Genomic DNA, 69,480 nt, shown 5'->3' on the forward strand with positions numbered 1-69,480 from the left:
TTTTTTATGAGGTGGTAAAGTAAATCTTTTTTTTTTGGAGGTGGTAAATTCAATTATTTGGTTATTTGAAGGTGGTAAAAATCAAAATACCCTAAAATTAATATAGAAATAGTTAGTTAGATCATTTCTTTCATATTCTATCTCACGTTATGATACTATGATAGAGTTTTGACTAAATGTTGATTAAAGAACACCTTTGAGCACATTATTCAGCTAAACTTGTAAAATTCTTATCGCGGACGTCTGCTCGCTTTGTCGGTAATATATCTTTAGAGTTGTACTAAAATATAGGATCGAATCTTGTCTATATACTCTGTAATTAAATTGTCCTTTAAAGGTCTATCGATTTTACATATTGGACTACTCTTTATGAGCATCTAAAGATCAAAGAAATACATACATGAAAATTAATTATAAATGCAAGAGTATAATTATGCAAGACAAGTACTTTGAAGCAACCGTTGACAATCAAATTGTCAACGTTCATATTACAACTAAGCTTTCCCTCTCCCACACGGCGTAATCGTTTCCTGAAGTAGCAATCTTAAAATTTGATGGAACAAGGTCACCAACATCATATCTTGAACCAGTTTTAACAATAATCTTTTCATCAATCATGGCGACGTAAAGGTCAGAATCCGAGGCCAATATTTTCACTCTACTTGATTCACATATACCATTTCTTGCCCTGATTGAAGCCAACTTAACGATTTCCTCCTTTAGTCCCCATTCGAAAAAATGATCATAGAACTGTAAAATCACAAAATATAAATTGTGGTTAGTCTTAAAGATACTTAAAACAATGTAATATAATTCGACAAAGAACGTTACAAATCGGTATCATACTCGTGACAATACTTACAATTGATGGAATTCCGGGATGAGTAAGAATATAAGCATATCCTAGCATAACTTTATCCGATGGGAACGGCCACCTATTTTGAGTAGATCCAGTGTCATGGTTATCAATGAAGGTAACAGCATGTCTTGATGAAATTCCAATCATTCCACTCGGTTGCCCATACGAGTCCTTCATTCGCCACCATTCGTCTAGGACTGCAGCTTGCAAGATACCTTTGGTAGTAAAATCGAACGCAGTAACAACACCTCCACCAGCATTTTCAACCCATGTAGCTAGCTCATTTCTATGTGCATCTTGATTATACACCGGCTTACCATCTTGAGTAGAAATCGAGTTCCAAAGTTCTCCTACAGCAAAGTCCGGTTTAGTCTGCTTTACATAAATCTTGGTTATGTTAGGTGCATAACCTTTAACATAATCCAACCTCCAACCACTGAAACCAATCTCAGTTTTCAACCAATTCATCCAATCTGACAGCTCTTTCTGTACACGTAAATTCAGATGATCGATATCAGGAGCAGCAGGATAACTAGCTCCGGTATCTAGGTGGCCAGTGCCATCTGAATATTCAATATCATCCCTACAAATAGCCCAAGGACCCCAATCTAGGCGATCATCCGGAGTTCCTCCTTCGAATATACAATATATCCCTCTTGCATCTTTGTAGTCTGCACACCTATGGTTTATCACTATATCAGCAATACATTTGATTCCCTTTTGATGAAAAGCTTTAATCAATGTCTTCAGCTGAAGCTTGTTTCCGTATTGAGAAGCATCAAGATCATACAATCTTCCTGGCAAATACCCTGCAATTCAAAGAGATGAATTATAAAACATAACTGAATTCTATCATAACAAAATTGTTAGAAAATATATAAATAAGAATACAGTTTTTTGTTTTTTTTTTTTTCTGGTTTATATTTCCATGTCGAATGTATGATAAAAGACCATACCCTGAGGAGCAACCGAGTGGCTAGGTGGAGGAAGCCAAATATGTGTGACTCCAGCTCTAGCAAGATCATCAACGGAGTTCATGAGAGAGTTGTACAATCCTCCTTGTTTATTACATGACTCCCAATTGAATCCCTATTCAAGCGATATTTTCTTGTTAAATGATGTTATCTTAGAGACCATGAATATTAGCCATAAAAAATCATTGACATAAAAAAAAAAAAATTACCATGATCGGATAAAGACATACCTGAAATAGCAACGTCGGAGTAGGAGCGACAAGAAGAGGCGAAATGCCAAAAAGAAGACAGCAAAGAGGAACAAGAGGTAAGAACTTCATCATCGCTTCAACAACTATGATTGGTACGAAGACTCCTCAATCCTTTAAGAAGCCATAAACCAATCATTATTGAATTAAAAAAAATGCTCGTAATAAAAGTCTTCGTCGCCTTGTAAGTCGAGCTAAGAACGCGTCATTTATTGGCCTTGCTAAATGCTAATTAACCTGTCTTGACCTTTATCAAGACTAGCAAGTTAGTGATGCATCTTTTTCTACCTATGGTCAATTGCAGTCTGCTTCGGTCATGTACAACGATTGTACCGACTAATTTCTTTAAATTTGATATAGGTTGCCACTAATTTTTGGACTTACTGTGTTAATGGACTGAATTGTACAATAATTTTAACATAATACACCTAAAACTATGCACGGAATGCTAAAAAATGGTGCACAAGCATATACTGGCCAGAAATTCAAGATGAGTCCAATGAAATTTGATCTGCATACATTCAAATACATCAAAGACATTTCAGAGACATGCTCGAAGGCAAGTCTACAAAAACCCAAGTAATCATCTGAAACAGTAATGAACCAATATCATTCATATCAAATGGGTATGAGGCAGATTATCGAAGCACCCCCCTGCTTTGACTTGCCAATAACTGAGCAACTACCAGTCAGTTCCTTGCCTATCACAGGACCTGAATCCTCTACCGGACAAGAAAAAACAAATGTGCAAGCGGATTGCTCATTGGGACTCAACGATCCAACAAAAAAGCAAAGACGGCTGAAAATCCCCTTATTATTCACCATGTTTCAGGCATATTCCTAATCTCATTTCCCTCTCTACTTCTCTTGATCCAACACAAGCAGCAAATTCCTGTAACCTCTCCCCCGCGATGGAGCGATCTCTCAAGCAATTGTTTAAACCAATCAGTAACCATTGATCTGAGGTCTTGTTGAGCTGGTAAGCCTTGAAAAAGGCACCTGTGAACGAACAGGGAGCCCCTTTTGCGCAGGAAGTCCCCTTTGACCAGATAATTGATCGACAGGCTTGGGACCTGATACTGATCTTGAAAAAGCTTGTGCCAGATCAACAGCAGAAACAGCCTTTCCAAAACGCAGTCCAGAGCTGTCAGTGTCACTAGGCTTTGGCTGTTCAACAGGCTTGCGCCAAGTCTCTGGTGAAGGTTGCCTCTCCTGCTGGTGCTTCTCGGTCTCTCGGCCACTTCTCCAGTTTTCATTACGCCAATTCTTTCTTTGCACATCAGCTCTCTGGATATCTCCTCTTTGGTCTTTCTTCTCATGGCCTCTGCCAGTCCTCTGATCAATGGAAAGATTATCGATCCTTTCACCCTGGCGTGAGGTATTACCATGTGCAGGAGCTACTACTTCAGCACGAGGGGAATCATTTTTAATCCTACACAAATAATCAATAATCCATACAAGTAAGCACATAGAAATGAATTATAGAAGCTTTAGTAATTTATGTAGAGTTAAGAAAAATCATTCTGCGTTTTAGATATGATACACAGATTACATCAATTTTGTGGTTAAAATATACATGGGGAAGTGTAATATCATTACCGGCTTGGACCTTGTGCATCATCATGGATGTTGATAACATCATGAACACCACGCTCCTTCAAAATCTTAGCCATGTAAAAATAGTTGTTAGGACAAAAACAGATAATTAAACACCCCCCCCCCCACCCATAAGAAAAGAATAAATAAATATTCATCAATAAATATTTAACATAGGGACCCTGGTATTTCCTTTTACTGCTTCAAATGCACCACACCCCCTCAACTGCAAGCCCCACGCCCTGAAGCAAAAGAAAGCTTTCTATATCCTAGAGAAAAGGTAAAGGGCTTTTCACCTTCCCTTGAGCAATTTCAATGTTTTCAGTCTGCCCTCATTCTAGGAGTAGCAAACTAGTCCTTAATTTCAACCTCATAACTAAACGTGTTTAAGAATGTCAGCTCAAGTCTCTAGCCAGTCACCTCATAACTCAGTTTAACTCATCAGTCTCCATGCCAACTGCTGTCCACTGAACCATGTCAAAGAAGTAAATCCGAACATTTGGAGTTTTGGACACTAGTTGAACAAGGACATTCCTAGACGAGTCTGAGTATTAAAACACAAGTATATAAAGAAAAAATAAAGGCTCGCAAGATAATCTTGAATTTGAACATTTACCATTTCCCTTGGCCGAGCACCACCAAACACAGCCTTCCTGCATTAATACAAACATATAATCAACTCCAAAGCCAATTTTATCAAGATTTAGGAAATCACATCTCAGCACAACATATTAATCCCGCATAATAAACATTTTAGTCTTCTAAACAAAGACCATTCGATATAGACCAGAATACAGCCTTATAAACAGGACAAAATACATGTTGAGAATTAAGTGAAGAAACAATGTAATGGTAGAAAATGAATCAGCAGAAAAATTCTAGTGTAAGGAAACCATGGGGTGATAGGAAGCCCAAAATATTAAGACTGTCCATATGCCTATACTGCCAATTCATATCAATGAACATAAAATGATGGAAAACTCCCCTTTTTTACTTCATAAGCTCCTCTCGACCTCTGTATGTTCAACTAATTATATGATCAATCCAATGTGGATTCCACTAGTAAAAATTTGAAAAAATCATGATGCACATAACTGGAAAAGCTTTCTTTTTGAAGGACACTTCTGGTAAAACATTAATACACATCAAAAGGCAAGTGCAATCTCTATAAACTTTATACCTACTGTTTACCCTCCCACCCTAGCCATCCACCCAAAACAGAGGGGCAGCGTTGCACAATTTAGACTTCAATTTCAATATGCTATTGTGGGCTTTGCCTTGGTCCATTTAACATGGCAGCAGCAACATCAACAAAGCCTTAGTCCCAAAGTGCATCTACAATTAGTCACCATAACTTAAAATGAATATAACACAGCTCGGGTGGCATAAAAATCGCTAAATAAAATGGACTCAATGACAGCAATTGTAAAACCACAGCTTCTAACCACCCCTGTTGCTTTAGAAGTTTAGAGTTTAGACTTAACCCAAACCACAAAAATCAGTGAAGCATAAACACAATTCCTACCTGTCACCATAAGACAGTCACTAAATAATTCTCCATCACATTGTTGATCTGTAACTTTGCCTTTCAAAATCAACCACAACCCATGGCTTAGACTTAACTCAAAACACAAATATCAGCAAGAACACTAACAAAGTACCTTCCTGTCACCATAAGACAGTAACTAAATAAGTCTACATCACATTGTTGATCTGTAACCTTGCCCTTCAAAATCAACCTCAACCCTACCACAATGCCTCATATCCTGATCTAACTTAAGGAAAGATTTGATACACAGTCTGCCCCTTCAATAACTTATAATTTGCTTCCATTAGAAAATTGACAAGCATTTTGCCTACTACTTCACAATAAACACATAGAATACATGGAACCATTTAAATTAAGTAAATTAATACAAAGCTTTCATATTCACATCTTCCCCTACCTTTGATCACCCATAAACACAACCTCCACCATATCCTATATTTTTTGTAGCCATAGAAAAGCCTATCAATACCAAATTGAGTCACACACAATTAACAAAATAACAGAGAGCTGAACAGAAAGCTAAGTTATCTCATGATTTTTATCTTTTGTAAGATGAGGGAAAAGAGTGGTGTAACATATCAGGAACATCTTCTCCATCATTTGAGACACAGAAAAATGATAAATCAGTGCATATGTTCAATGCAGATGGGGCAGCAAGAACATACAGAATTAGCCTTCTCTAAAAGTCCTGTGGTAGCTAGGGTGCAATTTGTAAATATATTTCTTAAAGAGGTTAAGGTGTGAGAATACTGAGAAATAATGCCAACTGAAACATTGTTTGCCTTGGGAAACATGTCTGGAATGTGCAAACAAGGATGACAGCATGTGACTAGGCAGATGCACCATAATGCAGCTTACAGTTGCAGCTGGGTCTGAAAATTATGTGAAGTTATGAAAGGCATAGTGAAAAATGGCATTGCTGATGCGGTGATGCCACATGGCTTCATGAATCTTCTCAGCAGTATTACTCTTACTTCAGATTATAATTTAAACAAATGGCCAGGGAGAAATGCTTAAATGGCCGATTTAGGTTTGGGAATGCCACAATGAACCTAAGAACTTCATCTGCTGGCTAATAAGAGGCTACTAAAAGTTAAATATAAGTTATAGGGGTCTTATGATAATCAGAACAGCCTACTCAATCAACCTACCTGAGACTCATGGTCATATGTTTTATTTATTTGTTCTTTTACAAAAAAAGGATTAACTAAACCTCCAAAACACAAACACCACAGATACCTCCTAAAAGTATCAGGAACCACTTCCCCTCCCACCCTCCCACCCCCCCACCCACCTTCTCCCTCTATCCCCTTATAGGAAGGTTAAGGAAGGGAACTCTGGCTGAATCTACCAGAACATAAAAGCACTTGTAAGCAATATGTAGAAAACACGAAGACTCGCTTAAAATGAATCATCAAACTTGATCAAAAATTCAAATCACATGCTATAAGCTATAACCCAAAGAACCCCACCCTCCCTCCCTTACCCTAAGAAAATGCTCAAGTTGTAAAAATAGCAGAACAAAGTACGGCGAAAGTATTGCTCAGATGTCAGGCTACCACAAATCAGAAGCAACTGGGCAAGCTGCCTATGTCAAAGTGAAATGATTCACAAACTCAGCAATACAAGTACATATTGTCCAAATAATAGAAAATCAAAAGTAAGGAGAATCACTAGAAAATTACAAAATATAGATTGGATTTAGTAACTACATCACAGTTTAACTGCCAAAAGAAAATTGATGGCAAAGAAAGGTAAATTTGGTGGCCATCCAAGGGTGCGGTACTTAAAACTGATTGTTAATAATCCACAGAAGAGTGCAGGTAAAATGAGCTTCCTGAAGCATCCAAGGAATTTAGCAAGGAACTTACCTTTCTCTTTGAGTATTTCCCACTACATTGTCAGCTGGCTGTGAACGTGGCTTTAAGTTCAATTTTGGACGCTCCACAACCTGATGCCCTGCTGCTTCATTGCCACTTACTCCAGGTTTCCCCTGGTTTGCTTCACTACTACTTGGTCTAGGTTTCACATGACTTGCATTGCCATGGATTCTGTCTGAGTGACCAGTATCAATAGGTTGTTGAAAACCCTTCATAAAAACAGAAAGATGGGCACAACAATTACCATAAGCATTCACAATAGAGTACCTACAGCCTAGACATCAGCCAATCATCAAATTATCATACCTGCCTATAGTCAACAGAAGATGGCTCTTGGACATCCAAAGGCTTGGTTCTTGGCAGTAGTTTCAACTTAGGCCTTTCAGACACTTCTGGAGGCTGCTGCAACAGAGGACCTCCATACTTGCCATCAGGGTGAGCTGGTTGACCCTCGTTAGTAAACAGCACAGAATTCTGCACAGGAGAATGCACCCTCTCAACACCAGGCATCTCCTTAAAACCACCACGAACACCATCTTCTAGTGCAAGACCCCTTCCAACATGCCTCACCAATGTAGTGTCATTATATTCCCTTTCACAAGAAATGTTCACACCACCACCATAAGAGTCACTCTCCCTCCCACTCAAACTATTAGGCGAATCAGATGACCTAATGACCTCTACATCCACCTGATGTTGCACTGGCTTAGTCTGCCATCTCCCCGAGGAAATCTGGTCTAGTGCACTTGCTTGTGCAAACTTAGAAACAGTACTCTGCCCACTCCACGGAGATGACCCAACATCAGACACAACACGAGTCTCTTTCTTGACACCCCACGCATTTGGCCGAGAACTCCCACCTGCACCTGAATGGCCTCCCTCAACAACCCTAGCCGAGTAAGAACTCCCCCCAGATCCCCCCGTATGAGGCACCACAGGCCCCAAACTCGGTTGCCCAGAAAACTTTCCACCATCAGCTCGAGGGTCAGACCGAATCGAAACCCCAATACTACTATCATCATTCACAGTCCTACGAGGAGCAGACGCACCCCCATCAAGCGGCTTCCTTTCATCCTCATCGAAATTCCTACCTATGTTAGCAGTACTAGTAAGAAAAGGGGTCTTATTATCATCCAAACTCCTAATCGAACCCGACGAGCTCGGGCGCAATCGATGGTCAGATCGACCCCCCATTGGGTTTCCCCATGAGCTTTGTCGATCAAAACCCGGTCGATCAGTCGGCCTCGCAATCCTGTTTCCATTCGCATAAGCAATATCAAGCTAGGGTTTTCAATCACAGATCCGATCCAATAAAAAGAAACACACTAAAAACATCTTTTTCCACACAAATTACAATCAAATAGCTAAAAAACGAAAATCAAATTGAAACCCAGATAGCTCAGATCTTAGGGCAAACGATTATCTCATCAAAATCATTAATTTCTACATATAAAATCAAAATCAAACTGAATCAATAAGAATAGAAGAACATACACGCCAGGTGCAGAAGGAAGAGGAAGGTCAGATGGGATAGAACCGCCATGAAAATCCTTGAGAGTCATGGTGCTGCCGCAAGTTTTCTTCTTCGACATTTTTCACACACTTTCTCTCTCTCTCCAACTGAAATCGAAACCCTAAAAAATTTACAGAATCTGGGAAATCCGGAGAGAGAGAGAAAGGGGAAAAGAGCGAAAAAGTTGAATGAATGAATGAAGAATTGGTGGAATCGATGAACCCAGAAAGGGGGAAGGAGAGAGAAGAAGAAGTGTGAGAGATTGATTCACGGGAGAAGAATTTGTTTATGTTGTTGGCCTATTTTTTATTCCTGGTATTTAAATTAAACATATATTATTAATTAATTACTTATTTTATTAACGATGATTCACAATTGTCTGATGAGTGATGATAATATATCTATTTTGCCATTTGGTGCTTCTCTGATCCAACATCTGTGATCTGTTCTAAGAAGCTAGAAACTTAGAAAGTGACTCGCTGTTATTTAAGGCGTTTTCAGCAACAACTCTCAATTTCAAATAATTCGATTTTAGCTCGGATGCTAGGACAAGTCATTATAATACTACGTTTGATACATAGACAATGTTAAATGAATTGAGACATGATGCTTAGAAATTACTCCCTCCAAATGAATAAAATCCTGTTGCTACATAAAATGGAAAGTTTTTATACTAAACTCATATGATGTGCCGCCTTCACTATCCTTTCTTTCTCTTTACATTTTCACTCCACCCTCCTATATTCCTTAATCAATATGCGTATTCAAACTTTATAAGAATATTATTTATAGACGAAGGGAATATTACAATAGATTTTTTTGGTATTTAGAGAATACAACGGCGAGATAAGAATCGATTTCAGGATCTCCTAAAACCGAGAGGGTATAACCACTTAAGCTATCCATCACTCTCGGAATATTACAATAAACAGTAAGCTAAAAAAACTTCATTTTATACTTCATTTTTTCTCTTTTAGCTTCATTAATATTTCGACTTTATTTCACTCTTGCAAATACATGATTTTAATTATTTATACTCCGTATCTCTAATTATAAATATCTCATGATTCGAATTCAAAGTTTGAGTGGTTCAATGAGTAAACGTTTGATCTTGTTCTTTGTATCACCATCTTGAACGCTAAAACCATCTCCTTTTTGGTATATGAAATGACATACTCGTGCAGTGTTTATAACAAGATTCACAAATGTTTGCTCCCTTGAAGTCGCACTGAGTAACTCCATGTTGATTTTACTCCAAGCACTGTCGATTATATCTTTCATATGCTCCCTAGCTATCTCCTCTGTTACACCCGCACCTACCATGTAACACATGATGGATGAATGTGCGTCACCCCTCTCAAGTTCCGCCTATTGAAAGAGGGAAATACAACATAAAGTCAAGCTCGAATTTTTTCATCATTACATAAAATTAAAGGTATATACGCTTCAAAATAGAAATTCCACATAAGTACCATGAACTATAGCTCTTAAGTGTATGTGTACACAAATGAAAATTACTCATCAAACCTAATACTTATTACTCCCTCCGTTTCATATTAAATGCAACACTTTATATTTTCAGCCGTTTCATAATAATTGCAACACTACTATTTTTGACAATGACCCACTATTATTTTATAATTTCTCTCTCCCACCAACCCTATAAATTTTCTTAAACTTTGTGAACACCCTAGTGTTGCATTTATATCCATGACATTCTGTAAGATACAGTATAAGCCGAGTGCCTATTAAACATTAGTACGCGCTATGTTATGGTACCTTACAGATCGGCCTACCTTACAGCTCAGACCGGTCTATAAGGTACAACAAGTTTAAGTTTCCTCTTATAAACAAAACTAACTCAATTCTTGTACTTACTGCTGAAGTTCCTTGATCATTCAAGAGTCGAATGATTAACGACGAGTAATATATGAGATCTTGACTGTCTTCCCACTTATCATTCAGCTCCTCTGATGTACAATCAGCAGTGCAGAGAAGAGCAATAAGGGAAAGCAGAGGACCAGAGGAAGAGATCCATGCTGAATTCAGATAATCGTCGAGTGATGGTATGTATCGCTTCTTGTACCACCAAGCTTCCCTTAGCAGAGCTTTGCAAAAATCAGCCCACTAACAACGAAAACATATCTGTTGATGAGAATTGAGAACTCGAATTTTCTTATATGCAGTAGCAATCAAAAATAGTTCATAAAACTTACGCCAGTTTTTAAGAAAGGCGATATGTCATTCCAGCCTTTAGCTTTTTGGATATCAGTAGCAATTTCATTAGTAGTTGTTACTAGTGCCTGGAAGCAAATCTTCATGCACTCTGGAAGTTGTTCGACTTCTTTATAATCCCATCTAAAATGTGATGCATATATTAGAAATGCAACGACTGATTATTACGAGTAATAAACAAACTAAAAATGTCATTAAACATTGCCCAAAAATGGTTAAAATTGACCCAAATACGTAAGAATTTAACCGTAAGTACCAATCTGATTCAAATAGGTAAAAAGTTACGTGTTTTTAGCTAGGGATGATGAATTATGTGGCTACATCTATGTGTGTACGTACTAGTCTGAATATGAGGCTGTGTCTGATAATTTGGTGTTCCTTCGTTTCTATCTAAGGTTATTTGAGATACTTATAAACCAACCTCTCCACAATCCTGGTGAAACACTCTAGCTCTTCAAAAGAACCATATATATCATACGCATCATCAAGAACAAGTACAAAAGTTACAACTTTTGTTAGGCATTTTCTGAGAAGTGAATGTTGTGGTTCACAAGCGACTCCAACTGTCCATAAGAAACTCTCAACTAATCGATCTCGTGTGAAGCTGATGTTTTCTATAAGCCCAAGATTTTTCCACCACCTGAAAACATGGAAACACGATTTACAAATGTCAACATTAATGTTCCTACTATTAGGGTTGAGCAAAACTATCTGAAAATCCGAAAAAACCGATGATCCGATCTGTATTCGATCCGAAAATTATGGATATCCGATCCAAATTTGACTTCAAATCAGATATCCGATCCTAAAAATTAAGATATCGGATCGGATATCGGATATCCAATATCCGAAAAAATCACTTAATTTTTTACGAAGTCTTTTTTAGTGAAGACTTACTCTAAATACTACACAAAGACCCAAAAGGCCCAAACCAACTAACCCTAATCATTCCCTCAAAAACTCCCCCACCGCCCCCTCTCTCTTATCTGATTCTCTATCTTCTCTCTCCTCTCTTTCCTCTTAGAATCTCAGTGACCATTCTTTTTTAAGATCTCCCTCAATTCACTTCCATCAACATCTACACCAGCCAACTACCAACGGCTTGCTCATCTTCCCCCTTGATCCTCACGCGTCGCTCCACCCTCCTCCAGCCACACCGCCATCAACATTCGCAACCACAACGACTTCCCTCGAGTTGCAACACCAGGTCAGCCCATCATCACATATCACCACCATCGACAGCGCCCGCTCTCAAATCCCACTCCCTCACTCTCACGGCCGCTCCACGCCTCCACCAGCGGCGGCTTCTCATCTCAATGATAATTATCTTAAATTTTTTTGTTCTGTAATCTGTGACAATGTGTAAAATTTCTTTGTTTTAAAATTGGTGAAATTAGTTGTTGAATTTTAAAATTTTCAAGTCTATTTGATCTTCTCATTTTAGCTCAATTTCAATATACAAGTACTCTATCTATCAATTTTCCTTAACAAAAAGTTAATTTGGCCATTAAATGAATTTTTAAACAATAATTTGAAACAGTCGGATATCCATTAAATGAATTTTTAAACAATAATTTGAAAAGGTGGGATATTGGATATTTGAGCTATCCAATCCAAAATTATCGGATATTCGTATATCGGATATCCGAAAATTTTCGAATCGAATACGGATATCAAATATAGGAATTTTCGGATACGGATATCAAATATAGGAATTTTCGATATCCGATCCATGCTCACCCCTACCTACTACGACTATTTTTGTCTCACAACAGTTAGAAACGGAGGGACTCAAGCTAAGATTATTATATCCATACCGCGACATTTCTTTGAGATCTTCCAAGTGCATGGCTTGTACAATGTTGAAATTTAGCTTAGCCAATTCAAGTAATATTAGATTCTTATTATCTTTGAGTTCATAATAACGAATTTGGCGGCTGACATCAAACGACAAGACTTTTCTATGGCATGGAATTTCTAAGGCAAAAGTAACATGTTTAGCAAGGTTGACATCCATGTCCAAATAGTTGTCAGTGAGATACTTGTGGGAAAAAGCCTTAGCCTTTTCCATCAGCTCTTCGCCTTCCACAGCTAGGTGACAAGCCTCAAACAACTCAAGGATGCCTCTAAGGTCGAATTTTGAACTCGAGTTTTCCATGAGGAAATCCATCTCACCAATGAAATCAACTAACATTTCTGAGAAATCAAAAAATGTAATATATCAGTACTTATTCTTATTAACGATTTTTGTAGATAAATCAGCCTTAACTCTAAAGCTTTAAGATGCAAGGATTCATCACCTTGCGAAACATTATAGCCATGCTGCCGAAGAAGCCTAAAACTTAGTGAAGTACCAAGGATATCCTGTTCAAAACAAGCATTATCATTGCTGTTCAAATTAGAAACCATGGAATCAAGGGTGTCCCTGATTTCCATGTGTAATACGTTGGACAGACCGAGCTTCCTAATGGTTTCGACTATGTGTGGCTTCGACAACTCTGGTACTTCACTTAACATATGCATAACCTTAACTTTCAGCTTCTCTGCACGTTCTATGTATTTTTTTTCCTGCATAAGAAAATTCTTGTTATAGTACTCTGCATTTTATTGTGGATTATGTAACAAAAAAAATAGTTAAACTGCCAAGTTAAAAGGCGAATAAATTTGATAATCAGTGTTCGGCCAAATCCACCACAACCACCCCCGGGGCATGTTATGTGACATTGACAGTCATAACTCGAACCAATAGTAAAAAATGAGTATACAGCTATATACGAAATATATAAGATCATCTAACTAAAACGCGAATATATATATATATATATGTAGATTATATATCATGTCTCACGTACTGTAAATTCACTTGTAAGGGACTGAACGAAATCATAGCTCCAGATGTTTGGCTTATAATTAGCACTTCGTCGTTCATGTGTTACGCCACATGAATCCGATTTCATCTCACAATTTGGCTGGTTCAACTGGTTTTGGATATAGTTTGTGTTATTCATGTTGGCTCACTAGTGTAGATATTAATGTGTATGTTGTGTAACTTGATCTTGGACCTTAGAAACTGTGATATTTCTGGTATATATAGGCTACACAATTACTGAAATAATTTTCTTTGGATTTTTTAGCTATGAAAATCAGGATTTGAAAATTCAAGCTAAGGATTGTGTTCACCACATATTTTATGCTACGTAAACGGGGAAAGACATTCTCATTTTTATTGTGTGTCTGACCAGTGATCACAAAGGAATTACATCATGTTTGTGACGTCTTGTAAATAGAAAGAGATGGTCATAGTCACTCTGTTACCAAAAGTTTGATTAACTTATTGTATGTACTTTTGTTTGTAGGAATACATGGAAAAACAGTGTTAGATTGAAATAAAAAATGAACAAAGTTAGTGAAGGGGTAAAAAGGCTGGCCGAGTGTAAGAAAAAAGTGGATAAAGTTAAAGTATAAAAAAGAGTAAATTATGTGGGACTAAAACAGTAAATAAAAAGAATGAAGTAAAGTTAAGTCGAACTTTCAAGAATACATAGAGTTCATAACTTAACAACCTTTAATCCCTTTATATAGCCTTATTAGAAGAGAATTTTATGTCAAAAAAGTAATAAAATTATTAGAAGAGTATCGGGATCTAAAATAAAAGCTACGAGTATCATATATGTCTACGACTGTCAAGATATGGAGTAATTATAAATTATAAAGTATTACATTAGAAGGTTTGTAATTATTACTTTGAAATAAAGGAAGTTCAAGTCTTTTATGACGCCACATATCTTTTAAGGTTAAAGAAAAAGGCTTTGTTTGTACGTATAGTAGCCAAAAATGTTATTACCATTACCATTAACCACGAATGTTATTACGAAGACATAATTGATAATTTTTATATACGTCCGGATACAATATGCACCAAAGTTATTTTTTGCTCATAGCATCTCATGGGATTCGAACACCAAACCTTAAGAAAACAAGATCAAACTCCTTACCATCTTAACCAATAATAATTCATGTTACAGACAAAATAAAAAGGAAAAACTAGATTACAACTTGGGAAAATATTAAGGGGTCGTTTGGTTGGGGTTAATAATCAAAGGGAAAGGGAATGAGCAGGCCTCATTCCTTTTATTGGTGTTTGTTTGTCACTTTTAATCATTCCTTTTACCCATTTTTATTTCTGAGTTTACCCAAAATACTCTACATTGATTCTCCACCCCTTCTAGCCTTTTCCATTCCTTTTCCTTAGCCACCATTACACCACCATGCCTACACCAGCCACCACCCTTCTACCCTACCCCCACTACACAGCCACCACCCAGCCACTTTGCCGCCTTTCCCCTGGCTATCGTCGTCCCTTCTCCGCCACTCGCCAACCTCCAGTAAGCTCGCACCTCACTCGAAAATCTTCCCCGACCCCTCATCGAAACTTACTGCCGTGTTCGCACCTCCCCCACCCCTCGCTGGAGGTTGTCGCACCTCCCCCATCCCTCGAAAACCTTCCCCGACCCCGTCAATTCGAAGTTCGAATTGAAGAAAAACGAGAATTTGTTGGATTTCTTAATTGGGATTTTCTGGGGTTTGAAGGGTATTGATGATGAATAATTAAGGTTTATGAGCTTCGAATTGACGGCAATGGCTGATTCAGAGGAGAAAGAAAGGTGAAAGGGATTAAAGGAAGGTTTTCCGAGGAGGGGGAGATATTTTCGGGGGAGGGGAGGGGAGGGGTGGGGGAGGTGCGACGGGCTCTGGGGGATTTCGACAAGGTGATGGCTGGGTGGTAGGGTGGCTAGAGAAGTGGGAAAGTGAAGGAAAAAGGGGGTTGTGTGATGGTGTTGTGGTGGTGTGGTGATTCCCTTTATTTTTTTTAAAACAAATAACACACTACATACATGGAATGGTTTTTCATTCCATTCTCTTTCATTCCCTTTGTTCATTCCATTCTTTTTACCCTATGCGAACCAAACCGCCCCTTAGAGGAATAGAATCAACATTTCCCAAACAATGGATTTAAAATTGTCATTCTATACTCTATCAATTAGTAACATTACGTTAAACATTTGTTCACAACATACTCAAACAACCTATGATACCACAATTATAATACGTAGTTGACAAAAAAATTAAAAATAAAAAAAAATCTTTAGACAATTAAAAAAAATCATAAAGAGAAAATTTGATCAAAGCGGTAACCCGGTGTAACGCTCAAACTACACACTAGTTTGGTAATTAAATGAGCAATACCATCCTCATTTAATCATAAAATAAGAAAAAAAATTCTTCTGTGCAACGTACACCTTGATGTAAATTACATAATCACAACCACAACCGACATGGCCAACGATTAAGGTTACATCAAAAAGCTATAGGTACGTTGTTTCTTGAAAATAATTCATACATAGAGACAAAATCAATACTAGTAGCACAAGTGTGAAATGTTCACACTTTTTTTTTCTTTTTCTTGTGACTAGCATGTAATATGAATCTATGACCATGCAATTCATGTATGCACTTCAAAAAATGGTAGGCCAACTCAGATAATATACTAGACGATTAGAAAGCATGTACAGAGTACCATTAATGAGCAAACTGAAATCTTACATACAAAGGGGACCATTTTGCTCATTAACATGAACACAAGTACACAACAATAACAATCTTGTTACAAACAAAAAGGGCCAATCGGATTCAGACTAAGCTAGTTATGATACTTGTTCGTAGATAAATAAGATGAATGGGTCTACCTTGGAGAGAAAGAGGATGAGGATTCAACCATAAACCTCTTATGCAAGTTATTACAAACTTACTTTCCAAAGTAATTAATATTACGTAATTCAGTCAAATAAACACGCAAAATATGGCCTGGTAAATTAGTCAAATTCAACGCTAAATGGTTAGAAAATCTTTACATACAAAAGGTATCATCTATACTATATATTAAAAGGCGTTTCTAAACAAGTTTAAGTGTCAATGCACGTGGCGCTCTCTTTGTTATTTTACTCCATATGTTTAAGCCATGTGGCACGCCCTTATTTAATTCGATTGTTCAAAAGGATGGTTCTTACAAGATTTGAACCCACGACCTTAAGTTTAAAGTCTAAGGTGTTAGCCACTAATTACATGTCATTTAATAAAAATTAAATATAAATCTAGATTTTTATCATGTAAATAATGCAGTAACTCAGGGCATCGTCTGGGCCTAAAAACTAGTTTTGTTCATTAATAAGGACAACTTATATAGTAACCATTATTTCTCAAACAAATATGACCAATTAAAAGTTTAAATTGGTTACGGAATATAAATTTTTACTCGTAGATAGTGATATGGAAAGTAAGCAGGGAACAAGTCCGGAAGGCACATATTTTGGCAAATGAGTGCAAGACTAGTTTAGTTAGTTTTAGTATTATTTAGTTTTGCTCTTTTAGTTGCTCTTGTCAAAAAAGAAGAAAAAAAAAAGAGAGAAAAAAAAAATCATAAGATGAAAGGGCCTATATCTTGAAGAGTAAAAATTCAACCCTAGCCACTTATGCAAGTAATTGAAATAGTGACCACTGACCAGGGTAGGTTTTTCAACAATAAGGAAAACAAACATATAAAGAAGGTTGATTACTTATTATGCACTTATGCTATGATATTCTAAAAGATTTGTAGACTAATCAAACTTTGACTTAAGCAAATCTGATTGATTAACTGCTTCCCTTAAGGATTGGACCTGAATTTTTCTGGGCTCTATGGCCTTTTTTTACTATTGGGCAGTTGGGCTATTCTTACATAAAAAGAGTTGTTATGCCATGAATAAAGTAATCAAGCCAACTTAAATAAACCTTTCTCAATGTGGGACAATTTAATTTATAAATTTAAAAGTGATTGATACTTCGTATATATTATGCACCCTTCATAATTCTTGATTTCTTGTGAAAATATGGGGTATTTAAATTATACCCCCAAAACCAAAACACAATAAATTTTTTTTACACGAAAATATTACTCCGTATTATACAACAGTTGCAACATGTCAGCATCATAACTGATGAATAATAAGAGGATTTATGAGAAATTGGGAATTAATTTCAAATAAAATGATTATTAGTTGGTTATAATCTACGGAGTAATTACCATTTCATAAGCTATACAACGATTGCATTTAAATTTATGTCCGCTTTAAGCTTTTGACAAACTACTATCTTTCTGTAGTAAGTGCTCCCTTAATTATCTTCCTAGTGGAGACACACCTTTCAGAGTCATACTCGTATTGGTGAAATGGATGATAATTTGCTGCAATTTTTTAGTTTTCCAAATGGCTCTAAAGGATTATTATATAATTGTAGATAAAAACAGCTGAAAATCATTATAAAAATGTACAAAAACTTTCAGTCCAAAACATAGTACTAGTAAATAGAGCTAAGAAGCTAGATGCTGTATTTCCCCTTCAATTCTTCAATAAATCCTTGCTCTTCAGATACTCCACAGTCAAGTCATAAATCTCTTCAATCCCATACTTGAACTCGAATCCCTCGTGAACGAGCTTCTCTGAAGAAAGGATCAACTTGGCCTTAGAAGGAAGTTCTCCAAAACTGCAGTCATCAACCAAAATGTAACACGAATAAAATCACTGTCCTTGAGTTATACATAATCATTGTAATGCTACAAAGTTAATATAAACTCCCATCTAAGAAGAATAGTCTGAAATTATACTCTGTAGGAACATTATACTGAGGGTACTTGTTACTTAAGAACTTCGCGAGATCAACAACACTAGTGTTAACAGCACAGCAGATGTAACGCCCTGTAGCTGATTTGTTCTCAGCTAGGAAAATGTGTGCACGACAAACATCTTCTACGTGTGTAATCGAAATTGAACCAGACAGTAACTGCATACCCTTCATACCATTTATGAGGGACTCATTTCCTGCAAAAACGCAACATATTTCCTGCAGAATGAGTCTGATGACTACAGGACTAATGAAAATATTTATTTTTGTACATTTAGGATAAGAATTATGGACCTGTTAACAGGCATGTAGCAAGACCGATGCTGCTGGGGACATCAGGAGTGAATGCAGCACCGGTGATCAAAGATGGTATCACAGTAATGAGATCGAGGTTGTTTTCCTTTGCAAATTTCCAGGCTTCCCTTTCGGCTAGTGTCTTAGACACAGGGTAGCCCTGTAAATTATTGAAGAACAAGTTCAATCATAATCTAAAGTGTGACACATTCAATTTATGTGGTTGTATATACTTGTTTTAGTACCCAAAGAGGTGGCTTTTTGGAGTAGAGGAAATCAACATCAGTCCAATCCTCCTCGCTCGTCACAAGACCATCCCCGGTGAGACTATTGATCGAAACAGCAGCTGCAGATGAAGTCATAATAACGCGTTTCACAGACTTTGCCTTCGTGCAGGCTGTCAATACGTTTATTACTCCTTGCATTGCAGGCTTAATCATATCTGCCTGTCAATATCAGACGTGAATTAAAGGCCAATCTTTCTTAACTAATCATCACTATAAAGATCAAAGTCAATACTTCCTATATATTCGTAAAAAACTTACCTCAGGGTCCTGAGAGGCAAAGTTGACAGGGGTTGCGACTAGGAAAACAACATCACAGCCTTCTACCGCGGCATCAAAGCTCCCTTCATCAGTTAAATTTGCTTTGAATATTTTCAACTCACCAAGATCTTTCAGTGCTAAGAGGTGTGAAATCTTCTTCTCATCACCTACAATAATCAACCAAATGTACAAGCATTTATATGTCGAGATCACATGTATCAATCAATAGAAACTTCGGTGAAACTTAAACTTCCTGTGTTACAGTCTTACACATTTACAGACAGTACCACCAAACAAAAATGTGCTCAAAAGAAAGGTTTTAGTAAGAAAATTACCAGGGTCTCTAGCAGTCGTATTGACCGAATAGCCGTTTCGCAATAACAGTTTAACAAGCAGGGATGCCACAAATCCTGTACCTCCTATGACACAGGCTTTCATGCTCTTCTTCTCTTCATGATCATGATGTTGGACTAATCCAGCCATATTATATATTTATTTATTTTTGCGAAAGCTAATAGGACAATAATTTAGGTACGATTATTATATCCTAAATACTATGTAACAATGAAGTTCTAAGGGTTGAAACACATGAAGTTCTAAGGTTTATATTTCAAAAAAAAAAAATTCCAAGGTTTATGTTTTTGTAATGATGTTTGGATTTTTAGTCTCTCATATATATGCACAAAAATGAATACGTTAGAGACTAGCAGGTGAAGAAATGTTGGCAGGTGAAAATGTGATTTTCTAATGCAACGAGAAGGAGAGCATGTGACTATCTAGTTATCTACTCATATCGTCAAACCTGGCCTCAATTGCTAATAAACTTTATCTAGCTGTACATCAAAGTATAAAAAAAACTAGTATAAGTCCTGTACAACGCATGGTTTTTACAATATTTTATTATGAATTACAACATTTAGTTATTACTACAATAATTAATTTTAAAAATAAATTACATTACTGAACTAATAAAACTAACTTCATTATGTACAATATATTATAACAATAAAATCAAGGTCAATATCCGTGCAATACACTTTTAGTCCCACACTTTGATAGGCATATGGGTAATAATTTAATTAATAATTTGTTTCATTTTTAGTGAATGGTGGAGAATTTAATTTTTGTTTTATTAGTATTATTGTTATGATTATAGTCAATGGGTATTTTTATCTAATATTCCTATAATATTAAACAAAAAAAAACATAGTTATGTATAAATATATAATTTGATTTATTATTTAGGATTACATATTTGTATCATGTTTACAAAATGAGGTGCAATGTTAATAAAAGTATAGATTTTTACAACTTTATTTATTTTACTTTTCATCGAAAATTGTTGATGGGTTTATTCTTGAAAATAAAATACAAAGTACAAAATATGCATATAATCAGACAAAAAGTAATAATTTAAAGTCTTATAGAAAATTACTACTTTAATACCCAATAAAAATGGTAAGAAAGATATGAAAATATATATTGGTAGAACGTATATGGAAGAAATTTGATGTCAAATATATATAGAAGTTAATATTTAGCCAAAAAAAAAAAAAAAAAAACACACATTTAGACGGAAAAATTTTTAGTTAGAAGATGACACGTGTCATCCAAAAGTTCGCCTTTAGTATAAAGTTATATATGTATTTAGAATTACATATTTGTATCATGTTTACAAAATGAGGTGCAATGTTAATAAAAGTATATATTCTTACAATTTCATTTATTTTACTTTTCATCGAAAATTGTTGATGGGTTTATTCTTAAAAATAAAATACAAAGTACAAAATATGTATATAATTAGACAAAAAAGAATAATTTAAAGTCTTATAGAAAAATACTACTTTAATACCCAATAAAATGGTAAGAAAGATATGAAAATATATTTTGGTAGAACATATATGGAAGAAATTTGATGTCAAATAAATATAGAAGTTAAGATTTGGCCAAAAAAAAAACACACATTTAGGCGGGTAAATTTTTAATTAGAAGATGACACGTGTCATCCAAAAGTTCGACTTTAGTATAAAGGTATATATGTATTTAGGATTACATATTTGTATCATATTTACAAAATGAGGTACAATGTTAATAAAAGTATAGATTCTTACAACTTCATTTATTTTACTTTTCATCGTAAATTGTTGATGGGTTTATTCTTGAAAATAAAATACAAAGTACAAAATATGCATATAACTAGCTTAAGGTCCGTACCATGCACGATTAGTCTAATTTTTTTAAGAAAATTAATTATATCCAACAAATAAAATTTGATAAAACATACACATCAAATATATAAAAATTATAATGTCATAATCTATATTAATAGGCAAAGCAAAAAATAAAACAAAAATGAGGGTTGCCCAAACCCGAAATTTTTTTCAAGCGGGGGGCTTGGTTTGATCAGGTCCAAACGTCCAGTGGCCATATTAGTATTTACTTATTTATAAAAGCTTTTTTTAATAAACATCAAAAATTAATCAAACAATAGACTAAAATCTCCACTAAAACTATTAGCAAAAGTACACACACACACATTACATTTTCTGTTTATGGATTTATGCTCTACATATACGATATCGTCATTCTTTGTTGTATAAAAAATTTTGTTTGAAGCTATTCAATAATTGTAGTTTAATAATTTTTGTTTATTGTCTGGAAAGTTTAATTGTGTGTGTGTGTATATATATATATATATATATATATATATATATATATATATATATATATATATATATATATATATATATATATATATATATATATATATATATATATATATATATATATATATAAAGGAGATGTCAATTATTGTCACTACGTCTGGCGTGTCTTTCAGTATGCTGATTATTTATGAATGTCGGATGTAATAAATTTATCGTCTCAATCAAGTGTCTCGGCAAAAGATAATAATTTTTTTTGCTTTTACTAAGATATTGATATTTTTAGTTACGTAATTTACAAAAAAAAATTAATTGCTATTTTACCTTTTCCTAGAATTAGACATATGATATAATTGTCAAACACAACATTTATTTTATTGTTATACTATACTCTATAAATCCTTAATTTGTGATAATGTATATGTAGTACGGAGTTGTAAAATTTTAGAAACAAAATTGTAATTAATTTGAACATATAGTTATATTGAAATTGAAATATAATATTAGTTAGAGGTGTTTGAAAATAAAAAATTTAAGTGATGTTTTAAAGTAATTTCTTTGACATCTATTATATGAATCAATTTATTATTACTTTTTTTTGGCAAAATCTAATAATACTCCATTTAAAAGATAATTAAAAAGGAGTTGGAATAATTATTTAGGTATATGTGTATTGAATAATTATGAGTACCAAGTAAAAATTAATATATTTGTCATTAATATATAATATAAAAGATTTATAATGATATTATTATAGAATCAAATATTAACAAACAAAAAAAGGGTCAAAAAGGGAAGGGGAGTTTTGGAGGGAAAAAACAGCACCAGGATGTGACACGTGTCACTCCCGGTATCTGTTTTAGTATTAAGTTATTGATTAGACAAAAAAGAATAATTTAAAGTCTTATAGAAAATTACTACTTTAATACCCAATAAAAATGGTAAGAAAAATATGAAAATATATATTGGTAATGTTAAAGATTTTTACCAATAGAAAGGTTTTGATCAGTGAAATGAGGAGTAAAGATGAAGTGAAAGAAGATGGGTGAAAATTGTAGGAGTATGCTACTACGTAAATTCTCATTATATATCCAAACATTTATAATAAAATACATAAATGATTGTCCTTTTTTGTACTTGTGCATATAATTGATGTACTAAGATATTATACATGTGAACTTCATTTTGTTATATTTTTCAACACTCCCCCTTGAACGTTCACATGAAATAGGGTTGTGAGTTGCCTTATCAAAACCCTTGCTAGATAAAAACCATAGCTAGGGAAAAGGAGTACAACGATATTATTGTATTATATGCTTTGGTATACTGCCTCATTAAAAACCTTTTCAGGAAAAACCCAGTGGGATAAAAACCTGATCGAAGGAAAAAAGAGTGCAGTGCATATAATTCTCCCCCTAATTTCAACATAGTTCACGAAGATGTCGCATTCCAATTTTGTGAACTAATAGCTCAAATTTCTTGGAAGGAAGTGATTTGGTGAACGGGTCGGTAAGGTTGTCACAAGACTGAATTTGCTGGATATCTATTTCCTCATCCTTTTGCAAATCATGTGTGAAGAATAGTTTTGGGGATATATGTTTTGTCCTATCTCCCTTAATATATCCTTCAGTTACTTGAGAGATGCATGATGTATTGTCTTCAAAGATGGCGGTTGGATTTTCTGTTATTGCTTTCATTCCACACTCTTCTTGGATATTACTAATCATCGACCTTAGCCATACACATTCTCGTCCTGCTTATTAAAGGGCTATCAACTCTGCATGATTTGAGGATGTCGCAGTCAATGTCTGCTTTGTTGATTTCCATGAAATTGCAGTGCCGCCATAAGTGAACAGATATCCATTTTGTGACTTGGCATTTTGAGGATCCGATAAATATCCAGCGTCGACATACCCAATGAGGGCAACATCTTGTTTCAGTTGATAATAAGACCAAGTTCTTGTGTCCCTCGTAGGTACCAGAGTAGGTGTCGGAGACTCCCTTCCAATGCCTATATGTTGGTGCATTGATGTGCCTGGCTAACAAGTTCACAGAGAAAGCTATGTCGGGTCTAGTGTTGTTAGCTAAGTACATTAAGGCTCCAATTGTACTTAAGTATGGTACTTCTAGACTAAGAATTTTTTCATTTTCTTCTCGTTGTCTGAATGGATCGTTTTTCATACTCAAAGAACAAACAACCATTGAGAAGTTGATTGGAGATGCTTTGTCCATGAAGAATCTTTTCAAAACTCTTTCTGTATAGTTTGATTGATGGACAAAAATACCATGACTCAAGTGCTCGATTTGCAATCCAAGTAAAATTTAGTTTTTCCAAGGTCTTTCATTTCAAATTCTTTCATCAAGTATTTTAAAGTTTTCTCAATTCATTTGGGGTTCCGATGATATTCAAATCATCGACATAAACTGCAATAATAGCGAATCCTGATTGTGATCGTTTTACAAAAACAGAGGGACTAATTTGGTTGTTCTTGAACCCTTCTCTCACAAGGTATTCACTAAGACGATTATACAACATCCTTCTAGATTGTTTCAATCCATAAAGTGACCTTTTTAGTTTTATGGAAAGTAATTGTCTAGGCTTGTGATTTTCTGGTAGTTTTAGTCCTTTGGGGAATTTCATGTAAATGTCTGTATCGAGTGACCCATACAAATACGCAGTCACTACATCCATTAATCGCATTTGCAGTCCTTTTGTGACTGTCAAACTTACCAGAAATCTTAATGTAGTTGCATCAACTAATGGAGAATATGTTTCTTCATAATCAATCCCTGGGATTTGAGAAAATCCTTGGGCTACAAGCCTTGATTTGTATCTAACTATCTCATTTTTCTCATTACGTTTTCTCACAAATACCCATTTATATCCAACGGGTTATACACCTGCTGGTGTAAGAGTTATTTGTCCGAAAGCTTCTCATTTTTCAAGTGACTTCAACTCAGCAAGCATTACCTCCTTCCACTTTGGCCAATCAGTCCTGTGTCGACATTCTTCCACTGTTCTTGGTTCAAAATCATTTTCATCAGACACAATATCGATTGCGATGGAATTTGCAAATATTTCATCCACGATAACATCTTTCCTATTCCACCGAGTCTTGGTAGAGATGTAATTTATTGAAATTTCATTGTTATTGATGTTTTGAACATCTTGTTCATTCCCCATAGGGTTGTTTTCTTGTTCGTCCCCTTTTGGATTATCATCATTTTGTTTATTTTCATCCACATTTGGTCTTTCTTGACCTTCTGACGGGGGAACATCATTAGTCTCATTTTCTATTCCATCCAATCTTTTCAATTTCCTTGGTTTAGTTACTTTTGAATCAAGTGGTCTCCCACGCTTTCTGCGTGCTTGAGATTCATTTTCAATGGCCTTATTATCAGTTGGGATTTCAATACATGCAGGGGCATTTTCTGCTGGTATATGTGATTTTGTCACCTTCTTTGTGCCTACAAATGCATCAGGCAATTGATTTGCAACACTTTGTAAATGAACAATTTTCTTGACTTCTTGTTCACACATATTTGTTCATGGGTCTAACATCAACAGTTGTGTTGCATTCCAAATAAGTTATGCTTCATTAAAGTGATAGTCAGGAAATCTAGCCGTAAATAAGTCACCACTCAATGGTTCAAGATATTTAATTATTGAGGGGGATTCAAACCCGACATAAATTCCAAGCCTTCTTTGTGGACCCCATTTTTGTTCATTGGGGTGGAGCAATGGGAACATATACAGCACAACCAAAGATTTTTAGATGTGAGATACTTGGTTCTCTACCACAAACAAGTTGTAGTGGTAATTTATGATAAGCTGTAGGTCTCAATCTAATTAGTGTTGCTGTATGTATTATAGCATGTCCCCAAGCAGATGATGGCAATTTTGATCTCATTAATAATGGTCTCGCAATCAATTGTAATCTCTTAATTAGTGATTCAGCTAGACCATTTTGTGTAAGAACATGAGCTACCGGGTGCTCAACATCAATTCCGATTGACATACAATAATCATTAAATGTTTGGGATGTAAATTCCCCAGCATTGTCGAGTCTTATTTTCTCTATTGTATGATTTGGGGATTGTGCTCTTAATTTGATAATTTGGGCAAGTAATTTTTTAAAGGCAACATTTCTACTTGGAAGCAGACTGACATGTGACCATCGTGTAGAAGCATTAATTAAAACCATGAAATATCGAAATGGTCCACATGTTGCATTAATTGGCCCACAAATATCTCCCTGAATTCTTTCCAAGAATTTTGGGAATTTGGTAGCAATTTTGTTCATAGATGGTCTTATTATTAATTTGCCGAGTGAACATGCAGAGCATGTTAATTCATCTGATCGAGGAATTTTGACATTTCTTATTGAATGTCCAATTGATTCGTTATTATTCTTTGCATCATCCTAGTTGCTGGATGTCCCAAACGATCATGCCATAAAATAATCAAATGTTTGTCATCTAACTTCTGGTTAGATATCATATTGATTTCCACGGGTCGTATGTATATACGATATAACCCCGAAGAATATGCTGGCAATTTCTCATAAATGTGTTTCTTGCCATATTTTCCTGCCGTGAGGCATAAATACTCCTTTTGACCCGTTGTCATTGTTTCTAAATGATAGCCATTTTGGCGTACATCTTTAAAACTTATGAGATTTCTTCAAGATTTACTCGAGTATAAAGCATTATTGATCATCAATTTTGTTCCATTTGGAAGCATTATACAAGCCTTTTCAGATCTTTCAATTCATTTTGCTGACCCAGAAATTTACATTTTCCTGAAACAACTTTAGTTGTGAAAAATATTTCCTATCCTTCAAGATAGTGTGTGTTGTTCCACTGTCCAAAAGGCACTGATATTCGGAACCAACTTCAGGCATATCCATATCTTCATAAATGTGAGATTAGTTCAGAATAATATCATACAAACCTTTTATTGATGATAGAAATTATAAAAACACGACTAGAAATTTAAAATACAGTACATGACAGAAAATACATTAAAACATAGTATATATTACATTAGTAGATGGGTTATCTAAGCATTGTTATTTTCTCCAAAGATGAAATTATTTCCAATTTGAGCATTGTCCATGAAGAAATCGGACACATCAAGGGTAGGACAAGGAGCATTTTCTTCATTAACATAATTTGCTTCTGCATTTTTCTCTTTGCCTTTTACAGAAGCCTGGTAAAGGTCTACCAAATGTTTGGTCGTATGACAAGTACGTCCTCAATGTTCTGTCATGCCACATCTGTAACATGTGTTTTTTTCCTCTTGAAGGAATTTGTTTGTGGCTTCCAGATGATTGTCCCTTCTGTTTTTCAGAATTTTTGAAATTATTGTTTCTTTGAAAATTATTTCTACCACGTCCTCGACCTCGTCCGCGATAATTTCCACGGCCTCTTCCACGACCATTGTAATTTCCATGTCCACCTCTTCGTGTAGCATTTGCCTCGGGTGGATAAGAACTTGTTGCATTTGCCTCATGATGAGTGGCCAAAGACCCAGTTGGTCTGAGATTATGAATTTTCAACAAAAGATCACTATTTTGTTCCGCAACAAGCAATACACTCATTAATTCATTAAACTTTTTGAAACCTCTTTCACGATATTGTTCTTGCAACAGTATGTTGCTTGCATGAAAGGTAGTGAGTGTTTTTTCAATCATTTGTTCATCAGTGACTGGATGATCACAGTATCTCAATATAGATACCATCTCATGTGTGGTTGAATTGTAATCAATTACAGATTTGAAATCCTGGAACCGTAAATTTGTCCAGTCAAATTATGCCTTAGGAAGGAGCACCCTTTTGTGGTGTCCAAATCTTTCATTAAGGCAATATCATAATTCTTTGGGATCTTCAACCATCATGTACTCAGTTTTAAGAGGCCTTCATGCAAATAATGCCTTAGTAACACTAAGGCTTTTGACTCTTCTTGTTCAGTTACAGGTTTTACATCCGTCATTGCATAAGTGGTAGCATTAGTTGCTTGACCAGAGGGACTTTTATTATCTTTAACAGTGTGCTCCAACCCTTGAGCTTTTAAATTCATCATGGCAACCACTTTTCATTCCAAAAATTTCTTTCCAGATAAAGTGAGTTTGGTTTATTATTGTGAGTAATTATATAATTAGGCAAAGATAAATCATATTAATCGCATAAACAGCAAAACGACAACAACAACAGTAGTAACAATAATTATAATAATAATGGTACTATTATACAATGATGATTAATAACAACAAAACAACATAACAAAACAAAAACATGCTTTTAATCTACTGATACGACAAAATAAACAAACTTCACTTGTACATCATGACAAAAATTAATATTGCTACTAACAGAACTACAAGCGCCATAATTAGAAGAAAATATTGTTTTATCTTCCTTAAATCTTCCTCAAAGGTGAAGGTGTGGGTGTTTTGGTTGCCGTCGTCGGGGAACATATCAGAAAAGAAGGGGTGAAAAATTTTGGGTGATTTTTGGATAAAGAAAAAAAAAAGGAAAGGATAAGGGATTTGTGGTGAAAATCGGGGGAAATCTGCCTTTTATAGAGGTAGGTCTATCAGTTACTATTCTGTACAACTGTAAAAAATGTCATATAATAGTCTAATGTACTGGCAAAATTATGATCCAAATATAAATATTAATAATTGTAAAAGATTATCACACTGGGAATGCAAGCCATAGTGGTCCGAGAGCCCTAATATCTATAAAAGATCATGGGTTCGAAAACTGAAAGAAACACAAAAAGTACGTAAAAGAAAGAAAAATAATAAGTATAAAAAGGCTGCATCAAACAAAAACCAAGATACCAGCATGAATAAAACAAGGGAGGATAGTAATGAATTCACAAGTAAGAGAATATTTTTCACCGATGTTTTTTTTTTTTTTTTTTGTGATACATGATACATTAAATGTTTGAGTTTCTGGTATAGAGGATCCCAAAATATGGGCAACTATAGAGCATACTCCTCAAAAAATTTAGAAGTAGATAGTATTTATTAGTTATAATTTTGAGAAGTAGGTATAAATATACCTGATTAGGAATTCGTGCTGATAACGTGTTAAAGATTTTTACCAATAAAAGGTTTTGATCAATGAAAGGAGGAGTAAAGAAGAAGTGAAAGAAGATGGGTGAAAATTGTAGTAATATGCTACTACGTAAATTCTCATTATATATCCAAACATTTATAATAAAATACACAAATGATTGTCCTTTATTGTACTTGTGCATATAATTGATGTACTAAGATATTATACATGTGAACTTCATTTTGTTATTTTCTTCAACAGGTAGAACATATATGGAAGAAATTTGATATAAAATATATATAGAAGTTAATATTTGGCCAAAAAAAACATATATTTAGGTGGGAAATTTTTTAATTAGAAGATGACACGTATCATCCAAAAGTTCGCGTGTGTTTTTCCTGCCTAAATGTTCATGAACTTTTGGATGACACGTGTCATCTTCTAATTAAAAATTTTCCCGCCTAAATGTGTGCGTTTTTTTTTTTTTTTTTTTTTGCCAAATATTAACTTCTATATATATTTTATATCAAATTTCTTCCATATATGTTCAACCAATATATATTTTCATATCTTTCTTACCATTTTTATTGGGTATTAAAGTAGTAATTTTCTACAAGACTTTAAATTATTTTTTTTGTCTAATCAATAACTTAATACTAAAACAGATACCGGGAGTGACACGTGTCACATCCTGGTGCTGTTTTTTCCTTCCAAAACTCCCCTACTCGTATAGTACCTGTGCAATTGCATGGCTTTGATAGTTCAAATATTATGTTTCACAAAATCAAAATCAAAATTAGCCTAATGCATAATTAATAGTGATATTTTTTACATTATGATTATGAATTCACAATAATGTGCATCATGATATCGTGTATCATTATTTTTATTCAATGTTGAATAAAAAAAATTAAGAAAAAAAAATTAGAGATATGAAAGGGTTTTATGTTCTTTACCTATTTTACCTTTGAGATTGGAATGACAGATACGAGTCATGTCGATTCATATATCTCATATATTATTTAGAGTTGGCAATGGCCGGGTTTAGAAGTCGACCTAAACCTAACCCATATTTTAGGGTCTGGGTCCTAAATGGATCTGGGTCTCAATGCAATGGGTCCGGTCTGAAAAGTTCAATCATAGACCCGATCCAGATTCGATCTGTAGATATTTATTTTATAAAAAACTCACATAAGTCACGAGTTATCTAATTTAAGGAATTGAATCAGATGAAAGGAAAACCTAAAGAACCTAACTCCAAACTATAGCCGACACTCCTTGAAATATTTTATACACACCCTAGTGTATCGTGCACCCAACTAACCCAAAGTTAGTTTTTTTTCTTCACTTAATGATTAAATGAAAAACAATCATCAAAATGGGAAAAAAATGCTCATGGGTGAGTGTATCGTACACTCGCGTTTAATTTATATAACAATCTCTTGGCACTCCTCAGCTCTGAGGGCTAGCTCCTACTCTCGCCAAGTTGATTGTCGTATGTTTAGTAGTATTTTTTTGTATGTTTAGTAGTATTTTTTTAATGTATCTTTTTTATATGAAGTTTATTTTGATATGCAATATGCGGCTAAGATTGTTTAATGTATCTATATGACTATATGCGTAGTCACACAAGTAATAGACAAGTTATGATCTATTAAAAATACTTAGTATAAGTTTATTATGAATAATGTATATGCTATCATATATAACTAAATGTATGTATAACTGTGATAGCATAATCTTGATTATAAAAATAGTATTTTAAGTATTTCTTTTAATAATTAAATCATGTGGTTTACACTTATGTACATTTCTTTTTCATATTTATAACATGCTTGATAATGGGCTAAGAAGGTTAAATAGCCAACTTTGTTATAAGTGGTTGGGTGATCGAATCCTCTTAACCTTATTATATCTCTATATGAAGTAAAAGATATTGGGTAGGTGATTTGGCGTCATAAAGTGACGTGACATAATTTAAAAGGATCTACGTGACACATATAAACGTCTTTTAATATATCAGTATAGATATACACCGTATTAAATATTAAATTATCTGATCACACGGTCACAATCCATTTTTTGGACTAGGTTATCAAACTTGGTGTCTAAGGTTGCAGAGAAAAAATTAAAGTTTATTTATCATTAAACATAAATTACTTAAAATAATTTTTTTTAGTAGTTGTGTCAATGTGGGACTATTCCTGATATTTGGTTATTTACTACTTTGATCAATAAGAATTATGTTATTACTGTCAGTCTGATTAAGTAGATTAAATTAGAAGACTTTGACAATTTGCTTCATATTTTTTTTTCAAACTGATCCATTAAACTTGATTTATTAATTAGAAGGGAAATGCTACCGCATCGTTCATGTAACATAGCTTTTGTAATTACTAAGAGACATGGAAAGTTGAGAAGTGTAAAAGTCAAACTGCATCAATTAAAAAACTAAGGGAGTACTCCGTACATTACTACCAGAAGGAAAATACGGTCCATAAATTATTTCAGTGACAAACTAAACTGCTAACTGAAACTCATAGAAGCATTTATAAGAAATTACAGAAGTGAAAAGTCAACACTAGCTAGAATACATTTTGGAAAAAAATACCACTAACAAGTAAGAGCAATGTTTTGAATGATCCTAGTTGAGAAGCATGAACCGAGCTCGATTCAGCTGATGAAGCACAAGTTGACTGAGATGGAAAGCAGAGATTTGGGTTACCGATAAATGAATCCGCCTTGAAGAGAGCAAACTGTCTCTCAGATGGAATTCTACCTGACAAGTTGTTATATGAAAGATCAAGTGTCACTAAACTAGTCATATTCTGCATGTCAGCAGGAATTTCACCAACCAAATGGTTTTCTGACAGATTCAGACTGCTCAAAATCTTCAAGTTTGAAATTTCATGTGGGATTCTTCCACTAAGGTGGTTGTTGCTGATATCTAAGGACATAAGAGAGGAGCAATTTCCTATTGTTTTCGGTATCTCCCCAGTTATGTAGTTGTCTTTTACATCGATGATTGAAATGTTTTTCAGACTGAATAATTCATCAGGAATGTTTCCTGATAAGTTATTACTTCCAAGAAAGAGTTTCTGCAATCTAACCAACTTCTGAATAGATGGAGGAATACTTCCGGTGATGGTGTTGTTCGATAGGTCTAGAGTCTGGAGAGAATCTCCTGAAATATACAGGGGAAGTTCACCAACCAAGTTGTTCTGACTAAGCTCAATTATATTAGCCCTTGACAAGTTCAATACTCCAGAGGGAATCGAACCACTTAACGAGTTTGTTGCTAATCTTACTCGAACCAAGGTCTTGCAGTTTCCAAGATCTTCAGGGATAGGACCAGTAAAAGAATTCCCAAACAATATAAGTTCCTTTAGTCTTCTTCCTTTGCATAGCTGTTTTGGAATTTGACCTGTAATTTGATTGCCTGCTACATCAACCCTTTCGAGTTTTCCATTCTGGCCTAGATTTTCAGGTAGTTGACTGTTGAAGTTGTTGCTCCATACAAGAAATCTCCTAAGCCTAGGAAGCTCAGAGACAGAATCAGGGATCGAACCATCCATATTGTTCGAAAATAGGCTGAGATATTCAAGCTTCTTTAACTGCGAAAAACTTTCAGGCATTATACCTGTGAGTGAATTAGAAGAAAGGTCAAGTTCTCTCAAATTGGCTAAATCACCAAATTCAGCTGGGATATGACCTGTAATGTTGTTTTTCTGCAGGTAAAGAGTGTCTAATTCACTCAGGTGACTTAAAGTTACAGGAATACTGCCAGAAAGGTTGCATTTAGCTGCATCAAGAACTCGAAGTGATTTGATGAAACCCCACTCATTAGGTATACCTCCATTGAAAGTGTTGAAATATCCTACAGACAAGAACTGGAGATTCGACAAATGTGATAAGCTCGAAGGAAGCTTACCAGTAAGTGAATTACCATTCAAGCCTAAGTACTCCAAGTCTTGGATCTGTGAGTATTGAGATGGAATCTCACCTGAGAAGTAATTTCCTCCAAGAGCCAGATACTTCAGTTTCTTAAGGCTCGTGAGCTCTGTAGGCAGTGGCCCGGAGAAGTTGTTGTCATAGAAATTTAAGACTTCTAGCTGAGTCATTTTGCTGAACAAAATTGAATGTAATTGCCCGCTTATGCAGTTGCTTGAGATGTTCAGGTGCTGCAACGTCGATAAGTTTGCTACTTGGGGTGGAAGACTGCCTGACAGATTAGTAGCTGTTAAAACCAGAGTATTCAGCTGGCTAAACTGTCCGATTTCAGGTGGGATTGAGCCATATAAAGGAACACATGAGATATTTAGACCGATTACTCGAGAGCTCATGTCACATGAGACCCCTGAAAACAAGCAATGTGATGTTGGAGATGAAGATTGTTTCCAGTCTTCAAGGGCTGAGCTTCGAGGTCCAACCAAAGACTCCTTCAGTTTCAGCAGTAGTTCAAGTTCTGCGTAGCCATAGCAGAAAGTGTAAGTAATGAACAAATGTATCAGTGAAATTTTCAGCAAGCAATTAGCCATTTTCTATTGATGAAGATTTTAGAACATAAGTTGTAGAAATGAATTATATAGACTTAAAGTTGATAAACTAAGCAATGAATATGTTTTAGTTTAAAGTGCTTTTTTACCAAACAGAAAAAACAAAGGAATCAGCATCTTAGCTAGGTTCTTTCAGATAATGCAATGTAGCCAAACATTTACCTGAATTGCAAAAGATTTATAGTGAGGATGATTAAAGTTACTTTATGAAAGAACAAAGAACACAGCGAAGTTACAAGAGCATGCAATTTCTTCTTTTATAGAACTAAAAGGGGAAGAGGAATTTGTAAAAGAGTAAAAAGACCCAAAAACTCTAAAACAAGCCTATGTTCCAAGAGCATTAGCAATGATATGAAAAGCACTTTGAAGGAATCACGAGGTGTTGCAGTTCTGCAAATTACAGTATAACCCTGGAGCATATGCATATGATGTAGACGGAAATTGATCACGAGTAAATTATTGTGGAAAAAAAAAAAAAAGGAAAGTACAAGCATATGTTCCATAAGCATTAGCATTTATATAAAAATCACTTTGAAGAAATTGAATCACGAGGTGTCACAAAAGCGCAAATTATAATCTTAACCCCCAAAGGAGGCAGAAGTAGTGATCTTCAATTGCTTATAGTCACACTCAGATCATAACGGGTATAACTCATCAACCAGACTTAGTTTTTGTCTCCTTAGTGGAGAAGGATACAGAGGTACGACCTATAGAACAGATCCTACAAGTAAGGTCGTACCCATCAAATTGTATAGGGTTATTAAAATATTGTATTTTATTTAGCATCATGGTCAGTGTGGGACTCTATTATAATATGCTTTTTATATTTTCTTGAGACTGTTCCACATTCAACCTTATGATAAAACTTAGTTGGTCCAAGTGTTTAAGAATCAAGATTATACATAGAAGTTCAAAACATAAACCGTGTATTTCTATGTGAAAAGATCCTTATAGAAGCATTCATACGGAACTCTTGATCAAAGAGAGTCGCAACTAGTATGAGATGAGGAACGATAGATATGATGCATAACAATAACTCAGTATTAGACTTCTAGTTCAATATCAGATGCACTTGATCATTATACAGGGGATATCCTAAGAACGGCGCCCAAAAATAAGGGAAATTTTGAGTATATCAGGGATGTAGATTGAGATACGGAGTATCCAATATGAAATAATTGTTACGCACTTATACTTCCTTACTACGTACCAGGATATATCATTGAGCTACAACTTTGGTTACAAAATTACTTCATGATTTCAGAAGAAATCGAATTCCTACTTTTACTAAGGTAAAATTATATGCTACTTACATTAGAAATTTTGGAAAATTCAAACTAGTGTTCAATTCTTTAGCTATTTTCTTCTTAATTGTTTAAACTGTATTGACTGTACAAGAGCTCGCTCTTTTCTTAGAGCTTACAAATAATGACAAAACAAGGGAGCAAAGCTGTTGATTTTAACAAAAACAGCTCCCCGACATGAGAATTATTTGATCCTAGTTTTCCAGCCAAGGAATCAAACCCTGATCTTCTACCACCAACAAACTCTTGGATATTCTCTAACATTGGCCTATGCACTCTCCCCGCGATCACCCGACATAAAATCAAAGCCTTCCTCAAGGAATTGCTATGGTTTTCTTTCTCCTCGACATCGATATCTATGCTTCTATATGCTCTTTCACTCGTCGAGGTAGTAAATATACCCATAATACTATTGCTTGTACCCTCGTTATGCAAGAATCCATGTCTTAGAATGCAACAGACGTTGCATCTTTGCAAAGTGCAAAGACTTGAGAACCCTTTTTTGCCTAAAGAGCAAGCAATTGTTGTGCCATAGAACCTAAGGAGCTCGTTGCCATCGGCTAGGAGACGGGGATGTTTCTTGGAATGTTGTAGCTTGTTTGCTCGGATTTTAACCATTTCTCGGTACTCCTCAAATTGTGCTACCTTTGTTTGTGGGTTGTGGACTTTCAGGATCTTGTCGATGCATCCTCGATTCTCGACATCAATCCATCCTGCCTTGAAAATCATCTCTATGACTTTCCTAGATGAGTCCCCTTCAAGTACTTCAGTCACTGTACCAAAAATGTACAAGTAAAAATGAAAAGATCATGCATTGCTTCTCACATTCAAAAAATTATTTTTGTGGTTGACAAATATTCAAATTGCATATTGATTTTGAAAGTAATAGTACCAATTAAACTAACATAGTTTGACTTTGAAAATTGTTGTACTAATGTTACACTAGTTTACTAAAAATGAAGATACATTTCCTTGTATTCTTGATATCTTACCTAATCTGAAATGGTAAATCTACTTGCTCCATCGTCCATGTTTTTGAGAGCTTTTAGGAGAAAACGGGGCAAGTAGAATAAAACGGAAAGAGTATTAAAAACAATTGGAGTGTGGTGGCGTGTGTGATCATAGAATTTTAAGACCACATCGTCAAGATGACGCAATTCAAAACTCTTTGATTTCTTTTTTACAGTTTGCAATATAACACCACAATCAAAAAGAAAATTGAAATCACATTGGAGCTATTTTTATGCCAAGTACCCAACAAACAAAAGAATCAAACTTAAATTTGCAAAACAAAAATAAGATAATGATAAATAAATAAATAAATTTTATACCTCCATGCCTAGAAAGATGATGTTCTTCAGCATCCTGCCTAGCTAATGGCTCGCCACATTTATGACAATTGTGTCTAAACTCCCCACCAAGTTCACCCTCGGCCATCGATAACCTTCGACTACGAAACGAAGACCCCGAAACAGCGCTACTCCCAGGCTCATTACTAATATTTGAGGGAGAATCAAGCCCCTTATTAACATTCCTCAATCTTGGTCTAGGTGCAGGGGAACCAAGGTAAAATTTTGAGGGTGAACTACTAGCATTACGACCATGATCCTTTGTGCTCTTAAGATCAGAATTGGTGAATCTGACATGATGTGTAACAGGGTTGATCAAATCACTGCTACGTATCGACATCGGGCTACGACTTGATGAGCTTTGTTTGAATCTCTTGCTGCCATGAATCACATCCCAGATGGTTGATTTACATGACAACAACGACGACGACGACAACGAAGGCGGTACGGTTGCTCGTGACCTGGGCTTACAGCAGCTGTTTGTGGTCTTTGTTTTGGGGTTTGGTTCATGAACTTCAGCAGATGGGGTTGACTTGCAATCCAATGATTTCTTAACTGCTGTCCAAACTGCTGACATTTTAATTTCTCTGTTTTTCTCTGTTTCTTTTACTCTGTTTTTAGTTTTTTTACTCTGTTTCTCTCATTTTTGAGTTTCTAAGAACAATTTAGAATGTATAAATTAGCAATTAAAGAGAAAAGGGGGAAGAACTAGAAAGCATTTTTATAGAGGGATTGAAATTTTTCTTTGACCAAAAAATAAATAAAGTCACCTTATAAGCCATTATGAATTTTATTATTGTGCATGGAATTCTGGCAACTTGGTTTTATTCCTATATTTGTTGATTCAGCACGTATTAATGGCGTGGGAGAATGTGACAATAATTCTCAGAGCAAGGAAGTAAAATTAATAGTTTTGTAATAATTATTTAATCTTCCTATTTTGTCACACTCATTATATAGGAACAATTATTCTGTATTAATGTTCATCAATAATTAAGAAATCATACTCATATTACCTCATTTGACTTTTACATCTACGGTCAAAATTCACTTTCTACTGCATTCAAGGGATCCTCCTTAAAATTATACTTTAGAACATCCCTTGGAATTATACTTTAGGACATCCCTTGGAAGTATTAAGGCTATAATATTCATTTGAAATTTTGAATTATTAAGGCTATTAAACTGCTTGCTTTTCTCCTCTTCTCCGATTGTAGGACACCTCACATATAAATACCGCAATTTAGAAGTGTTGGTATCAATGTATTACATTTGTTGAATTTAGATTATTTAATCTTCATAAATAGCCAATCATCTTGGACGGAATTCTATGATATTACGGACTTTATAAGATCGTGTAATAATCTCTTCATATAACATGTATCATTTATATGTGCACATACTCTTGATGCTTAAATTATTACTCCGAAAGTAAGAGCATTATATATCAATCATTTACTCAAAAATTTAGGTCAAATCAATTACAACCCCGGTAAATTTAGGTTCGTGTGCAATTAACATGTTACCTTCATTACGTTTTTTTTACACATTCAATTTAAGAACATACGAAGTATATATTATATGATCTATTAATACAAGGAAAAAAAGTGCTATCATATTAAATCTTGTTAAATTTGTCTTAATGAGTATTTTCAAAACCAAATAATACATGATCAAGATATTAATAGTCCACGATTCGTATAGAAAACCGTGAATAGTGAGTATAAGGGTGACGGGGTGAGTAGTGATTTATGCAGCTTCTGCATATCTTTTATCTTATATACTTGGACATTTGTGTACTGTTCAAATGGTAGTAACTTCAGTTTAAAAATACTAGTGTTTGTAAATTTGTAATCAATAATCCAATAAGAAAAGGATAGAAAGTCACCATCAAAAAGATTGAAACATGTATTAGATGTTAGATGTATGACTGACTGACTGTTCTAGTACCATGTGACAGCCTGACAGGATAACTGGTTTTAATTAAGGCTATTGTTACATAATTACATGAATATATAAATTGCAGCACAACAAGGTCTTGTTACAAACTGGAATTAAAATAAATACGGAGTAACTATATTGAATAATGAATATTGATCCTCAAGTTTGTTATGCGACTTATGCATAGACAATATCACACACAAAATTATTCTTGTTACAGAATCTATTTTTTAATTTTTTTTCAACTATTGGGATTTAACAAGCAACAATAACTGTTCTTAGGCTGGCATTTGTTGGTGAAAGGCTTCAAATTCTTTGACAGATCTTATATGATTATTATCGTGAGACGAAAAATGTCACCCTACTTGTCAGCTATGTTACTCGGACTAGCTCTTCCCTTTACCTCGTGTCGATCTGGCATTTGACCCTTCATTAGGGCCAAAATCATGGGAACTTTTCATAAAGTAGCCAAGCCGGACACTTGGACTTGTGCTTGTATCAGACACGAGTATTCTAGTCCGAGAATCATAGCTTCTCAATAACTGGCATTCATGTCTACAACCGTCTAACCCAAGAATGTTACAAGCCTACAATAGTTTTATGATATACGAGTATCGTGTTTCAAAGATTGCATTCATTCTTCATTTCTTTCTCTATCATGGCTGACAACTCTAAAATTTACCCTGACACTTTATCGTAAAACCAACTTAACAGAACCAAGGGAATTTATTTTAGCATACCCAAAGTCGATTACCAGGTTCCCTATGCTGATAGCACAGAATCTCATGCTCCTCTCAAGGAGAACTATAGAAATTAATTGTAGGGGAGTGCTTAAATCAGTTCCCAAAACACCAAGGGCAGAAAATTCCAAAAGTACAAAATTTAGAGCACAAAGTACAAGCCAGGATCTGCATCTGGTGATCACCAACCGCATATAAAGACATCACATATCAGAACACGATTATAATAATTTGGAGTACTGATAGTTACAAAATTCATACGACTCTTCCACATGTTCTCTTTAGAGTACAGCTAGCACGACTGCAGTTAAATAAAATAAGGGGGGCACGCACATAGACACAACAATTATACCGTATTTGCAAAGTTCACCTTATAACAGACGATATGCAGAACCGAGAACAGACATGTGATTTTTGCCCACTTTGCGCCCGCGGAGGCACTCTAGATCTACCACTTGGGAATGATCCACAAAAAGGTTCACCTGAAAGTGTGATAATAAGCAAGAATGTACAGATTACGTAAGATTTCCAGTTCACTAAATAGACTAAAATTAATAGAGTATAATTTGGGAACGAAGAGAGGCAGATACTGTAAGATAGTCACCTTAGGACCATATTGGCTGACAAACCAATCAGCTGCTCTGGCATCTGCAGCTTCAAACATCGTCTTCTCAACTCCTAGTCGACCAATAATCTTGGCGATGATATCTGCTCTTAGTGATTCAGCTCGACGGCTAACATCCTCAGCGTCAATCATTATCATGTCCGCCCCAGCCTCCAGACACCTTTCTGCCTTTCGGATTAGGAGGTCTACATCTTCAACAAAATCTAGACATGCAGGAACAGCACATTCATACACGAAGTTAAAGAAACCATCGCAGGTCAGCGTATTAAGATTATCATACTTTGTGTTGCACCTTTTGGAAACTTCCATGGATTTACTCACCCGTCATTGTTAGGACATATAACTCAAGCATGCAAGATGGTTATGGTCCAGATTGTTTTACAAAATCTTTTGACAATCGTATAGTAACAGCTTACTAGTTACTTCCAAGCATTTCCCCTGCTTTTAGATAAAATTAGATCTACATGATTTTCTCAAACACCTTTAAAGGAAGGACCTCCAGAAAAAAACCTTTGAGATTCTTTATTACAGTTAAAGCATATGATTAATTCAGACACATCAAGTTATCCCAATTCCCAACTTCAGGAAGCATATTCTAGAGGAAATTTATATTCAAACAATTTCCAAATCAAGCACAACGAAGTAAACTACAATAGCAAGAAGCAAGTCTATTTACCATAAGATCGGGGCCTTGGGGCTATATAGGCGCCATATGCTCTGTTTCCGGACAATGGTACATCAGACTTGTCAAATTTAACTGCAAACTGAGGCTTGACCTTCAGTCCTGCATCCTTAATCATGTGCACGTATCTTAAAAGAGTTTCTTCAGGAAGCTCAAGTGAACCCGCATCTAGCTCAATTGTATCAAAACCCAAGCGCTTGCATTCCTGAAATTCCATAATAAGATTTCAGAACAATCTTGACTAGTAGCAGTTGCCTGTAAACAAAGCCAAAAGAGGATATATCCTGATCACTAATTACCTCTATGTAATGTTTCAAAGCAGATGGGCCTTTACGGAGCAAGTTTTCACCCCAATCACCAGTACTGATATAAACATCATGCCTGCGCGCCATATCAGTCATCTTTTTAATATAGCTCTCTGGTGTTAGGCCATGAGAACCTCCAGAAAACTTCAGACCATCAACAAACTGCCCCATTGACTCGAAAACATCCTACAAAATGTGCAAAACCAACTTAGCCTTAATAGGCATTCACTTTCCACATAAATAAAGACTTCACCTTTTTGCAGGGGAGGGGGGTAATTATCACATCACTTTGAGACATCTACTTTTAACGAAATATTTCGTAAAAACAGCAATCAAGTTTGATGGTGTTCTAACTAGCAATCAGAGGCTGCTTTATGCCAGTTGGGCGGCCTAACAAGGGAAAAAGGAAGTTGTCTACAAGTTCTAAGTAAAGCTTCTAAAGGACCTTCCCCCCAAACCTTCAAAGTCCAACACCGCAAGGTCGCTCATAATGGTTCCTTTCAGACATGTAGCAATTAGATGTCTCTTGAATAACAAGACAGCTTTCTCTGCAGAGGTTTGTTGTGAAAAATACTAGATAGTTGACCAGGATTCCATGGTTCTTAATTCCACATATCCAGCATACATCCTCAGGATATTGAAAACCCTTTCCTAACAGTAAAATAGAGTACAGGAAGCATTGTACTTCCAAATTTTAAATGCTTACATTGTCAAAGAAACAGAAAGATGACTCACTACATTTGCAGTGAATATGAAGCAAAATATAAAAACCCTTTGCATCTTCAACTGCTTAAGCAACCCTAAACTTTGTGCTGATCAAAGCAGTAACAGACCTGGCTTTGGAGTAGGCATGAAGCCTATCAAATATCATGGAGGGAATATTAGGGAACAGATATGTGAAACTTGAAACCTACATTTGATTGGCCAATCACCAAAAAAATTACCAAAATAACATCTCACCCAACTTCCCAACCCAAAATTATAACAAAATAACCCATATGTTCCACACATACTTCGTTAAGTAAAAATGAAAATGATTTCGAGTCAGTAAATCTCAAGTACATCATTCACTTCTTGCCTAATTATTGGACTCAATCTCGGAGAGTTTTTGTTGAAGCAAAACACTGTAGCAAGGAATGGTGATCTTATGTTTAAATCAAAGTCAAATTTTGAAATAACATTTGCTGCTAGCACTAGATATTGATCTTCCAAAAGAGGGAGGCAGGAGCCACAGGACATATCCTACTTATACATAAAGTAAAATAAGCTTCAAATTCTAGAAAGCATCCAACTTCAAAGTATAAGGCACTATGTTACTGCAGCTCTGCAGGGCTCCAACTACCCAATCCATAAAAGAAGTTGGCCAATCTAGGACAGAAGTCATTTCATACTCCATATTGTGCAGTTTAAGACCATTTCATAAATCAAAACAAAATAATGTGCTAAAGCGTATACGGATTATGTCCCCGTAAGGATGTGGCACAATATTGCATATCCTTGAGGTCAAAGAAAATATCTAAATTAACCTTCAAACATTAGAAAACTGTGCACCCTACACTCAGACATATAATGCAAAATGGCAATGTAGCAAGGTGTCTTACATGAACTAACACAAGCCTTGCTTGGTGTCAAAAAATGAGGAAAGATATGCATCATCCAAAGACAACTCGTATGGATCATGAATGTAAGCCCCCAGGCACCCCACATACCCATAAAGAACTTCTCTAAAGAACCCTTACAATTCCTTGCTCAAACAACAAAGATAGGCCACTATCACAATGGACATCAAAAGGAAATTTTGACTCTAAAAGATAGCTAAGGATGCGGTAAGTAGAAACTATGTATGGAATAGGAACTACTCCCTCCGTCCCTTATCTACATGCCTACTTCCATTTTACACGGGAATTAAGGAACTTGAAGATTCCTTAAAAGTTGTGATTGGCAAGTACAAATATGCATGTGGGGTTAGAGAGAGATAGAGAGAAAGAAAGATAGTTGGTAATTATTGAAGAGATAGAGAGAGAAAGTGTTGGAAAATGATGTCAAAAGTAAAAATAAAAAAAAAATGACAACTCATCAAAGAGAGGGAATATTGTCAAAAAGTACATTTTTTAAATAGAAATAGGCACGTACTTCTGAAATCCCCAAAAAGAAAAGTAGGCATGTAGATAAGGGACGGATAGAGTACTTTATTTTGAAGAATGTAATAAGGAGGCGCTGGTATGAACATTGGAAACGGAATGAAAAGGAAGCTAATAGGAGAGGGGGGGGGAATAAATCATTTGACTCTTGACCTTTTTCATATGTTTGGTATAATCGTGAAAAGAAACCACTTAAACTAACTCCCTTTCTTTTTGTTTGAGGAGGATAAGGGTAATCATTACCTTAGGTTTTAGAAAAGTAACGAATAGGTGGAAACCATTACCTCCATGTAAAGGTAAATGTAATGGTAATTGTTACACAAACCTTCCAACCAAACACTTGGTAACAGTAATGGTTTAATTGAATCCGTTTCCAACTACCAATTACCAAAAATGCTCTAATATCATGCTTTCCGACAACATGGCTTAGCCATGAACAATGGGTCCGTAACAATTAATCTTCATATGAGGAACTCTACTAATTAAGTAATGCATCCTTATTTTGGAATTCATGACAAAATCATATAGGCAACAATTTGACGATAAATTTTTACTAACTCGGAGTACTATATATTCATCAAACATTTCTGTAACGATAATCAAGCACCTAAAACATGAATCCAATTCTTATTTCTGCATGCAACTAAAACAAATCAAATCAATTTCTTCATGCAACTGAAACAAATCAAATCAACCTATCTTACACTTCAATCTGCATCACATCATAACAATTCTAAAATTGAGAAATCAAATTCTAAAATTCCACAACAAAACTACTCAATGCTTCAAAAATTGACAAAAATCAAAATGAACGACCGAAATTCAAGGAAAATCAAAATTAATACCTCAAGAACATTTTGAGAGAAGAGAGAGTATTGAGGACCGCGAATTTCAGTGACGCCAAAACTTCTAGGCTTTTCTGGACGATCTTCCTCCTCGAAGAAGCTCTTCCACCTTAACGAAGCCGCCATTAAAACGTCCTAGAAGAGAAAAAAAAATTCCAGAAATGCAGAGATTTCAGTTCAATTGAATTTCTGAGAGAAGAAGAAATTAGGGCTTTTATATGATCAAAGTTAGTATGATTTTAAAAGTTGGTTCAAGAAGAGTGAGTCGGTTGTTTCTAGAGAGAGCTCAAAGCTTGTACAAATGTTATTTTGTCAGCAATTTATCTGTTTTCTGGATGTGGGGTCCATTGACCCTTGTTTTCAATTTTATTACTCCTATCCTATTATCCATTTTATGATTATCTTGATCTACCCATCTACTTTATATTCTTTTGATAACTTTAGATTTTTGGCCCATTGTTTGATCTAATTTGGATGAACAAAGGCCCAATTAAAGATAAAACTTCACAAAGCTTTAATTTGTAAAGAACAAGGCTAAGTAGGTTTTTCTTATCTTCTTCTTCTTGAGTTTGATCGTTTTAATCCCATAAGTGGAGTCGGCTACATGAACCAACATGAGAACGTCCCACGAATCATTGTAGCTTATGTCAAGCAATGTGACAAAATTTTACATTGACTGTCACTGGCTTACCGTAACCCTCCTCCTTTATCCAGGTTTAGGACTGGCAATGAAAAATCCATTGGCGGAGTTTAAAGTTTAGAAGTTAGAACTAGTTAATAGGCAGGTTGGATCAACCAATTTTAACTTCTCAATAAGAAATTTAGAAGTTAGAACTAGTTAATAGGCAGGTTAGATGCGGACCTACAGACGGGTCAAGTCATAAGTAGGTCGTCTTTTTAGGCATTTTAGCATGTTAAAGTAGATCGTGATATCTTTTACAAAATTATTAGGCTATTATTTTGATTTTATATTAATCCGTCAAAGATACTTGTTTAATAATATATAGAGTAAAAGTCACTTAACTTGACCCTAACCCTATTACAGTAGAAATTTACGTTAGAACTAGTTTTCTAAGGAGTATTTAGCATTAACCTCTTGTAAACTCTTAGGCCAAAGAAAGTAACATTGAGTCACGGACTGTAGCGTAGGAGATGATCATGGAGAAGGGCATCAATCCTTTGGACTAAGTTTGCAAGAAACAGCCACAAAAGGCCCAACATTACTGTAAGAGCAGCCGTTTACATTAAAAGTAGTTGGATCAATACTTATTATTACAAAAACTATATGCTCAAGAGAAATGAGAAGTTTTTTTGTGAGACTAACCGAGTGATATACACGTTAACCACCTTCATTTTCGAGTTTGAGCAAACAAAGAAGACAAGCAAATCTACTACCATATATGCCATAATCTTGTACTAATGTGTGTTGATGATACCCTTCTTTCCTTGCTCCCCATGCCAAGAATCTAAAACCAACAGATTGAAAGACAAACCAAACTTGGAATAAAGAACAATTATTTGTGAGGAGAAAAGAACCTTTTAGTGCAATCTCTTGCAATAGCTAACTATCAAGCCTTTACTTTTGTGTAAATTCGATCCAACAGCTAATCTTTTCTTCATGTCTTCACATTTTAATTGGGATGATCAGCAAGTATGCCTTAAAAACTTTATTCTATATTCCCTACTTCTTAAGGACTCCCCCCTTGTAAGCTCCATCTTATAAATGCTCGTACCTTGTTGGACCAACGAACACTTAAAGCCTTCCAATATTATTAAGATCAATCAAGCTTTTGATAGAAATAAACCTTCAGAGATTTTTCGCTAGATCATAAAATGCCGCTTTTGTCTAAAAGAATGGGGCCTGTGGTCTGTCTCTTTATCATGATCATGGATATTGTGGCCGGGATATTAGGCATCGAAGCTCAATTTGCTCAAAACAAGGTATGTTTTTCGTCTTTTCATTTTATCCGTGCTCGTATAGTATATGAAAGATAACAAAATTCATGATTCATGAAATGAGAAATGATCTCTATAATAGAGAAGAGAATAACTAATTCAATTTGTTCTGTATTGGACATTGCAGGAGAGGTTTATGAAAGTTTGGATATTCGAGTGCAGAGAACCGAGCTATGAAGCATACAAGCTTGGATTTGCAGCCTGTGTATTGCTAGCAATAGCTCATATTATTGCCAACGTACTCGGTGGGTGTGTTTGCATATCATCTAGGGAAGAGTACACCAGATCATCTTCAAATAAACAAATAGCTGTAGTTTCCCTAGTTGTCTCTTGGTACGTGCTCTAAACACCTTCATACTCCTATATTACTAGCCACTTTTTTTAAACAAAAAACTCGTGAAAACGCAAAACTTAACATCTTCCATTGCAACATACCAGGGTCGTATTGTTGATCGCCTTCCCCCTACTGGTTCTTGGGACGGTATCAAACTCAAGATCACGACAGAGTTGCGGATTCTCACACAAGCATTTATTCGTGATAGGAGGAATTCTGTGTTTCATTCATGGATTGTTCCTTGTTGCTTACTATGTTGGCGCCAGTGCTGCTAGAGCAGAAGAACACATGATCAGGCAACAACACAGAGCTTCTGGTCCCTTTCCTCTTCCTGCTTAAATAAACATTCTTTCTCTCTTTTTCCAATGTTGTTTTTCTGTCCTGTTTGTTGAGCTAAATATTGATTGTTAACTCTCTTCCTCTTTTGACTTTCTTATTTGTATACGTAAATGTAATTGACAATTTGTGTATTCTTTATTGTGGAAATTATACTACTTGATCCATCACTTATTTGAATCTCAAAGAGTAAGAGATAAGTCAAGTGGTTAGAACTTTACTCCTGCTTTCAGGAGATCCTGGGAACGATTCTCACCCCCCGTCCTTAGTGGCTCACTAAACACCAAAAATTTATTTGAGCCTCACAATTAACAAGTTTCATTATTCAAATTTGCCTATTTGTCTACCTAATCCTTCGTACTTTACGATAATACCGAAATCACATTTGAAAATCAAATGCATTCCTCATTTCCTCTATTTATAGACCACAAGAATAGACGATTACTCAGACAACCAAATTATATGAATACAGTGTCACAATTTTCGAATACTACTTGGCCCCACCAAAATTATTCACATTCAAGTATTCAACTAGTACCATATTCGAATAGCTAGACGATTATACAAAACTTCCGAGTACAACAATTCGCCATGTAAATTTCCCCAAACAAAATTCATATGAATAGACAATTTCTTTTTTTTTTTTACAACGCTCACGAAACATTTGGTAAATTTCATTATAAATCGCATAATCCGAGCAAACATACCTCAATTTGCAACAAATAGGCACAAAATTTCCAACCAGAAATGCTCAAATTCAAGCTTTTACTCATTTCACGATACCAAATATTTGTTACCATAAAATGCTACTCCTAATCTAGAAACCAAAGTTTTCTCATAGAAACTAGACAAACTCATAAAACTATAATAAAATCCTAAAGAACCCAGTGTAGAAAATAAAACTATTTGCTTGTATGTTCATCCATCTCTACATATTTCTACGATTAAACTTTGATATAGGATTCCTTTCGACGTCGAATTTACTCTTCCTCGGCAGCCGCCTTCTTGGGGCCCTTGTTGGGGAGGAGAAGGTTGTGGATGTTCGGCATAACACCACCGGCAGCAATCGTCACATCGCCGAGCAGCCTGCTGAGCTCTTCGTCATTCCTGACGGCCAATTGAATGTGACGCGGCACGATTCTGGTCTTCTTGTTGTCTCTTGCTGCGTTTCCAGCCAACTCCAACACCTTCATTGATTAACAGAAGGTAGAATAAGTTAGCGAAAATACGCTTAGATTATCATATATTGCAAGAAATCTGGAAAGAGAATCTTGGGTTTAATTGTTTAATTAAATTTGGTTACGGATTTTAAAGCTCAATTGAAATGAAAAACTAAGGCGAATTTTAGGTTAATAATAGAAAATCCAAAAATTCGAGCGAAATGTCAAACTAATCAAAGAAAATCGACAAAAAATATTACATATCAGATTAAACTTAGAAAAATTAATGACAAAATTTACAAATCAGAGCAAAATATATTCGAACGGATTAACATAATTTCAACCAAAAAAAATCAACATTAAATCTCGAAAAATAAAAAAATCATCAAAGAAGATTTACGAATGAGAACAAAACAAGATATACTCGAACAAATTGACACAAATTTCAAACAAATGATTAAAATATTAAGAAAGGAGAGAGAAGAGAGCAGATACCTCGGCGGCGAGATATTCGAGGACGGCGGCGAGGTAGACGGGAGCACCAGCACCAACACGCTCAGCGTACTTACCAGCCTTAAGAAAACGAGCGATTCTTCCGACGGGAAACTGAAGACCAGCCTTGCTACTGCGCGAGACACCTTTCTTGACGGCGGCGCCGGCGCCGATGTTCTTGCCTCTTCCAGCCATTGACGGCGATGAGAGAGAGAATGAGGCGGCGGTTGTTGGCGAGTAGTGTGATTGGAGAAGTTTGGGCACGGCAGTTGTGGATAGAGGGGGAGAGGAGATGATGAGAGAGAAAGTCGGTGTGGAGAGGAGTATTTAAAGGGTGTGGGAATGATTTTTAGCCAATCAAATTGAATGGCACGGATTGGTGAGGTGAACCGTTGGATTGAAGGGGAGATCTACGGTGGCTGTTGATTTTGGAGGTGTGAAGTGGCAGATTCTTGTTTTGGATATCTGACGTGGGAATTTGTCAGGGTATTAGCGGGATAATTTTGATTTTTAAGTAATTCTGTGCAGTTGTACGCCAAAAAAGAAAAAAAAAAATTGATCATCTAGAAAAAAAATTCATAAGAAAAAGTTTAATGTGAAAATAATGCGGAGTAATTCTAATATTTTGGAGATAAAACATGACAACGAATTGTAGGAGAAAGCTAGATGGATATACAAAGGATATATGAGGGAATATATTAATTTAATAATCTGTCTCCTGAGTTATTGAATTACTTTTGTAGTGTAGAATAATTTTGAAATACACGTAAAAGATATGAAGTAATGAATAACGGTTGTTGATATTAATACTTGAGTCTCCCAATGCAGAGGGTCTTTTAATGTTAGAATAACGACAACGTTCATTTTCAGTTTCAAGCATGACATAAAATGCGTTGAAAACTATGGAAACTTTTTCATATATAGAAACTAAGATGAGAAATTGAAAACAAAAATTTTGATCTTCTTCCCTTAGCTTCATGAGGATCAAAGAAAAGGAATAACTACAACTTTAATTTGCATGCGTGTTCAATTTATTTTTTATTAAACTTCAAAAGAAATGAAGATGAATCACTAAAAAGAAATGTTAAACTAACTAGTGCACTTCAAATGATACTTTCGAAGTACTGTATAATAAATAGCGATACTATATGAAAGAATTAATTGATGGTGGTAGATGTTAATGTTGAGGATTAGATGCTAGCTTGATAGAAAAAAGGACGGACAAGGATTACTTTCATGTTGATTCTACTTGATTTTATATTGATTGTGCGAAATTAATGACTATAATCTATATTCTCAACCAAAGCGCTTTTACTTATAGATAGCTTTCACAGTAGGCTAATCCCGTCTAAATTTTATCATGAAAAAAAAAAAAAAACAGCCATGATGTAGTAAATAGTACTCTCTCTGTCTCATAATACATGACACAGTCAAACATTACACGCATGTCAATGCACAGTTTGACTTTATTTTATATATATGATTAAATATTAATAAAAATTATTTCAAAAATTAAATTATGAAACTTTATATTAAAACCTATCTAACAATATATTTTATGATAAAATATATTTTTATTATGTTAATAAAAAATTATGGTCAAACCTAACATATGAATAGTGAAGAAAAAAAGAAAAAAAAACATCTCATATATTATGGGATGGAGGGAGTAAGTTATAATGATGTACTATCATTTCTTAAATGATCTGCATGAGTTACTGGATCAGCTTTGGATAATTTTGATGTACAATTAAATGATAATGGATAACAGTTGTTTACTTTTTTTTATTAATGCTTGGGTGTTCCAATTAAGGCGAAGGATATATTTATTTCTTTTAATGTTTGAATAATGATATTATTGTCATTATTTTTCAGTTCTAGGCAAAATATAAAGTTTATATGTTTAAAATATTAGAACAATTGATAATGAGATTATTAATTATGACCACCATGCAAATAATTAAAGTTGTTAAAAATTGACCTGATTTGAAAAATTTACCCGAATCCGATAATTAACCGATTTGTTTGAACCCGAAAAAATGGTGACCTAAACCCGATATGATCCGACCTGAAACCAACTCTAGACCCGAGACCCGAGTTAACCCGAGTATTTGAGACCTAAACCCGAACATGAACCGTCCTGGACATGACCCGACCCGAATATAACCCGTAAATTATTGACCTGAACCGAACTCAGATGTTGACCCAAACCCGTTTTAACCCGTCAAAACCCGAATTTAATCGGACCCGTTACTAACTCGACCCGAATTTAACCTAACCTATTACTAACCCGATCCGAATTTAACCCGACCTATTACTAACCCGACCCAAATTTAACCCGACTCGTAATTCAACCCGATCTGTTAATAACCTGACCCGAAATCAGCACGACTTGTTATTGACCCTACCCAAATTCAACCCGAATTGTTGCTGACCCATTTCGAACTCAACCTAACCTGTTATTGACCTGACCCGATTTCAAATCACCTTAATTCAATTTAGACCCCCTTATTAATATACAGTTATATAGTTACGTAGTCATTTGTGTAGTTGTGTGCTTGGGCAAGCGAGTTACTATGATAAATTCCATTCAATAGTTCAATACATACGATTCCTTACATAGACTAATTATAACTATTTGCTCATTTCTAATTTTTCGAATATATCTAGTATATATTCTCTAATTATTGTATATATCTTTATTATTGTAGATATTCACTAGCTAAAAAAAGATATATACAATAATTAGAGAATATATGCTAAATATATTCTAAGCTGCTCGTAAAGTCGAAACTTCGTAAGGTTAAAACTACTCTATGTTAATATTGATCAAAGTATTTTGTCTTGGATGCAGAGAGACCAAGTCGGTCTAGCAAAAGAAAGAAGCATCATCCCAAATTATTGACCCGACTTGATTATAACCCGCAAATTATTGACTTGAACCAAACTCGACTCAAACCAAGAATGACCCGACTTGAAAATGACCAACCTGATTATAACCCACGAATTATTGACCTGAACCAAACCCGACTTGAACCCGAGAATGACCCTACCTGATTATAACCAACAAATTATTGACTTGAACCGAACCCGACTCGAACCCGAGAATGACCTTAACTTGCTTTAACCCGACTTAAACCCGACTTATTATTGACCCGACCCGAATGTAACCCGACCTATTATTGACCCGACCTAAACCCAACCCAAACCCGATAAGATGATGACCCGACATGACCCTAATCCAACCCGCATAGGCTACGACATTAACCCATATTGACCCAACCCAAGTTGACCTAACCCACACTAACCCGACCCAAACCCGACCCATTTATTCGAATTGGCAGCTCTAAAAATAAATGCACCAAGCAAACATCAAATGAGATGCATAAAGAACCATCAAATAAGTTTGTTATATTAGAATTTACTTGTTTAGGAGGATTTTTATGAAGTGAAATATAGTGTCCGGTACGTATTGTATAAACTTATTTTGAAGGAACCAACAATTTAGATTAGATTTAAATAGAAAAAAGATTACAATAAATAGTTTATGAAAGCCATACACTAGAATAAACCCTTATAAATTTATCATGGAAACAAAATCTTAAATAGAGGTGTTTAATAGTGCAAATGCCGAGATTGGAATTCATTTACTGTAAGGAATCAAGAAATAGCTAGAAAGACAAATAACCTTAAAAATCCATCTTAATTATTGACTTCAACTAATAATTCTGGTAGATTTTGTAATGATAACCTATATCTTAGATCTGGCCTTCAATCAACTATTCATATAAACAACATGCCATATCATTATTTACTTTAAGATAGCTCAGTAACGTATGTTATAGTCAAATCACAACCAGCTAAATTATAATTAGCTTTCACAGATAGTACAAAGGTTATCAAGGCAATACTTATATAGCTACACCTTCAATTTATTTGAGCTTTTCATAACAAATTCTTTTTCATCTAATGTGTGATTGATTCTCAAATACCAAGTGTTATTAGGGTTAGCATGGAAAAGTGACGAACATTTTTTTTTTTTTACTATTCGGTTAATTGTGTTCAATATTTTCTATAATATATATTGCATCAGTTAACGAGAAATTGTTGTTGACAACATGCAATGAATATGAAAAAGTCCAATAATTGATTAATTGTTGCCACATGTTACTTATAATCAAATAAAGGAGTAGCTTTTAAATACGATCACATTTCAATTATACAATAAGATCAGATTATAGTAGAAATAAATTTATTGCGGCGTTGATGAATCTGATGTTTAAATTTTATTCTACTATAAATTTAATATTTCTAGGGTTATGCAAGATCATTTATTTCAATGATTGAATAATGACAAGTTTATCATCTTCAATTCCAAGCACATGCAGTTTAAAGTAAGTCTAAAATGGATAGTATACTTGCAACAACTAACAAATAGTTTGACAAAATGCAAAATGAATCTAGTAATATAAAAGTCAGTTGGCAATTTGATATGGTAAGATGTAGAAGGTTGTTAAGTTGAAGAAGAATGAATGAAAGGAGTACTTAATGTGAAAACTTTAATCGGGTAATAAAAAAAATGTAAAATCTTTAAATAAAGGGATCACTAGCAAAAATGATTAACATCAACGGGAAACCATTAACAATTTAGAAATGAAATTAGTAAAATGATTCGTAGTTTACAATACTTGTTCATTTAATGATAATTAGATCAGCTTAAGAGAGGAAAATACATATTAATAGTTAGTTATATTGTCATTCATTTAAGAGAGCTCAATACTAATAGAGTGATTACATTATAAAAAGTACAATTGCTATAAGCTCTTATATAAAATAAAAGGCAACCGAAGTAATAATTCTCTTCAAATCTTCATTTTCGATATTTTATATTTACCATTATAGCATTTGCAAACTTAAAACGTCAATAATTCTAACTATTAAGTTCTGATACACTTTAGATATGAAAAGTTAAATTACAAACTCCTTTGCCATAATCGGTCATTCGGCAATTTGCATCCAACTCTCACCTATTATATATTTCGCACCACAATTTGTGACAAAGATTCATCGTCAACCAAATGAAATGTTTAGGTGAAGATGAATGAGTGAATGGATCGGAGTACTATTAATGTAAAAGCTTGAAAGAGGAGGGAATTTAAACCAAGAATGATGAACTTCAAATACTTCCAACATTTAATTTAGATTTTATTTCATTATCTTCCACCGAAAATGAAAAAAGTAAAATGACTTAGAGCATCTCCAATGGTAAGCTACAATACCTTGTAGCTTACCTTGCCACATCAAACATTCAAGTTAGTATAATTAGCTACAATACCTTGTAGCTTACCTTGCCACATCAAACATTCAAGTTAGTATAATTAGCTACAATACCTTGTAGCTTACCTTGCCACATCAAACATTCAAGTTAGTATAATTAGCTACAATACCTTGTAGCTTACCTTGCCACGTCAAATATTCAAGTTAGTATAATTTGTAGCTACAAAGTGCTCCAATGGTTAATTGTAGAATATTGTAGCTTGGAAGAAAAATAAATAAATAGAATAGTTTTATTGTACACATGTCATATTTTTAATAGGTGATATTATCTTTGAAAAATCAAGCAATGTAGCTTGTTTGAGCAACATTGCTTAATCTAGCTACATCAATTTTTCCCTCCAATGGTAAGCTACATGCTTGCAATTTTAATAATTTGCAAGCAAGTCCCTATTTGTGTACCATTGGAGATGTTCTTAAAACGATTGGACACAATATAAGGGGATAAACAACTTAAAACGTGTTATAAGCTACGTGCATTATATCGACACTTGAGGAACCTTGTTAAGAAATAAATAATTTATCTTGACTTTTTCGACGTTTCGCATAAATGGAACAAATAATACTTAGATCTATATTTGGTTACTATTTACCCTAAAAAAACGTTTTTTTTTGTGTTTAGAGAGCCACTATGGAGCGGGTGATGAGAATCGATCGCGGGATCTCATGAAATCGGGAGGAAAGTTCTAATCACTGATAGGTCGTCATCGAGCCAAAGATAAATCCTATCTTGGTCTCATTAACTAATAGCAAGGGTAAGAAAGGGTCGAACCCAAGAGAGGCGTTGAATCAACCACCGAGATACTACCGTTTAAATAAGCTAAATGAAGTCGAAATTGGTTTAAGTAACTTTTACTAGTTCAATTCAACTAAAACTAAGAGGAGATTAACAATATTTAGAGGAATATAGGGCTTGGGTTATATCACTCAACTTCATCACAAATCACAATTAGCATGCAACAATCAAGGTAAATTAAGGGGATATAATAGGGGAAGTCATCTAAGGCACCCAACTACTCTCTCAAGCTAGAGGGATTACTTGAATCATGAATACAACCTATTCTCGTAGTTACAAAATATAAAACAAGTGTTAAAGCATAATCACGTTAATATAAACATTCCCTTGACTGGAAATTTCTATTCTCATGGCATTTCAAGTCAATTAAGCATAAAAGAGCTAACTTAAGTTCATCTCTCGATTCTTCGTTGAGAAAACTTGGATAAATAGTCCTAACATTGGCTAAATGCAAGAACTAACAATGAAACCACTTAAGCTCAACTATTTAACACCCCACAATCACCAAATTATTACATGCAACAAGTTATTAGTGACTACATTGAGGGTTTTACCCAAACCCTATAAATTATACTACTCACAATCCATGGAAGTTAAAGCAATTATAGATTTCAAGCAACTCATGAATAGATTCAAACTAAGAATTAAGCTCATTAACAATCTAAGCATACAAGAATTAAGCAAGTAACTAGCAATTAAAATAGAGAAGATAGAAGAAAAGAGTGAGAAATAGTTACTAGAAGCTTCAAACTTGAATAACAATGGTAGAACTTGTCTTCTACAATGATTGAATTGAAATTTCCAAGATTAAGAACTAAGAACTAAGTAATGATTTGAGAGTTTTTGATGTTCTAAATTACCAACTAAGAGAAAGGACTCTAGGAAATTGAATCCCCGTACAAAAGAACCCCCAAAAACTATTTATAGCCCCCAATTACATAGTAAACTTCGCAAAAGAAAAATCGCAGAAGCTATCGGGCGCGACCTCTCCAAGTCATGGAGCGGCCTTTCCAGTCCGCTCCAATAGCGGAATGTTCAATAGCAGGGTGGAGAGGGCTCTCCAAAAAGGTGGAGAGGCCGCGAACCTATGTTGGAGAGGCTTTCCCTGCAAAGTTTCTTGAATCTGCCAAGGAGGCATGAAACTTCAGCATCAAGGTGGAGAGGCCTTTCCACTGACTTGGGTTGTCTTCTTCTCCTTCAATTCATGAGAATGGGTTGAATGAGGAGAGAGAAAGATAATAGGAAGATGAATAAGGTGAAGAAATTTGAAGATGGAGGAGGAGAGAGAAAGTAATTGAGGGAGATGTAGATGATGAGTAGAAAATTTTGATGATTTTAGAAAAATTATGAGATTAATTATATTTGATTGGTTTTTAGTATGTGATTGAGGTTATAAATTTTTAAGTAAGGACATTGTAGGCAATTTGTTGGAAAAAAGTTACTAAAATAGAAAAAAAATATTTGTTGCACGTAATAGAAAGCATCCATTTATAGTATATGTTGCACATAATAGTTGGCGGAGGGAGTACAAAGAAAACCGATATAATACTTGTGTTGAAACCCTCATTTCATGCACTTATATTTACCGTAACAACTTTCATATCGTCTAAAAATCCATTAATTCTAAAACCTCATACACTTTAGATGCAAAGTTAGACCGCAAACTCCTTCGCCATGCTCGATCACTGGTGTTTCGGGGTTTTTTGATGTGTCCTGCGGGAGAGTTACAATTCCAAGAATGCCCTTCGACGCCTGTGCCTGCAAAATCACGAAGACTCCTGGGGTAGGAGCTCCGCCTCCGACGATCAAGTTAGTAAAGATACGGGAGGTAGAGTGCACGTAATGTGGAAGTTACTTCTCGCGTAATGGGAGAATTCTGCAATTAATATTGCTCGGGGTAAGTGTTTTTCTTTTTGAGGAGTATTCAATGTGAACAACCAATGTTCCCGCCCCCATTAATGAGGGTCCTTCCACTATTTATAGTGGGGAAGGGATGGTTCCCCTTTTAGGGTTTAGAGGACACGTGTCAGCAGAGGATTGGAGCCCTGCTGACCAATGGCTGGATGCCACGTGTCACTAGGCCATTGGGCCACGTGTTTAGGGTATTTTTATCCCAAACATTTGCCCCTCACTGGTGCTGACGTGGCAGGGTGCCACGTGGCGCCGGTGAAAGGTTTTTTTTTTTTCAAACTCTTCAGATTCCTTTTGAAGGATGGAAAAGCAGAAGGCGAAGAGTCACGACTTTTCACCTTCTGAGACAAATTCTATAAATAGGAGAAGATGTCCCCCGAGCTCTCATTTACAAACTTTGCCAAATTTCTGAAGATTTGAGAGCAGCCGGCAATTTGAGAGTTGAGAGCATTCGGAGTTGAGATTCGTTGAGAGCAACCGGTCTACAGACCGTCTGGGTCGTTGCAAGCTAGCCAAAGGTTTTCGAGAGGGTAATCAGAGAAACCCAGCCGGATTTTGAACCGCCTGCGTCTTCGCAAGCATCCCAGAGAATTTCCAGATTTTCTTCTAGGTACCGTCTCTATTCTTTCTAGCTTTTTCATGTATTTCCGTTTGAGTCTTTTACTCGCATTTTTGTTCATTGGTCCCATAAGTAGATGGACCCCTTATACCCATACCCGGAACCTAGCTGTGAACTCAGTCGGTTTATTAGTACGGCTGAGTCTAGAACTGGGTCTGCCGCCTCTGTTCTTTGGGACAACCCTTTTTCAACACCCATATCGACCGACTCTGTGTCTGTGCAGGACACAATGGAAAGAATCCGGTCTACTGCCAGAGATCCCAACTACAGAAGTGGGAGCTCAGATGAGCAGCCGCCTGAGGTCCCAGCTTCAGGCGGTGAAGTAGAGCATGGAGAGGTAGAGCAGAGAGGCTCACCCGGGGGCGCTCCTAGCACCCCGGGTGATAGCATTTTAAACGAAGAGAGTGCTCCCCTCCAGGAGACTAGAGAGCAGGTAGGCTCTGATAAGGAGGTCTCCAACTCCTCAGCCGGATCTGATGCCGGTCATGTTCAAAGTAGCAGTAGCAGCTACTTAACCGAATCTGAGGATAGCGAGGAGGCGGAAAGGCCTTCTTGGGATAATAGGAACGATCCTCTCATGATCGTCGTCTCCTCTAAGGACCGCGAGCTCATGCGGGCTGCGCTGCCAGATTTTATCAAACGGCGGCCGCTGGGGGGTGACTATACAATAAAAGTCCCGGCTGCTCTGGGAACAATATGGTGGGAGGATGGACAACCGAACGCGAACGCTTGGTTCGGGTGCTACGAGGCGGCCTTCGTGGCCGGAGTCCGCTTCCCTCTCCACGACACAATAAGAGCCATACTTAGGGGGTATGGCCTAGGTCTCTGGCAATTAACCCCCAACTCATGGGTAAATATTTTAGGGTATATCGCCGCCTGCGAGATGCAGGGCCTCAACCCCGGCTGGGAGGCGTTTGCCAACATGCATTACTTGAGTAGGAGCCCAGGCGGCTGGAGAGCCTGGTATACCTTGACCACCCAGCCCAAATACCTTATGACCTTGGACAAGCCATCCAAATGGTCGGACTGGAAGCACCGGTTCTACTTGGTTAAGGCCCCAACTACGGCAGAGAACAGAGAATTCCGGATCTACAACCGGAAACCAGAACTCTTGGGGACCAAGTGCTGCCTGCCCCCTGTCCCGGAGGATGATAGAGAGACCATCCTTGACTCCGGGTTTTTTGAGTTAGTTCCTGACACCCTCTCATCCGGAGAGATAGTAAGGGTACCTAGAAACTGGGTGCCCAAACATGAATTTTTTAGGGACGAATGCTTCTTGTCCGCTTGTGGTCTAAGCAGCATGTTTAAAAAACGTATGTATTCGGAACTCAGCCGGTTTCTTTCGAACCGAATGCTTTTATTTCCTTGCTTATTTATTATTCTAACCGTGTGCCTTCCTCTGCAAAAGAAGCCAAGAGAATGCTGCCCACCGAGAAGACACCGGCTAGGTCGGCTGCCGACATCCGGAAAGCCAATCTCGAGAAAAAACTTGCTGCCCAGGCGGCGAAGAAGGTATAACCGTCTGATCCTTCTCGTTTATGTCAATCCTTTTATCCCATAACTTATATTTTTCTCGTTTACAGGACGGGAAGCAGATGCCCCGGTCCCTTCAAAAACAGGTCAGGCCTCCGCCGACCCAACAAGAGTCTGCATCCAAGGTGCAGAAGACAGCCGACCGGAAAACTACCGGCGTCAAATCAATAAGGGTCCCAGACGGGCCTGGATCTGCGGATGTGCTTTCTGCCATCCCATTGAGGACCGCAACCGGTCCCTCTGAAGGCCGTTCGGGCCGCCAAGGTAACTTCGACCTTACACTGCTTGATCTGCCCATGCGGGTCAAGTCTTATTCACAGTCTCGATCGCAGCCGGGGGATTCTCCAATCAGCCGGCAATCTATAGGCAGAGCATATGCGAGTTTCTCACCGTCTGTTTCTGGTGCAGATAATTCTCCCCGCTGGCCGGACGGGGCACAATATGCCCGGGCCATGCTGAAAGCCGTCCCCAGGGACGAGAAGGAGGCGATCCCTGGGATCAATTCCTTTAATGCCGACCGGGTGCTGGTCGACCTGGCCGACGTATGCTCCAACAACCATGCGGTAATTTTCTTGACGTGCATTTTTAAGTATGCAGTATTAACCGGCTGTATTTTTGCAGGCTATGCTGCGCGTAGAGGGGCTCAAACGAGCTTATACCCGCAAGTCTGAGGAGGTAAGGAGAAGCAAACGGGCTGTTGATGACGCCCATAATGTTGCTGACTACTCTTTGTACATGCATGGCTTAGAATCTAAATCTATACGCATGGAACAGGCGGAGAAGACCAAAGCCCTCCAACAGCAGATTGATCAGCTGAAAAACCAAGTTGACCAACTGCAGGCGTCCCTGGATGATGCCAATAAAAAGTTGGAGGAACAGACAGAGCCCCTCCAACGGCTGAGCAAGGCGGAGACTGAAAATGGCCGCCTTGCCAAAGAGAATGAGCGCCTGCGCAAAGAGGCGGCTGCTGCCAATGAGAACTTCAAGGCCACCTTGGAGTCGGAGCAGGAGAGGCTCATTGAAGAGAATGAGCATGACTGTGCAAACCGTATGCAACGGGCGTTTTCCCTCATCCACCCGGAGGCGGACTTCACCGTCTGGGAACTCGCCTTCAAATATTCTGATCTTGCCATTCTGGCCGAGGAGGCGAATGAGCCGGGGCCCGGACCCTATGACGCTTGGGTTAGGGAGGAGATTGCGCGACGGCAGGCGGAGGCTGCTAAAGAGGAAGAAGTCGTTCCTGAAGCCGACGCAGCCGCTCACCCTGATCCAACCCAGAACCAACCGGAATAGGACCGGCTCACTGTTCGCCTGGAGTAGCAACTACTTCCCGGCCTGCGTGCCTAGCATTATCTTGTAATAGCGCCGGATGAGATGGGCTAAGCTGTAATAATTTTTATTTTGAATATAAACATTTTCACCGGCTGAGCCGGCTTTTGAATGCTTTTTATGTTTCTGCACTTCAATATTAGAATTCTTGTTATTTTTTATACATATTTCTGCGAGGATAACCAAAAGAACCCCGCCGGTAACACTACCGCTTGGGTCTGCGCAAACAAAAAAGAAATTTGCAAAGGTTGCCAAGAAGACCCCACCGGTAACACCGCCGTCTGGGTCTGCGCAAACAACAAAGAAATTTGCAAGGGTTGCTAAGAAGACCCCACCGGTAACACTGCCGTCTGGGTCTTCGCAAACTAGGCGATGAAATTTGCAAGGGTTGCCAAGAAGACCCCACCGGTAACACTGCCGTCTGGGTCTTCGCAAACTAGGCAAAGAAATTTGCAAGGGTTGCCAAGAAGACCCCACCGGTAACACTGCCGTCTGGGTCTTCGCAAACTAGGCGAAGAAATTTGCGAGGGTTGCCAAGAAGACCCCACCGGTAACACTGCCGTCTGGGTCTTCGCAAACTAGGCGAAGAAATTTGCAAGCGTTGCCAAGAAGACCCCACCGGTAACACTGCCGTCTGGGTCTTTGCAAACTAGGCGAAGAAATTTCGACCCAAAACCAAACCGAATGGCGTATGGGTAATTGCCCCTGGATAGCGGTCTGGGTCTTTGCAAGCCAGGCGACTATCCATATGATATAGCTCGAATATACACTAAGTGCCAACATTAGATTCGGGAGCCAGTCGGTTTATACTGAATTACCGGTCGGGACTTCGCAAAAGAATCACGCCAGATTAGGATGTCCATTCACCGGTTGGGCTTTTGCAAGCATACCCCTGAATGAATTATGGCCTAGAACAAATGTTTAGGCCTGCTCTTAGAGAGTCAGGCGGCGGTACTGAGTACCGGCTGTCCTTCCAAAAAGTGAGCCGGCTGCAAGTTTGGGGTTGCTAGCCTGCCCCTTTTTTTTTTGGTGCGAAGGATCGTCAGGCGGATTTGACCGCCTGTGTGATCGCTTAGAATAATTTACCACCCAAATGGGAGATGTTCTCTTCGATGAATTCACCCGTATGGGTGTCACCGGATGAAAAAATTTTAGGCCTGCTCTTAGAGAGTCAGGCGACGGTATTGAGTACCGACTGTCCTTCCAAAAAGTGAGCCGGCTGCAAGTTTGGGGTTGCTAGCCTGGCCTTTTTTGGTGCGAAGGATCGTCAGGCGGATTTGTCTGCCTGTGTGATCGCTTAGAACAATTTACCACCCAAATGGGAGATGTTCTCTTCGATGAATTCACCCGTATGGGTGTCACCGGATGAAAAAATTAGTTACTGGTGCCGCTTGTGGTAGGCACAAGACATGGCGGCTGTATACAAAATTGAATGTAATTCTCATTAATCATTTGAAAATTTTCAAAAGATGTACAATACTTAGAAGTAGTATTTTTTGAGGTTATCTACATTCCAAGTTCTAGGCAACTTTCTTCCGTCTGGAGTTTCCAGGCGGTAAAGTGCCGTCTCGTACTTATTCAAAGATCCGGTAGGGTCCCTCCCAATTTGGGGTTAATTTGCCTTGTTCATTGGCCCTACCGGTTGCCTCCATTTTGCGAAGCACAAAATCTCCTTCTTTCAAAGGTCTTTTACGAACCCGCTTGTTGTAGGCTCTAGTCATACGCAGACGGTAGATCTCATGACGCAAGGCAGCATTCCCCCTTTGCTCTGGAAGAGCGTCTAATGCCAACCGCATGGCTTCCCAGTTAGCCTCCTCATCATATAACATAATGCGTAGAGTAGGCTCATAATGTTCAATGGGAAGAACTGCTTCAGTGCCGTATGTCATGAGAAATGGGGTCTCACCGGTTGCCCCCTTTTCGGTTGTCCGGATAGCCCAAAGGACATGAGGTAATTCCTCTGCCCATAGTCCACCGGCTCTTTCTACTTTCTTCTTTATCCCGTCTGAGATCAACTTGTTAAAAGCCTCAACTTGACCGTTTGCCTGAGGACGGCCAACGGATGCAAAACAATGGGAAATTCCTTGGTCTCCCAACCAGGTCTTCAGGACAGGCGTTTCGAACTGCGGTCCGTTGTCGAAAACCATGGACATTGGAACCCCGAACCGGGTGATGACGTTTCTCCAGATGAAAGAAATCACGTCTTTCGTTTTAATCCCTTTTACCGCCTCTGCCTCAACCCATTTGGTGAAGTAGTCTACTGCTACAAGAATGTAGCGGCGGCCGCCTGACGCAGGCGTATAAGGTCCCAAAATGTCCATGCCCCATTTAGCAAACGGAACCGGACTATGGATTGCCGTGAGTTCTGTTGCCGGTTGATGTATCAACTTAGCGAATTTTTGGCACTTGTCGCATCTCTTTACTAGATCCATGGCATCCGCTTCAAGAGTGGGCCAGAAGTACCCTTGCCGTCTGGTTCTCCTGGCCAGGGACCTGCCGCCAATATGCGAGGCACAAAACCCCGCGTGCAGATCTTCCAAAACTTCTCTCCCCCTATCCGGGGTTACACATTTCAAAAACGGCTGCAGGTATCCCTTCCGGAGGAGTTCCCCTTGATGCATAACAAAACTTGAAGCACGCTTCTTGAGCGCTGATGCTTCTGAAGGGTCATCCGGCAAGGTACCATCCGTCAAAAAGGACCGGATGGGATCCATCCAGGTAGCAGTTCTGTCCAAGACTCCAATGGGATCATTCTGAATACTTCGTTTATCAATGACTTCCCAAAAGACCGTCCTAGGAGCATCACTGGAGGCTGATGATGGCAACTTTGAGAGGGCATCCGCCTGATTGTTTTCAGACCGGGGCACCTGTCGCAGATGAAATTCATCGAAGGACCCAGCCTCCTCTTTGACCGCCTGCAAATATTTGATCATAGCCGGATGGGTGGCTTCGTAGTCACCAAGGTATTGGCTAACGATCAGCTGTGAATCTGAGCAGGCGTCGACCTTTCTTGCACCGGCTGCCTTACACATGCGCAATCCGGCTAGCAGGGCTTCATACTCTGCCTCATTGTTGGAGGCTTGGAACTTAAACCGTAGTGCATATTCAAACTTATCCCCTTCTGGGGAATGACAGATAACACCTGCACCACAGCCATTCACCGTAGAGCTGCCGTCTACAAATAACTTCCAGACCTGATCAGGGTTTTCCGAGTGCACCGGCCTAGTCATCTCGACAATAAAGTCGGCAAACGCCTGACCTTTCACTGCCCGCCTGGGTTCAAAAGTTATCTCAAGGCCTTGTATTTCAACAGCCCACTTGATCATTCTACCGGATGACTCTATAGCAGTCATCGTACGCTTGAGCGGTTGATCTGTGTATACCACAACCGGATGTGCCAAAAAATAAGGCTTCAACCGCTTGACTGCTACGAATAAGGCCAACCCAAATTTTTCGATCATGGGGTACCGGAGCTCAGCATTTTTTAAGACATGGCTGATGAAGTACACCGGCAGCTGAATGCCGTCTCTCTCAGCGAGGAGAACGGCACTAAGGGCGTGATCAGAGACGGCTAGGTACATGTACAGAACCTCCCGGGGTAGGGGGCTCACTAGCCTTGGCAAAGAATGCAAGTGCTGCTTAAGCCTCTGGAATGCCGCCTCTGCTTCTTCACCCCATTCAAACCTTGACCTCTTCCTGATTGCCTGAAAGAAATAGAGGCACTTGTCACCTGACCGGCTGAGGAACCTCCCCAATGCCGCCAGACAACCGGTCAACTTCTGGACTTCTTTTACAGTGCGGGGAGACTTCATGTCAATTACCGCCTGTATTTTTTCCGGATTAGCTTCGATGCCTCTTTGGTCAATCAAGAATCCGAGAAACTTCCCAGACTCAACACCAAATACGCATTTCTTTGGGTTAAGCATGACCCGGTGCCGCCTGAGTGTGGTGAAGGTTTCTCGCAGGTCTGCTAGGTGATCCGTCTGTAGCTTGGATTTGACTATCATGTCATCGATATACGCCTCTACATTCCTGCCAATCTGGTTGATAAAAACGGTGTTTATCATGCGCTGGAATGTAGCCGGTGCATTCTTCAACCCAAACGGCATCACCGTATAGCAGAATAACCCCTGATCAGTGACAAAAGCCGTCTTCTCCTGATCTTTCTTCCAGAGAGGTATTTGATGGAAGCCGGAATAAGCATCCATAAAGCTCATTAACGCATGGCCGGCTGTTGAGTCGACTAGGCTGTCAATCTTTGGAAGCGGGTAGCTATCTTTTGGGCATGCTTTGTTCAGATCTGTGTAATCCACACACATCCGCCAGGTACCGTTCGGCTTCTTTACTAGAACGACATTTGCCACCCAATCCGGGTAGTAGCATTGCCTAATGAATCCAGCATCCAACAGCTTTTTGACCTCAGCCGCTGCCGTTTGAGATCTTTCTCCACCATGATCCCTCTTTTTCTGCCAAACCGGCTGCTTTTTGGGATCTACGGCTAGCTTGTGGACAGCAAGATCCGGGATGACGCCTGGCATCTCTTCCACTTCAAAGGCAAAGATGTCTTTGAATTCCTTCAGCAGCTGGAGCAAACCTTCTCCCAACCGTTCGAAGGCTACCGTCCCGACCTTGACTGTTCTTTCAGGACGGCTGTCATCTAGGATGACATCAAGGCAGTCACCAGCCGGCTGAGGTCGTTGGTCATCTGACCTTTCCCCGGCTAGTGATTGCTATTTCTCCTTTTTGACGGGTGCCAGTTGGTCCGCCTTTCTTTTCATACCGGCTGCCCTTGGAGCCGGGACTGCTGGGTCGCAGTTATCAATATCTATGGGCTCGCCCTGGTCGGCTGCACCCATAGTTGTCTTGACATCAGAGAGATATCACTCTCTTGCCGTCTTCTGGTCCCCGCTTAGGGCACCGACTGTACCATCATCCTTTTGAAATTTGACCAACATGAGGGACGGGATGATGACAGCCTTAGATGCGTTGAGGGTAGGACGGCCAAATATCATGTTGTAGGCGGACAACTCCTCCACAACTAAAAACTTGACTATCATGTGGCGTCCTTGCCCCTTTTCACCCAGCCGGATCGGAAGATCTATGCTTCCGACCGGGTGCACTACTCCACCCCCAAAACCGACTAGTGGGTGAGGAGCCTGGTGCATGTTACCGGATGTGTACTTGAGCTTGGTCAAGCACTGATAACTGATTAGGTCAGACGAGCTCCCGGTGTCTATTAGGATCCAGCCAACCTTCTGGTTGGCAACCTTGCATTCGATGACGATGGGGTCATCATGAGGCCGCCTGACCTTGCCCCGGTCCTTTTCAGAAATAAGGACCTCAGGGAAGATGTCTTTCGACGCCTGGCCCTCATCCACTGAGTTGACCAGCTTCCTGATGTTGTCTTTGGTGCCCCGGATGGTGGGACCCCCTCCGGCAAAACCGCCTGCTATGGTGAAGATGGTCTCTTCATCCGTCTCGGAGTTTACTGGGCCGGTTTTTGCCGCCTGCCCTTTCTTGGCCTGGGTATTACCCTTAGCCTTGGGTAGATAGGATTTTAGGGCCCCCTCATCTGCCAGACGGTCCAATAGCCGCCTGAGGCTATAGCAGCCATTGGTGTCGTGGCCAACATCCTCGTGGTATTGGCAATACTTGCTCTTGTCCCGTTTATTCACGGGGCTTTTCATTTCAGCCGGTTTGTCGAGAGACATCCGGTCTTTGATTTCCAGGAGGATGGTGGAGCAATCTTTTGTGAACTCGTATTTGGGGACATATGGTTCTGACTTCCGCCTGATCTTCTGGGCCGGCTGTCCTGATCGGTCAGCTGCCCAGACCCCTTTTCTCTTTTCTTCCTTTCTTGTCGGCTGATGCTGTTGCCGGCTCTCTTTTTTGTCAGACTTTTTATAATCTGACGGCTGCTTGACAGCACAAAGCTCCGTCGCCTGTATATAGGCTTCAGCTTCAATTAACGCCTCTTGGAGGGTAGCAACCCTCTTCCGGACGAGGTCAAACTTAAAGGTCGACCCATCCTTCAGACCTCGAAAGAAGTCTGTATAGGCCACTTCGTCTGATAGTCCTGGAATCTGAATTCTCATCAGATTGAACCGTCTGACGTACGACCGGAGGCCCTCCCGGTCGCCCTGCTGTATTGCCCCTAGGTCGAGGCTAGTCTTTTTGGCAGGAATATTCATTGAGAAATTTGACGTAAACAAGTACGCCAAAGTTCGAAAGCTGTTGATGCAACCGGCTGGTAGGTTACCAAACCACCGCTGGGCTATGCCCTTGAGGGTAGCCGGGAAGCATCGACACCAGACGGCATCATCTAACCCCTGGAGGTACATGAGGTTAGAGTAGGCCATTAGATGGTCTTCTGGGTTGGTGGTGCCATCATAGGCCCCCACCAAAACATTCTTGATCTTAGGCGGCTGTGCCGCCTGGGTTATCTCTGGTGAGAACGCCGTTGGCTGTTCCCCCAAATTTAGCAGGCGCAGCTGCCAGTCCGTGGGTTGGAACGGCTGCTGCGCTTGCCCACCGAAAAGACCCGGTGACATGAAAGGGGATCCACCCAACCCATTCGGTGTGCCGAATAGGCCAGGCTGGATCACTTTGGGACCAGACCGGGCAGAAGCTTCGCCCGTCTGGCTCCTAAGGTTCGTTCCCGTACGCCTGTGTGAGACGTCATGGAAACTGTCCGGGAAGGTCGACGTTGAGGCCGACGCAGACGCCTGACCTCGCTTCTCTTGGAGAAATGTGCGGGCGTCTGAGAATGTTTTCTTGGAGCCATCCGGCTGTACGTGCCGGATGGCCTTTCGCAGCTCCCCTTGAGGAAAACGGAGTCTGCTTGGGTCAAACCTTAAGCCCTCCCCCTCCTTTGGCTTGGGATGAGGGGTAGGAACTCGTTCTTTGACCGCCTTCTTTCCAGAAGGCTTCTTGGCCAGCTGACCCTTCTTTGGAGTAGCTGACCGGATGAGGCTCTTGATCTCACCCTTGAAACTATTCATGAAAGACATGAGTTCGTTTCTTGTAACGGGGGCTGAGCCCTCCACCGTTTGGGCAATTCCAGCCGGTTGCCCGGCTGGGTTGTTGGGAGCAGCTTGGCTGATTTCCCGTTCTCTTCTATCTTTAGCACGAGGGTGCTTCGTTCTGAAAGACCCATCCGGGGCCACATATGTTTCAATTTCGTCGCCACTTTCATGGTCCGTCTGGACCTCAGGCTCGACCACAGGCCGTTTGCCCTGATTCGGTGACACAGTATCAGAAGTCATCTTAGAAGTACTCTCCCCACAGACGGCGCCAAATGTTTCGGGGTTTTTTGATGTGTCCTGCGGGAGAGTTACAATTCCAAGAATGCCCTTCGACGCCTGTGCCTGCAAAATCACGAAGACTCCTGGGGGTAGGAGCTCCGCCTCCGACGATCAAGTTAGTAAAGATACGGGAGGTAGAGTGCACGTAATGTGGAAGTTACTTCTCGCGTAATGGGAGAATTCTGCAATTAATATTGCTCGGGGTAAGTGTTTTTCTTTTTGAGGAGTATTCAATGTGAACAACCAATGTTCCCGCCCCCATTAATGAGGGTCCTTCCACTATTTATAGTGGGGAAGGGATGGTTCCCCTTTTAGGGTTTAGAGGACACGTGTCAGCAGAGGATTGGAGCCCTGCTGACCAATGGCTGGATGCCACGTGTCACTAGGCCATTGGGCCACGTGTTTAGGGTATTTTTACCCCAAACAACTGGGGTTATTCCAAGGGACTTGTTAAACATCGTCCGCGTTTTTTACATAAAGCCCACAATTTTTAAAAATTTTGACAACTTTGCCCTTGTTCTAATTTTAACCTAAAACAAAATTTTCTCTCACCCAAAATGTGGAAAAGCGCCGGATCACCGAAGGACACTAAAGAGCCGCCGTCGTCGCTGGAAAACGAGGTCTGAAGTGGTTAAAAATCAATTTTGGCGGCGAACGTATGGCCGGGACGCCGCCACCGTGGAGGTATATATATATATATTTTTTTATTTTTTTTTCGTTTTGCTTTATTTTGTTTTTTTTTTTAATTTTTTGTTTGAATTTTGATAAATTTGAATTTTTTTTTAAAAAAAAACAAAATTATGATTTATTTTGAAAATATGTTTTAATAAATTCAAAAATTAAACAAAATTAGAAAGAAAAAACCAAAATAACAAAAAAATTTAGGAAACAAAAACATAATAAAGAAAAAAATTGCAAAGAAAATCCAAAAAAAAAAAAAATACATTTTTTAAAAAAAAAAGGAAAATTTGAAAAAAAAAATTAAATTTTTTTTGAAAATAATAATAATAAAAAAGGCTAATGGCGTCTTGCCCAGGCGCCGCCACCGTGGCGGTGGCGTCCTAGCATACCAGGCGTCGTCACCGTGGTTGTGGCGCCTGGGTGGGGCGCCGCCACCACGGCTCCTTCGCGATCCGGCGACTTTGTTTACTTCCACCGGGAAACCACCTCCCGCCTCCGGTGCCGCCACTTCCCGTTTATTAGCCATAACAGTGTGTTTTAAGATGAAAGTATGTTTTTGATGTTGAGGGCAAAAATGTCATTTCATTTCAAATTTGTGGGCTTTATGTGGAGATTTACGGACGATGTTTAGCAATTCACTATTCCAAACCCTTTTCTACGGAGATTCGTAGTTAACCATCTTAAAACCGTTACAGTCAAGATAGTCAATTAGGTGACCTAGGAACTCCCATAGCCCCCCTCAATCCCTCATACAAGAAGGAAGGATAGGATAGCATCAAACACTCATTCACACACACCAATTGCCTCGCACGACGCACCCCATTCCCCCACTATAACTCCCTGCCTTCCCCTCTTGTAGATCTAACCTCCCTCAAACCTTTCAACTCTCTACTTTCTCTCTCCTCCTTCTCTCTCTTTCTCTCTCCTCTCTTCATCAATGGCTCGAAACAAAGCCCAGAAACCCTTGACTGAAGCCCCACCAGAGGCCGATTCATCCGAAGAATCCGCCTCTACTTCATCCCAAGAACTCGAAGAAGACCAGAATTCTGGTTCCGCCGCTTCTTCTTCCGACGAAGAACAAACCCCATCAACCCCACCACCACCGCCGGCCTCCGGCAAGAAAGCCCCCTCTTCCACCGCCGCCTCCGCCGCACCAACCACCGTCGCCTCCGGCAACAAGAGGCCTCCTCCCGAGGACGATTCTTCCTCCGATGATGAAGAAGACGAACCCACTTTGCACAAAATCAAGCCCATCTCAAAACCCGGCTATGAATCCGGTACCCTCGGTAAGGGTAAACTTAAGTACACCATTGCTGCTCTCCCCGCCGGTCAGATTCCCGAGAAGCGCGCGTCGGAGAGTGAACTCAAGAGTTCGTCGAAGAAGCCGAGGAAAGAGAAATCTGGGAGTGTTACCGCCGCCGCCGCCGGCGTCGGTGGTGGGGTTCAAGAAGAGGGATCGAAGAAGTTGTTTCAGAGGGTGTTTAGTGAAGATGATGAAATTCTGATTTTGAAAGGTATGATTGATTTTAAGGCTAAAAGAGGGGCTGACCCCATGATTGAAATTGATGATTTTTATGGGTTTATTAAGAAATCTTTGCATGTTGAGGTTAGTAAGGTTCAGATTGTTGATAAGGTTCGTAGGCTTAAGAAGAAGTTTTTTAATGCTAAGAAGAAGAAGCTTACTAACCCTATTGAGATTCAGTGTTTTGAATTGTCTAAAAAGATTTGGGAAAATAACTATAGTAATGTTGGGGATGATGTTGTTGTTGACGATGAAAAGGGTACTAATGGGGCTGCTGAAATTAATAATGGTAATGTGGGATCGAAATCGAACTCGAAAGCTCGGGTTTTGAAGATTAAGAGTGGTGCTAATGCTGGGCCTGTTGTGGAGGATCAGAAAAAGAAGAATGATAAGGAGGAGGAAGTGATTGACAAGAGTGGGAAGGTTGTTGAGGTTGATGAGAAAGATGTGGAATTGGAGGTTGGAGAAGCCGTGGCGTGGGAGGAGTTAAGGAAGAAAGGGTTGAAGATGATGGGAGCCAAGGCGAGGGCTGAGATCGGTGAGAT

The 69,480-nt window shown here is 37.8% G+C and overlaps 10 protein-coding genes across 10 annotated transcripts in view; 2 read left to right on the top strand and 8 right to left on the bottom strand.

Annotated features, from left to right (window-relative positions):
• Positions 1 to 284: 284 nt before the first annotated feature.
• On the bottom strand, positions 285 to 2,422 carry LOC110687265 (alpha-amylase-like). The gene is made up of 4 exons (XM_021863894.1): positions 2,064 to 2,422; positions 1,816 to 1,948; positions 863 to 1,668; positions 285 to 750 (listed from the first exon to the last, which is right to left on the bottom strand). The coding sequence occupies exons 1-4, from the start codon at positions 2,154 to 2,156 to the stop codon at positions 484 to 486; spliced, it is 1,299 nt and encodes a 432-aa protein (XP_021719586.1). The 5' UTR covers positions 2,157 to 2,422; the 3' UTR covers positions 285 to 483.
• A 130-nt stretch (positions 2,423 to 2,552) lies between these two features.
• LOC110687264 lies at positions 2,553 to 8,950 on the bottom strand. The gene is made up of 6 exons (XM_021863893.1): positions 8,601 to 8,950; positions 7,413 to 8,358; positions 7,098 to 7,315; positions 4,294 to 4,330; positions 3,681 to 3,745; positions 2,553 to 3,513 (listed from the first exon to the last, which is right to left on the bottom strand). The coding sequence occupies exons 1-6, from the start codon at positions 8,696 to 8,698 to the stop codon at positions 3,027 to 3,029; spliced, it is 1,851 nt and encodes a 616-aa protein (XP_021719585.1). The 5' UTR covers positions 8,699 to 8,950; the 3' UTR covers positions 2,553 to 3,026.
• Positions 8,951 to 9,390: 440 nt separating this feature from the next.
• On the bottom strand, positions 9,391 to 14,027 carry LOC110687266 (alpha-farnesene synthase-like). Its single transcript, XM_021863895.1, has 7 exons — positions 13,707 to 14,027; positions 13,155 to 13,422; positions 12,672 to 13,050; positions 11,276 to 11,494; positions 10,836 to 10,977; positions 10,498 to 10,746; positions 9,391 to 9,987 (listed from the first exon to the last, which is right to left on the bottom strand). The coding sequence occupies exons 1-7, from the start codon at positions 13,860 to 13,862 to the stop codon at positions 9,694 to 9,696; spliced, it is 1,707 nt and encodes a 568-aa protein (XP_021719587.1). The 5' UTR covers positions 13,863 to 14,027; the 3' UTR covers positions 9,391 to 9,693.
• Positions 14,028 to 18,165: 4,138 nt separating this feature from the next.
• Positions 18,166 to 20,131, bottom strand: LOC110687076 (anthocyanidin reductase ((2S)-flavan-3-ol-forming)-like). Its single transcript, XM_021863704.1, has 6 exons — positions 19,745 to 20,131; positions 19,410 to 19,576; positions 19,110 to 19,310; positions 18,865 to 19,024; positions 18,554 to 18,767; positions 18,166 to 18,432 (listed from the first exon to the last, which is right to left on the bottom strand). Exons 1-6 carry the CDS (start codon positions 19,890 to 19,892, stop codon positions 18,288 to 18,290), a joined length of 1,035 nt encoding a protein of 344 aa, XP_021719396.1. The 5' UTR covers positions 19,893 to 20,131; the 3' UTR covers positions 18,166 to 18,287.
• Positions 20,132 to 27,237: 7,106 nt separating this feature from the next.
• On the bottom strand, positions 27,238 to 33,678 carry LOC110687152 (receptor protein kinase CLAVATA1-like). Its single transcript, XM_021863769.1, has 2 exons — positions 31,759 to 33,678; positions 27,238 to 27,858 (listed from the first exon to the last, which is right to left on the bottom strand). Exons 1-2 carry the CDS (start codon positions 33,676 to 33,678, stop codon positions 27,238 to 27,240), a joined length of 2,541 nt encoding a protein of 846 aa, XP_021719461.1.
• A 1,246-nt stretch (positions 33,679 to 34,924) lies between these two features.
• LOC110687077 lies at positions 34,925 to 37,386 on the bottom strand. Its single transcript, XM_021863705.1, has 2 exons — positions 36,332 to 37,386; positions 34,925 to 35,773 (listed from the first exon to the last, which is right to left on the bottom strand). Exons 1-2 carry the CDS (start codon positions 36,924 to 36,926, stop codon positions 35,109 to 35,111), a joined length of 1,260 nt encoding a protein of 419 aa, XP_021719397.1. The 5' UTR covers positions 36,927 to 37,386; the 3' UTR covers positions 34,925 to 35,108.
• A 1,675-nt stretch (positions 37,387 to 39,061) lies between these two features.
• LOC110687267 (protein HEAT-STRESS-ASSOCIATED 32-like) lies at positions 39,062 to 43,941 on the bottom strand. The gene is made up of 5 exons (XM_021863896.1): positions 43,629 to 43,941; positions 40,637 to 40,828; positions 40,332 to 40,542; positions 39,635 to 39,858; positions 39,062 to 39,512 (listed from the first exon to the last, which is right to left on the bottom strand). Exons 1-5 carry the CDS (start codon positions 43,752 to 43,754, stop codon positions 39,402 to 39,404), a joined length of 864 nt encoding a protein of 287 aa, XP_021719588.1. The 5' UTR covers positions 43,755 to 43,941; the 3' UTR covers positions 39,062 to 39,401.
• Positions 43,942 to 45,217: 1,276 nt separating this feature from the next.
• Positions 45,218 to 46,434, top strand: LOC110687268. Its single transcript, XM_021863897.1, has 3 exons — positions 45,218 to 45,569; positions 45,712 to 45,917; positions 46,023 to 46,434. Exons 1-3 carry the CDS (start codon positions 45,462 to 45,464, stop codon positions 46,255 to 46,257), a joined length of 549 nt encoding a protein of 182 aa, XP_021719589.1. The 5' UTR covers positions 45,218 to 45,461; the 3' UTR covers positions 46,258 to 46,434.
• Positions 46,435 to 46,888: 454 nt separating this feature from the next.
• Positions 46,889 to 48,211, bottom strand: LOC110687269 (probable histone H2A.3). Its single transcript, XM_021863898.1, has 2 exons — positions 47,910 to 48,211; positions 46,889 to 47,441 (listed from the first exon to the last, which is right to left on the bottom strand). Exons 1-2 carry the CDS (start codon positions 48,099 to 48,101, stop codon positions 47,235 to 47,237), a joined length of 399 nt encoding a protein of 132 aa, XP_021719590.1. The 5' UTR covers positions 48,102 to 48,211; the 3' UTR covers positions 46,889 to 47,234.
• Positions 48,212 to 68,179: 19,968 nt separating this feature from the next.
• LOC110687270 (GLABROUS1 enhancer-binding protein-like) overlaps positions 68,180 to 69,480 on the top strand; it is a 1,719-nt gene continuing 418 nt past the window's right edge. Inside the window, exon 1 of the mRNA XM_021863899.1 lies at positions 68,180 to 69,480. This exon is cut by the window's right edge and continues 418 nt beyond it. Within this exon, the coding sequence (XP_021719591.1) occupies positions 68,351 to 69,480 (1,130 nt within the window). The 5' untranslated portion in view covers positions 68,180 to 68,350.

Source organism: Chenopodium quinoa, unplaced genomic scaffold (assembly GCF_001683475.1).
Source record: "Chenopodium quinoa cultivar QQ74 unplaced genomic scaffold, ASM168347v1, whole genome shotgun sequence".
In the NCBI taxonomy this organism is placed as follows: Eukaryota; Viridiplantae; Streptophyta; class Magnoliopsida; order Caryophyllales; family Amaranthaceae; genus Chenopodium; species Chenopodium quinoa.

Bases quoted from the DNA above. Each gene is read 5' to 3' on its own strand.
- LOC110687265 (XM_021863894.1), bottom strand. From the start codon at position 2,156: ATGATGAAGTTCTTACCTCTTGTTCCTCTTTGCTGTCTTCTTTTTGGC. The intron at 1,949-2,063 runs GTATGTCTTTAT...TCGCTTGAATAG, and splicing joins CTCCGACGTTGCTATTTCAG to GGATTCAATTGGGAGTCATG. The intron at 1,669-1,815 runs GTATGGTCTTTT...TTTGAATTGCAG, and splicing joins CCACTCGGTTGCTCCTCAGG to GGTATTTGCCAGGAAGATTG.
- LOC110687264 (XM_021863893.1), bottom strand. From the start codon at position 8,698: ATGTCGAAGAAGAAAACTTGCGGCAGCACCATGACTCTCAAGGATTTT. The intron at 4,331-7,097 runs GTAAGTTCCTTG...GTATTAATGCAG, and splicing joins GGAAATACTCAAAGAGAAAG to GAAGGCTGTGTTTGGTGGTG. The intron at 3,514-3,680 runs GTAATGATATTA...TTATTTGTGTAG, and splicing joins GATGCACAAGGTCCAAGCCG to GATTAAAAATGATTCCCCTC.
- LOC110687266 (XM_021863895.1), bottom strand. From the start codon at position 13,862: ATGAATAACACAAACTATATCCAAAACCAGTTGAACCAGCCAAATTGT. The intron at 13,423-13,706 runs GTACGTGAGACA...TTTCTTATGCAG, and splicing joins CCCTTACAAGTGAATTTACA to GAAAAAAAATACATAGAACG. The intron at 9,988-10,497 runs GTAAGTACAAGA...CTCTTTCAATAG, and splicing joins ATGATCAAGGAACTTCAGCA to GCGGAACTTGAGAGGGGTGA.
- LOC110687076 (XM_021863704.1), bottom strand. From the start codon at position 19,892: ATGGCTGGATTAGTCCAACATCATGATCATGAAGAGAAGAAGAGCATG. The intron at 19,311-19,409 runs GTAAGTTTTTTA...TGATATTGACAG, and splicing joins TTGCCTCTCAGGACCCTGAG to GCAGATATGATTAAGCCTGC. The intron at 18,433-18,553 runs GTATAATTTCAG...TGATGACTGCAG, and splicing joins CAGTATAATGTTCCTACAGA to TTTTGGAGAACTTCCTTCTA.
- LOC110687152 (XM_021863769.1), bottom strand. From the start codon at position 33,678: ATGGCTAATTGCTTGCTGAAAATTTCACTGATACATTTGTTCATTACT. The intron at 27,859-31,758 runs GTTAGTGGTATT...TTACGGTTCCAG, and splicing joins TCAAAACATTGCTCTTACTT to GATTTCAAATCTGTAATTGA.
- LOC110687077 (XM_021863705.1), bottom strand. From the start codon at position 36,926: ATGTCAGCAGTTTGGACAGCAGTTAAGAAATCATTGGATTGCAAGTCA. The intron at 35,774-36,331 runs GTATAAAATTTA...TTTTTGGTACAG, and splicing joins TCATCTTTCTAGGCATGGAG to TGACTGAAGTACTTGAAGGG.
- LOC110687267 (XM_021863896.1), bottom strand. From the start codon at position 43,754: ATGGCGGCTTCGTTAAGGTGGAAGAGCTTCTTCGAGGAGGAAGATCGT. The intron at 40,829-43,628 runs GTATTAATTTTG...CACATTTTGTAG, and splicing joins TCTCTCAAAATGTTCTTGAG to GATGTTTTCGAGTCAATGGG. The intron at 39,513-39,634 runs GTGACTATCTTA...TCACACTTTCAG, and splicing joins TCAGCCAATATGGTCCTAAG to GTGAACCTTTTTGTGGATCA.
- LOC110687268 (XM_021863897.1), top strand. From the start codon at position 45,462: ATGCCGCTTTTGTCTAAAAGAATGGGGCCTGTGGTCTGTCTCTTTATC. The intron at 45,570-45,711 runs GTATGTTTTTCG...TGGACATTGCAG, and splicing joins CTCAATTTGCTCAAAACAAG to GAGAGGTTTATGAAAGTTTG. The intron at 45,918-46,022 runs GTACGTGCTCTA...GCAACATACCAG, and splicing joins GTTTCCCTAGTTGTCTCTTG to GGTCGTATTGTTGATCGCCT.
- LOC110687269 (XM_021863898.1), bottom strand. From the start codon at position 48,101: ATGGCTGGAAGAGGCAAGAACATCGGCGCCGGCGCCGCCGTCAAGAAA. The intron at 47,442-47,909 runs GTATCTGCTCTC...TAATCAATGAAG, and splicing joins TCGAATATCTCGCCGCCGAG to GTGTTGGAGTTGGCTGGAAA.